General features: G+C 34.4%; 1 protein-coding gene and 2 long non-coding RNA genes across 12 annotated transcripts; 1 reads left to right on the forward strand and 2 right to left on the reverse strand.

Annotated features, from left to right (window-relative positions):
- Positions 1-25,853: 25,853 nt before the first annotated feature.
- On the reverse strand, positions 25,854-28,764 carry LOC112776765 (uncharacterized). Of its 7 annotated transcripts, XR_011877711.1 has the most exons (10): positions 28,388-28,670; positions 28,172-28,247; positions 27,999-28,058; positions 27,241-27,465; positions 26,993-27,097; positions 26,844-26,918; positions 26,693-26,747; positions 26,542-26,602; positions 26,225-26,321; positions 25,854-26,106 (listed from the first exon to the last, which is right to left on the reverse strand). XR_011877711.1 is itself a non-coding variant. In XM_072227869.1 (9 exons), exons 7-9 carry the CDS (start codon positions 26,666-26,668, stop codon positions 26,016-26,018), a joined length of 315 nt encoding a protein of 104 aa, XP_072083970.1. In that variant the 5' UTR covers positions 26,669-26,751; positions 26,844-26,918; positions 26,993-27,097; positions 27,241-27,465; positions 27,999-28,058; positions 28,172-28,247; positions 28,388-28,764; the 3' UTR covers positions 25,854-26,015. The 7 variants fall into 7 exon arrangements, 4 of the variants coding, with proteins under 4 accessions (XP_072083970.1, XP_072083971.1, XP_072083972.1 ...); XM_072227869.1 differs by having other exon boundaries at positions 26,542-26,751; positions 28,388-28,764; XM_072227870.1 differs by having other exon boundaries at positions 26,542-26,751; positions 27,241-27,443; positions 28,388-28,763.
- A 29,636-nt stretch (positions 28,765-58,400) lies between these two features.
- On the forward strand, positions 58,401-61,016 carry LOC112779328 (uncharacterized). Of its 2 annotated transcripts, XR_003190657.3 has the most exons (4): positions 58,401-58,706; positions 58,832-59,007; positions 60,327-60,491; positions 60,638-61,016. It is a non-coding gene; the product is annotated as an uncharacterized lncRNA (long non-coding RNA). The 2 variants fall into 2 exon arrangements; XR_003190656.3 differs by lacking the exon at positions 60,638-61,016 and having other exon boundaries at positions 60,327-60,608.
- A 605-nt stretch (positions 61,017-61,621) lies between these two features.
- LOC112776139 (uncharacterized) lies at positions 61,622-65,667 on the reverse strand. Of its 3 annotated transcripts, none has more exons than XR_011876969.1 (8): positions 65,303-65,667; positions 64,862-64,948; positions 64,364-64,449; positions 64,116-64,153; positions 62,632-62,864; positions 62,313-62,438; positions 62,145-62,213; positions 61,622-61,844 (listed from the first exon to the last, which is right to left on the reverse strand). It is a non-coding gene; the product is annotated as an uncharacterized lncRNA (long non-coding RNA). The 3 variants fall into 3 exon arrangements; XR_011876967.1 differs by having other exon boundaries at positions 62,632-62,896; XR_011876968.1 differs by having other exon boundaries at positions 62,632-62,896; positions 64,862-64,914; positions 65,255-65,519.
- Positions 65,668-72,089: the final 6,422 nt, after the last annotated feature.

Raw genomic sequence — 72,089 nt, forward strand, 5'->3', positions numbered from 1 at the left:
TGTGATTATGATTATTGATGCCTTGATAGTATGATGATGCATTAGAGATATGTATGTTGTGATATATGCTTGAGGAATGATTAAGGTTGATTTGTGGGTGAAACCACGTGATAGTGAGTATGATATTGATTATGTATAATGATGGTTGATTGGAAATGGTACTATTGAAAATTGGGATGAGGAAAGATGTATGACATGATATTGTGTTTATCCTTTAGCCATTTGATTGAGAAGTGTTAAAATGGTTGGATGGTGATTTTGAGAATTTTGGTAAACTGTCAATGTGTGAGTTAAGGATGGCTTGATGGGGATTTTGGTACATTTTGATTGATTTCAAAAAGGGTTTAAATTGGCATGTTTTGGTTGATTTTGAAAAGAGTTGAAAATGGCACCTTGTGGTTTTGTATGAAAACATGGTTTTTGGGCATACTTTGATGGGACATAACTTGGACTACAGATCTCTGTTTTGTGCCAAATTTGTTTAGAAATGAAATTGGATCTGGGATGTCCATGCCGTTCGAAGAACAGGTGAAAAACGATTTAAAATGAGATAGTTATGTCCGTCGGAAGATTGGGGGTTGAATCTGTAAATTCTGCAGCTTTTAACTTAGAAAATTTTTAGCAGAACGACCCTCCGCGCGTAGGCGCACTTGGCGCGTACGCGCCGTTCTTCAAGAAAGCACCATCCACGCGTGCGCGTGGTGTGCGCGGGCGCGTCGATGCACTGCACCAAATGCCCAGCCATTTTCCCGAGAGTTGTGCCAGTTTTGTGCCTGGGGCACAAAGGTATTCGCGCGTACGCGTGGTTGACGCTTGCGCGTCGTTTGGCTATTTTTCAACCCGCGCGTCCGCGTGTATGACGCTTGCGCGTCGATGAGTTTTGTGGCCATCCACGCGTGCGCGTGGAGTGCGCGTACGCGTGGCCCTGTTTTCATGCCAAAGTTGATTTTTGATTTTTTAAAGCCAAATCTCATACTTTTAAGCCTCCGATCTCACCCCTTATGAATTAAATCATTATGATATGCCTAGCAATGAGGAAGGAGCTAGGGGATGTGGTAACTTGCGAGTGAAGCAAGGGGAAAGGTTATGATCAATGATGATTAAATATGATTATATGAGATATGGAGGATGACGGTAGAAGTACCGTGTATGCCATGAGTTGAAAGGCTATAATTATTGATAAATGGCCAGTTCTTGATTGAACCATGGACCGGATGGCTGAGTTATTGCCGGGTTACGGCAAAGCAATTATCGTTTATGGCTGAGTATAAATGCATATATGATTAATGAATGAATGTGTTAAATGGATAACAATGAAAATGGTTGAAATGTGATGTGTGACCCCGGGTAGTAGGCAGTGGCGTTGTCCACTTGCTCCGGGTATGAGACGGAAAATGATGCTTATGATAAATGAGTTTAATTATGGAGTTTTGAATAAATGTGTATTTGTGATACCTGGGTAGTTGTAAGGGTGATGGTTCGTCCCGCTTGCTCCAGGTTAATGTTTGAGATTTGATAACAGTGATGATTGCTTCTAAACTGAACGAATGTATGTTTTGAGATCCTGGGTAGTAGCAAGGGTTGTGGTTCGTCCTACTTGCTCCAGGTCAGAGATTGTGACGCCTGGGTAGTAGCGGCAGTAGGGGTGAATCCACTCGCTCCAGGTTGAGCTTTTAAACGCCCGCCTAGGTGGTAGCCGCAGTAGTGGTTATTCCACTGGCTCTGGGTTGAGCGGGTAGTAGCAAGGGGGTTGTAGCTCAAATCTACTTGCTCCGCAATGGATGTTTCTGTCCAATGGTTAGCTACCATGACACGTCGGGTTGGCTATATAACCGACAGATGATATCATCAGCCATAGGGCAGGCATTCATCATTTGCATATGTTTGAATTATTTGGGTTTGCCATTTGTTTTGGATTTCTACATCATATATGCCATGTTACCTGACTATATGCTACTTGTTCTACTTGTACCATATTTGTGTATTACTTGCCTGTATTGCTTGTGTTTGTACAACTGAGAGACCCCTCATGCTGGTGTCGGTGGGTGTTGAGGGCTGTTCCTGATGGGATGAATTGATGATGCGATTGCATGATGATGATGATTATTGAATGAGATAATTGGAGCTCCCTGGGTAGACGCAGTGACGTGGTTTCACTAGCTCCAGGCGAGGGTATGATGTATTGATATAGAATTGCTGAGGCAGAACAACTGGTGATGGTTTTGCTTATGATTCTGAGTCTGATTCGTGGAAGAGTCAGCGAGTTGGGAAACATGTGAAACATGAATTAAATTTAGCACTCCCTTATGACAGTTGTCTATTCATGGATTAGCGAGAATCTAGGATGAATAATTGGTGAAGAAGTTTAGGATGCTTAGTGAGTTTTTATTACAGTGCATTGTATTTATTTGGCACTTTTACCGTACTGGGAACCCATGGGCCCGGGGTTCTCATTTCGTATATATCTCTTATTTTTCAGATACAGGTCCAGGTGCTCAGAAGTGAGTTGTGGGTCGTCTGAGAGACGGCGAAGATCTTTATTTTCCCTACTTTGTGTTTTGCTTAGAATCTCTCCACCTTTGTTTTGGAAAGATTATATTATGTATTAAACTCTTAAAATTTGCCTATAGAGGCTTTCATGTTTCCGTCGGGAGAGATTAGGATATACTGTTGTCAACTACTTTCATACTGTACCCTAGCCGGCCTAAACTTCGCGGGTCGCGACTAGTGGCTATTTACTTATGTTATATATATCTATCTGTTATCTACCTCTTAATCTCATCTACGCCTTGTCCGTATATCGTTTTCGGCTTCACAGTTTATCTTTTGTTGTCGAAACGTGAGTGATACGTCTTCGCGATTTTATTTCTACTCTTTTCAGGCTTCTCGATTAATACTCCTTTCAAAATTACCTATATTTATTTATTAAAAAAAATCCACCTGAGAGTCGTACCACCGTAATATCATTGACTTATGACTCGAGCATAAGGATTTGAATATTAGGGTGTTACATTATGGTATCAGAGCAGTTCGTCCTCGTGAGCCTGAGGGATGGAACTACTTATGCTTCAATGCATACTCTGAGTCTGTGCCTGTGCTAGTTAGGGTATCTAATCGATACATCTAGCATGAAGTCCATGAGTGTACCTTTGGTACTTTGAAGCACTATACTTCCGATATTGAGACTGATCAACTTGATATCGATTGTTTGGTGTGTAAAGGAACCAGATGGAGCCTCGTGGACCCGGTCGGGGACGTGAAAGAGATTGTACTAATATGCAGGAACCGGAAATCAACCCGAATAACCCGGTAAACCTTATGGCGGCGTTGGAAAATATGGTTGCTGCTATGCAGGCCACTGCGAAGGCTCTTAGGCAGCAGATAAACAATAATGACAATGGCGGAAGGGAAGCTTAGGGCCTGATGACACTGGCAACCTTCTTAAAGGTTAATCCACCTAAGTTCAAGGAAACCACCAATCCGACTGAAGCTGATACTTGGTTTCAGGCCATGGAGCGAGCACTGCAAGCGCAGTTGGTGCCTGAAGAGCAGTGTGTTGAATTTGCTACCTATCTACTCACGGGGGAAGCATCGCATTGGTGACAAGGGGCTCGACGTCTCCTGCAATAGGGGAATGATCCTATCACTTGGGATGCCTTCCAAGTGGAATTCTACAAGAAGTACTTTCTGAATTCCACTAGGACAGCCAAGGAATTGGAGTTACTGCAGCTGAAGCAAGGTGCTATGTCCGTATTTGAGTATACAGACAAATTTGAGGAGCTATTCAGGTTTTCCCGCATGTGTCAAGGAGCTCCGGGAGACTTCAAGGAATGGAAATGCATTAAGTATGAAGGAGGGCTCCGGAGTGACATCTTAAGTTCAGTGGGACCAATGGAGATCCAAACTTTTTCAGAGTTAGTGAATAAGAGCAGAATTACTGAAGAGTGTGTGAAAAGGAGGGTTGCAGAGAAAGGAAGTCGTAGAGAGCACAACCAAGGATTCGCACCAAGGGGTCGAGAGTTTAAGCAGAGAGGATACGTACAACACTTTCCCCAAGGACAGACTTGTAGAACCTATGCACAATTACTCAAGAGGGGGGGTGAATTGAGTATTGCAACAACAATGTATCTTTTTGCGAAAGTTAAAGACAATATACAAAAGTGTTATTGTACTAGTATTTTTCCAAGAGCTTAACTCAATTGCTAAGCATTTATAAGGAGCTTTTACTTTCCAATAGACACCAACTCAAATAAATTGATCAAGCTTTTCACCAATCGGACTTAAGCTATTCCTTAAGTACTTACGAAGCTACTTTTCGATCACAATTTATTTGCTCAAAGGTAAAAGACAATAATATTGAAGAGATGAGTTTGGAGAGATGCAAACGCTATTTAGAGTGGTTTGGCACAATCCTTGTCCTACGTCCACTTTCTTTCTCAATCGCTATTGAGAAGTTCCACTATTGCCAAGCTTCAAGGTGCTCGCGCAAAACCTTTTACAATCCGAGTCCTTAGTTTCTAACACCTCACGGTATATGATCACCACTCGTATACTAACCCACTCCACTTAGAGATACCTCCTCTAAGATTTGCCTTGAGTACTTAGTATACTTCTTTGGTATCCTCACCGACTATAGTGTTTATAACTCTTGACTCAACCTTGGAGATCACACTCCAATTTACAAAGTGTTACAAGAAAACAATTCTCAAAGAATTGTTGAGATGAAATGAGTACTCTCTAGAAGAGTGTATGATTACAAGTTTAGCACTATTGAACCAATTGATATTGCTCTCTCAAATTGTGTATTATAACACCTTAAAAATGTGTAGAATGAAAGAATATGAACAAGATAGTTTGCAAATACTCACATGTGTGAAATAAGGCTTTAATCCATCTATTTATAGACTTCCCAAACCTTAGAAACGTTTGGGAGTTAATGGGATGGAGCCGTTTTGTTAAAACTAGCCGTTTTTTATGTTTTTGAATCATTTGCATCGATGCATAACACTTTGCATCGATGCAAATGTGTCTTTGAAGCTGAAATTTGAATTTTCAGCTAGGTTGCATCGATGCAAACATCTTTGCATCGATGCAACAAGTCGTTGCATGCTTTGCATCGATGCAAGATGAGTGTGCATCGATGCAAACCTTAAAGAATGGCTTAAAATCACTTCAAACTACTTAGGATTGATCTCAAACTTGTTGGAGTCATTTCCTATGCTTTTGTACCTTTGAAAACAAGTTTTTAAACCATTTGGCTAGCATCGAATTGCAAGATGTGCATCAAAACATTTTGTGAGTGTGTGTTGAGAGATTTAGCAATTGGTTCTTAACAAGAAGTTACCTAAGTCCTAAGACACTATACTTGTCTTCAAATGTTGTGGACTTGAGTTTCTTGTTGTTGTTGTGTTGCTTTCAACTCTTCATTCCTCAACGTTGAATGTTGGTTGATCTTTCAATATGCTTGTTCATTCAAGTTGTTTGTTGGTTTGTCTTTCATGTCGTTTGTTGGTTTGTCATTCATCAAAACCTATGAATACAAACTTCGCATACAAGCAACATGATTTACAATTTCCCCCTTTTTGATAATGACAAACCAATTTTGAGGATATGCATTTATAAATGATTTTGAAAGCAACAATAATGCACTTTGTTTTATAGAAAGCTTTGGAGAAGACTTCACAAAAAATTTTGCAGGAGTTCCCCCTAAATATGTGCATTTGTTCCCTTAATGGGCGTTTATCAAAGAAAACAATTTAGATATCAAAGTTTTTGCTTAGCGGAAGTCTTTTTGAAAACATTGTTTTGCAAACTTATTTCTTCTTTTCAAATCCTTAAACTTCTTCTTTTTCAAAAGTTTAAAATTTCAAATATCCTCAAACTTCTCTTCCCCCTTTTGACATTATCAAAAAGAAAGGATTTTGAAATGTGTCATAGAAGCATGCATAAAACAATGAAAATAGATATTTCCCCCTTTCAAAAAGAATTTGATTTTCTCTTTTTATATATAAAACAAGCATGCATAATTCCCCCTAAATAAGTGAAATATATTAAAGCATGCTCATTAACTTAAAATAGGGGTACCAAGCCTATTTTGAGTTATTCACCAAATAAGCATACAAGCATTAATCATTAAACAAAATTATGAAGAGCATATCAAAATATTAAAACCATAATAGAAATCCTTAGCTTACTAGGAGTTAGTTTAACAATTCATATAATGAAATAAACATAAAGCAATAAAAAGTGACTTGATGAAGAGGAGACAATCAATCTTGTCTTCATCATCATCAGTGTCCTCTTCATATGGTAGGTGGATCCCGAAATGCTCATATAAGTCATCAATACGACGATCCAAGCGACCCGTGCGACGATCTACACGAGACACACGACGATTAAGTGCTTCAAGTTGCCTACCATGCTCTACGTCAATCCTTTGGATGTTTTGGTTGATGGATTGTAATTCTCTCATTATATCAACCATGGAGGGTGGTTCTTGAGCTTGAGGTGCTTGTGGAGGAGCTTCCTCTTGAGGACCTTGTTCATCAACATTTTTTCTTCCCATTTTGTTGAGAATATGAGTGTTGATACAAGATTGAGGTGGTACTTCCTTGGTAATCTCATTTGATACATCAATACCAACATAATCAAAGACTTTAGACCATAGGCAAAGGAATCCTAATCCACCATTCCTATCCTTCATCTTGAGCCTAACCATATGTTGTATTATAAAGTATGGCCAATTAATCTTAATTCCATTCATCATAGCCCACATGACAATCAAATCTTCATCATTTACATTCGCATGCCCGGATATTCTAGGTTGCAATACATAGGTGACTAGATATAACAAAGTTCTATGTTCCGCACTCATTGAATTGCAACTAATTTTGGAATGAGCTCCTTGTACAAGATTGAACAAATGCATGGCATTGTCCTTTGAATAACCCCATTCATCAATTGGGGTTTTACCACCTTGAAACAAGTCACCTTGATTTGGCAGCTCCCAAATGGTGGCTAACTCATCACCATCTAGCCTATAATCCTTTCTTCCTATCTTGAAGAATAATGTGAAACTTGATTCATCTTCCTCATCAATCTCAATCATGAGTGTACTATAGGCTATGGCAACTAAATCCGGATAAAATTTACTCTTAATTTGAACAAAATCCATGAGACCTTGATGAACTAGAATAGCCTTAAGAGTATCAAAGTTATGAATGACAAGAAGGGTCGGATCCAAATACCTCGGAGGAATTTCCTTTCTTCCGGCGAGCCTTGCCTCATAGAATTGAAGATCTTCATTAGAAGCAAAGTACCTTGCCAAAGGATGATTATTTGGAGGTGGAACCACACTTGAAGAACCTTTTGACTTCTTGACGGTTCTCTTGATTCTAGGCATTGTGGATGATTTTGTTTTATGGGTTTTGTAGAGGAGAATGTGGGGACTTCAAATATGTAATTTGTTTGTAGTGGGTATCTAAGTTTTGTGAGTTGTATGAAGCTATATGTGAGCTTGTTTTGGAGGTAATGGAGGTTTGGAGGTGGAGATATGAGTTGTGAGGTTGAAGATGATGATAAAGTGGGGTTTTGTTGCACAAAAATGCCAAATTTACGTGTTTTTATGTAATTTGGTCTTGTTTGCATCGATGCAATGGGCTTTGCATCGATGCACATAGCACGTCGTGTGCTTTGCATCGATGCAAAGCTTGGTTGCATCGATGCAACATGCATCATTTTGCCCAAAATCACCAAATTTTCATCCTTTGGTGGTTCTTTCTTCAATCCTTTGAGTTCCATCATGTATATACTCATTTAAACTATTATAAACTTCAATTTGTTGATCCTCCATTGTTTATAATCTTCAAATTCTTCAATCTACCTCAAGATTAATCACTCATTCATCAACTCATAAACCTACAAAACAATGGCTAATTGGATATCTCCAATGCTTAAGTTAGTAAGAGATAAAATAGCAATATAAATACAATGAATTCAAACAAATCATATTAGATTAGAATCCAAGATACCAAGTTCATTTCGGATGTTAAAAAAACTTTCTTTACATAAAGGTTTAGTGAAGATGTCCGCTAGTTGTTTACTAGTTTCGACAAATTCAATAACCACATCACCCTTTTCAACATGGTCTCTTATGAAGTGATGTCTAATCTCAATATGCTTGGTTCTTGAATGTTGAACCGGATTCTTGGTTAAATTTATTGCACTAGTATTATCACATTTGATAGGAATGTGATCAAGCATGAGTCCATAGTCTACAAGTTGTTGTTTCATCCATAAAATTTGGGCGCAACAACTACCGGCGGCTACATACTCGGCTTCGGCGGTAGATAAGGCTACACTTACTTGTTTCTTGCTATGCCATGAAACAAGAGAGTTTCCTAGCAAGTGACAAGTGCCGCTAGTGCTTTTCCTATCCAATTTGCAACCGGCAAAATCGGAATCGGAATAACCAATCAAATCACAAGTGGATCCTTTCGGATACCACAATCCAACATTTAATGTTCCTAGGAGATACTTCATAATCCTTTTCACCGCACTTAAGTGAGATTCCTTAGGATTAGTTTGGTATCTCGCACACATGCATACACTAAACATGATATCTGGCCTACTTGCCGTTTTATCAAACAACATTTTGAGTCAAAGGTAACTAAGTTTCCTTTGTCACAAAGTTGGCTAACACTAATGAGATTATGTTTGAGACCTTTGACAAGTATAACATTATCTATGGAGGTAGAAGAATTTTTACCAACTTTTCCAACGCCGATTACTTTGCCGGTGTTGTTGTCTCCATAGATCACATTTCCTCCGTTTGTAGGCTCTATTGCGGTGAACTTTGATTCATCGCCGGTCATGTGTTTGGAGCATCCACTATCAACATACCAATTTGTATCCTTAACTCCAACACGTACCTACAAAACAATTAAAATTGGGATTTAGGTACCCAAGTGAATTTGGGTCCTTGATGGTTAGTATGAGCATAATGCCCATAAGGTGCCCATCTCGTATCTTGACTACGAAAGTTTATATGTTTAATTCTAGTAAAGCATACGGGTGTTATATGACCTACTTTATTGCAATAATGACATATGACATTTGGATTATGCATCCTATGCATGTTTCTAAATGGTTGCCTAGGTTGTTTCCTAAATGCAACATCTTTTGATCTATATGCATTGTGATTATAATTTCTAAATGAAGCATGTTGAGGAGGATGTTTAAAGGCTTCATTCCTTTTAGGCATGCTTGCCTTTTGGGCTTGCGGTTGCCTAATAGGAGTTTTAGTATTTTTAAATTTTCCTTTTTCAAAACCTAAACCTTCCTTATTATGAACATGCTTTTGATTTTTCAAAATTTTATCTAAGTTCTTTGAAGATTCATTGAACTTAGCTAAAGTGTTCTTAAGATTTGTAATTTCATTTTCATGCATTTTACAAGATTTGTATGGATCACTACTTGTGCTACACTTATCTTTTCCAAGATTGATATTCTCATTTTTCAACATCTCATTTTGTTTTAAAAGATCCATATTCTTTTTCTTTAGGAGAGAATAATCTTGGGTAAGTTTTGTGTACACCTCAAGTAAGGCATCATATTCATCTTGTAAATTAAAAGAAGTGGAGTTGTCATTACTAACCTTTTCTTCGCTTGCCATTAAGCAAAGATTTGCAACCTCGTCGTCATCGGAGTCGGATTCATCCTCGTTCTCCCATGATATGTATGCTTTCTCCTTCTTCTTAAATTTCTTGTTTTTGTCCTCCTTTTGAAGTTTTGGACAATTGGGTTTAATGTGTCCAACTTCTCCACACTCATAGCATTTTGGTACCTTTGTTTTGCTCTTGAAGTTTTTCTTCATTGCAACCTTATTGAATCTTTTTAATAAGAGTGCAAATTCTTCATCTCCTTCTTCTTCATTATCATCACTCTCTTCTTGTAGTGATGTTGTTTTAAGGGCGAGACTTTTCTTCTTGCTTTCTTCACCTTTTTGTCTATTTAGCATAGTCATCTCATAGGTGAGAAGATTACCTCGTAGTTGATCAAATGTAAGTTGATCATAGAGCCTTCCTTCCACAATGGCGTTCACTTTGGAGTTCCATTTTGGTGTAAGGCTTGTAAGCACCTTGGTCACAATTTGTTTATCATTGTATTTTGTGCCAAGCATGCTTAGGTTGTTGAAGATCTTGGAGAGTCTTTCAAGAGCTTCTTCAATGCTCTCTTCATCTTTCATTTTAAAATTTTCCCATTCATGAACCAACATAAATACCTTTGATTCTTTAACGTGGTCGGTTCCTTCGTAAGTGATTTGGAGTTTATCCCAAATCTCTTTAGCGGTTTCACATGTAGAGATCTTCATATAATCATGCTCGTTAAGTGCACAATGAATGAAGTTGATGGCTTTATCATTCATTGCCACTTTCTTCCAATCATCGTCACTATATTCATTTTCTCCTTTCGGTACTTGCTTTAAGACGGAGACTTCTCCTTCTTTAGCGCTTGTTGTCTTTGTTGGAATGTGATTTCCATTCTCAATCACTTTCCAAATTCTCACATCTTGAGAACGGATCCAAATTCTCATCTTATTTTTCCAATAAGAGTAATTTGTTCCGCTAAAAAGAGGAGGTCTAGCGGTTGAGTTACCTTCACTAGTGTTGTTGTTGTTAAAGCTTGTGCTTGCCATGATCTTTTCCCTTAAACGGTTAAGTCTTTCAAAGGGTTAAGCTCTGATGCCACTTGTAGAACCTATGCACAATTACTCAAGAGGGGGGGTGAATTGAGTATTGCAACAACAATGTATCTTTTTGCGAAAGTTAAAGACAATATACAAAAGTGTTATTGTACTAGTATTTTTCCAAGAGCTTAACTCAATTGCTAAGCATTTATAAGGAGCTTTTACTTTCCAATAGACACCAACTCAAATAAATTGATCAAGCTTTTCACCAATCGGACTTAAGCTATTCCTTAAGTACTTACGAAGCTACTTTTCGATCACAATTTATTTGCTCAAAGGTAAAAGACAATAATATTGAAGAGATGAGTTTGGAGAGATGCAAACGCTATTTAGAGTGGTTTGGCACAATCCTTGTCCTACGTCCACTTTCTTTCTCAATCGCTATTGAGAAGTTCCACTATTGCCAAGCTTCAAGGTGCTCGCGCAAAACCTTTTACAATCCGAGTCCTTAGTTTCTAACACCTCACGGTATATGATCACCACTCGTATACTAACCCACTCCACTTAGAGATACCTCCTCTAAGATTTGCCTTGAGTACTTAGTATACTTCTTTGGTATCCTCACCGACTATAGTGTTTATAACTCTTGACTCAACCTTGGAGATCACACTCCAATTTACAAAGTGTTACAAGAAAACAATTCTCAAAGAATTGTTGAGATGAAATGAGTACTCTCTAGAAGAGTGTATGATTACAAGTTTAGCACTATTGAACCAATTGATATTGCTCTCTCAAATTGTGTATTATAACACCTTAAAAATGTGTAGAATGAAAGAATATGAACAAGATAGTTTGCAAATACTCACATGTGTGAAATAAGGCTTTAATCCATCTATTTATAGACTTCCCAAACCTTAGAAACGTTTGGGAGTTTATGGGATGGAGCCGTTTTGTTAAAACTAGCCGTTTTTTATGTTTTTGAATCATTTGCATCGATGCATAACACTTTGCATCGATGCAAATGTGTCTTTGAAGCTGAAATTTGAATTTTCAGCTAGGTTGCATCGATGCAAACATCTTTGCATCGATGCAAGATGAGTGTGCATCGATGCAAACCTTAAAGAATGGCTTAAAATCACTTCAAACTACTTAGGATTGATCTCAAACTTGTTGGAGTCATTTCCTATGCTTTTGTACCTTTGAAAACAAGTTTTTAAACCATTTGGCTAGCATCGAATTGTAAGATGTGCATCAAAACATTTTGTGAGTGTGTGTTGAGAGATTTAGCAATTGGTTCTTAACAAGAAGTTACCTAAGTCCTAAGACACTATACTTGTCTTCAAATGTTGTGGACTTGAGTTTCTTGTTGTTGTTGTGTTGCTTTCAACTCTTCATTCCTCAACGTTGAATGTTGGTTGATCTTTCAATATGCTTGTTCATTCAAGTTGTTTGTTGGTTTGTCTTTCATGTCGTTTGTTGGTTTGTCATTCATCAAAACCTATGAATACAAACTTCGCATACAAGCAACATGATTTACAAGACTAACTTTGCGACGAGTGAGGAGTCCCAAAGGAATGGTAAGGGAAAAAGGGCAACGGCTGCTTCTGATGTTTCGAGCTGTCAGAGATGTGGGAGTCATCACCCAAATAGGCCGTGCCGATTGGGGTTAGGTGTATGTTACAAGTGCGGGTTACCAGGGCATGTATCAAGAAATTGCCAACAAGGGGAGAGTTAGGATGCGGGCCGATTGCGACAGTAAGATTGAGGTAATTGCAATAATCAGGCTTAAAGGACAGTGGGTGATTTTATAATACCGCCTGTACAGTAAAACTAGGAATGTCGAGTTTAATATTAGACTGAGGAGCAAACCGGATGGTCCGAGTAAGGATTTGCCTTAATACAAATGGATAAATGCCTGTGATGTAAATGATTTTTTTTGTTGAGAATGATGTGTTGTGTTTGTTATGTAGTTGGTTGATTTCTGGATTTTTGGTGAAACGGATTGAACCCGTGACTTTTAGTTCCTTTGATTTAAATAGATAAGGAATGGTCCTAAATGAGGGATTTGGAAACGTTGATTTGAAATGCCAGTCATGCTAAGTTGTGGTTGAGTACTTGAGGAAGTAAGTGATAGAGCTCGTACTAGATGAGAGATCAGAATAAAGCAGCAGAAACTTGCGAAAGCAGTAACACAGGATAGCTACGAATGGGAGCTGTAAAAGTTTACTATAATATCTTAAGTTTGAATGCTAGAAGGGTTAAGTGGGTTACTGCAAGTAATGATCCCCAAATAGTTGGAATTGATTGCGGCTGCGAGCTTTGATGGTTCTAAAGCGGATGAGGAAATTATCATTGATGCATAATTGGATTTAGATGATGAGAGAGTGCAAGTTGTCGTGTTTGAGAGATGAGTACCATGATGTTTGGTCATAGTGACCTTGGAATTAGATTGAGATTTATAATGATTGATTTTGAAAGACAAATGTGAAAGCCACTAAATTGAAATACTGATGCGGTACTGAGATTGGTTTGAGGGAGCCCGTGACGGGCGGTAAACTCCAATTTTTTTGGGAAGATACTATTGAAAATTTTTCCTCAAAAATTTGAAACAGTGTTGGTTATGGTTTTGAGGATAATTTTTTATATGAGTAACTTTAACGAAAGAGATGTGTCTCGAATGCTTTTATAGATTATTAAAGGAAAGCGGATTCTTATGATTTTTGTTAAATTGTTATTTCAAACTCATTTGCTTTCTAGAAATGAAAGGGGTTTTTGATTGATGGGTCAGAGACCTTATAACAACAAGTCATGTAGAAATTCGAGGGTTTAAGAATAAGAAAGTAAGTTTGGAGGTTATGCTTGGAGTTGAGCTGTGATTAGTGGTAATTGGCTTGGCAGAGAGAGAGGATAGTGATGGATGGAATTTTCGAGGGCGAAAATTTCTGTTAGGGGGGTATAATGTAATACCCGGTCTAACCAAAATTAATTAAATAATAAGTTAAATAGGAGCGAATATGGTTGGAAGATTTGGCAATTGGAATTTGATAATTTAAATATGATATTTGGATTCAGTGAATTTTTCCGAGTCGAAAAACATAGTTTTCTGCGTAAAAGCGCGTAGTGGAATTTTGACCGGCAGTACCGGCTGAGATCTGTCTGGTACTACAGCTGAGGAAATTGATTATGAGTAAATAAGATTAAGAAATGAGGAATTATAATTAGGAAAGGTAGAAATATCTAAAGTGCGATTTAGAGCGCTAATCTTAAAGGTTTTGGCCCAAAATTGGGCCAACGGGCACAAATAAGTGAACCGGGCCTAAGTGGGCCCAAGACCCAACATATATAAACATTAGTTATGAGCATTTCAGCTCATTTTACCCTAAAAAGAAGGGTTGGGGCGCTGAAATTGAGAAGAGAGAAGAGAAGAGAGAAAACCTAACTCTCTTTGATCTTCAAACCACCATAACTTGAGCTACGAAGCTCCGATTGACGAGCCGTTTGCGGCCACGCGTTGCTCTTCTCATCCTCTACAATTCTATCTAAGTTTTGTGGTGAGTATTCCATTCATCTCTGCCCAGATTTCGAAATTCCCCACTGTTACACGTTTTTGGGTAGTTAGTGTTGAAATCTTGTGATTTTGGGTGTTTAGGGATACTCCAATATGAATTCTAAGTGGGTTCTATCCCTACTTCATATGGGCTGAGGTAAGAAGTGTTCAAACCCTTGTGATTTGTCATTTTTATGAGCCCTAGGTTGATGTATGTATGTGATATTGGTTATGTTAGTGTATTTGGTGATGTTGGTGCACAATTGGGAGATTGGTATTGCTTGAGGAGCTTTGGTAAGGCTTGGAGCTAAGGTTGGTGAAGACTTCCAAAGAAGAGGCTCAATTGGTTTGGCTACAAGAGGTACGGTTTAAGTTTCATTTAAGTATCGTGTTGTGATGAGAATTCCTAGGCTAGATGCCCCTAGGATTAAGTTTGGATTGTGTAAATGGTTGGTGCTAATATGCATAGTTGGTATGTAATGTGAATTAATGATTGGGTTGAGAATTGTGTAGCCTTGTATGCTTGGTGTATTGAGAAGTTGATGTACTGGGTAATAAGTATTGATTTGTGGTTTATGCATTTAAATTGTGAAATTGGGCCGGAGGCCAGAAAAAGGTAAGAAATGTAAGCTGATGTGTGCATTGTATGATGACACAAGTGATTGGATGAATTTCAGATAATGAATATATGAAAGATTGGGTTGGTTATTGAATAATAAAGTTTGAGGAGTTGAAGTGTGGAATTTGGTAAATTTGGGTGGAATTATATAGATGAGGTGTGTTTGGTTTTGGTTGGGATCTATTATGTGGTCATATATGTGATTATGATTATTGATGCCTTGATAGTATGATGATGCATTAGAGATATGTATGTTGTGATATATGCTTGAGGAATGATTAAGGTTGATTTGTGGGTGAAACCACGTGATAGTGAGTATGATATTGATTATGTATAATGATGGTTGATTGGAAATGGTACTATTGAAAATTGGGATGAGGAAGGATGTATGACATGATATTGTGTTTATCCTTTAGCCATTTGATTGAGAAGTGTTAAAATGGTTGGATGGTGATTTTGAGAATTTTGGTAAACTGTCAATGTGTGAGTTAAGGATGGCTTGATGTGGATTTTGGTACATTTTGATTGATTTCAAAAAGGGTTTAAATTGGCATGTTTTGGTTGATTTTGAAAAGAGTTGAAAATGGCACCTTGTGATTTTGTATGAAAACATGGTTTTTGGTCATACTTTGATGGGACATAACTTGGACTACAGATCTCTGTTTTTTGCCAAATCTGTTTAGAAATGAAATTGGATCCGGGATGTCCATGCCGTTCAAAGAACGGGTGAAAAACGATTTTAAATGAGATAGTTATGTCCGTCGGAAGATTGGGGGTTGAATCTGTAAATTCTGCAGCTTTTAACTTAGAAAATTTTTAGCAGAACGACCCTCCGCACGTAGGCGCACTTGGCGCGTACGCGCCGTTCTTCAAGAAAGCACCATCCACGCGTGCGCGTGGTGTGCGCGGGCGCGTCGATGCACTGCACCAAATGCCCAGCCATTTTCCCGAGAGTTGTGCCAGTTTTGTGCCTGGGGCACAAAGGTATTCGCGCGTACGCGTGGTTGACGCTTGCGCGTCGTTTGGCTATTTTTCAACCCGCGCGTCCGCGTGTATGACGCTTGCGCGTCGATGAGTTTTGTGGCCATCCACGCGTGCGCGTGGAGTGCGCGTACGCGTGGCCCTGTTTTCATGCCAAAGTTGATTTTTGAGTTTTTAAAGTCAAATCTCATACTTTTAAGCCTCCGATCTCACCCCTTATGTATTAAATCATTATGATATGCCTAGCAATGAGAAAGGAGCTAAGGGATGTGGTAACTTGCGAGTGAAGCAAGGGGAAATGTTATGATCAATGATGATTAAATATGATTATATGAGATATGGAGGATGACGGTGGAAGTACCGTGTATGCCATAAGCTGAAAGGCTATAATTATTGATAAATGGCCGGTTCTTGATTGAACCATGGGCCGGATGGCTGAGTTATTGCCGAGTTACGGCAAAGCCATTATCGTTTATGGCTGAGTATAAATGCATATATGATTAATGAATGAATGTGTTAAATGGATAACAATGAAAAAGGTTGAAATGTGATGTGTGACCCCGGGTAGTAGGCAGTGGCGTTGTCCACTTGCTCCGGGTATGAGACGGAAAAGGATGCTTATGATAAATGAGTTTAATTATGGAGTTTTGAATAAATGTGTATTTGTGATACCTGGGTAGTTGTAAGGGTGATGGTTCGTCCCGCTTGCTCCAGGTTAATGTTTGAGATTTGATAACAGTGATGATTGCTTCTAAACTGAACGAATGTATGTTTTGAGATCCTAGGTAGTAGCAAGGGTTGTGGTTCATCCTACTTGCTCCAGGTCAGAGATTGTGACGCCTGGGTAGTAGCGGCAGTAGTGGTGAATCCACTCGCTCTAGGTTGAGCTTTTAAACACCCGCCTAGGTAGTAGCCACAGTAGTGGTTATTCCACTGGCTCTGGGTTGAGCGGGTAGTAGCAAGGGGGTTGTAGCTCAAACCTACTTGCTCCGCAATGGGTGTTTCTGTCCAATGGTTAGCTACCAGGACACGTCGGGTTGGCTATATAACCGACAGATGATATCATCAGCCATAGGGCAGGCATTCATCATTTGCATATGTTTGAATTGTTTGGGTTTGCCATTTGTTTTGGATTTCTACATCATATATGCCATGTTACCTGACTATATGCTACTTGTTCTACTTGTACCATATTTGTGTATTACTTGCCTGTATTGCTTGTGTTTGTATAACTGAGAGACCCCTCATGCTGGTGTCGGTGGGTGTTGAGGGCTGTTCTTGATAGGATGAATTGATGATGCGATTGCATGATGATGATGATTATTGAATGAGATAATTGGAGCTCCCTGGGTAGACGCAGTGACGTGGTTTCACTAGCTCCAGGCGAGGGTATGATGTATTGATATAGAATTGCTGAGGCAGAACAACTGGTGATGGTTTTGCTTATGATTCTGAGTCTGATTCGTGGAAGAGTCAGCGAGTTGGGAAACATGTGAAACATGAATTAAATTTAGCACTCCCTTATGACAGTTGCCTATTCATGGATTAGCGAGAATCTAGGATGAATAATTGGTGAAGAAGTTTAGGATGCTTAGTGAGTTTTTATTACAGTGCATTGTATTTATTTGGCACTTTTACCGTACTGGGAACCCATGGGCCCGGGGTTCTCATTTCGTATATATCTCTTATTTTTCAGATACAGGTCCAGGTGCTCAGAAGTGAGTTGTGGGTCGTCTGAGAGACGGCGAAGATCTTTATTTTCCCTACTTTGTGTTTTGCTTAGAATCTCTCCACCTTTGTTTTGGAAAGATTATATTATGTATTAAACTCTTAAAATTTTCCTATAGAGGCTTTCATGTTTCCTTCGGGAGAGATTAGGATATACTGTTGTCAACTACTTTCATACTGTACCCTAGCCGGCCTAAACTTCGCGGGTCGCGACTAGTGGCTATTTACTTATGTTATATATATCTATCTGTTATCTACCTCTTAATCTCATCTACGCCTTGTCCGTATATCGTTTTCGGCTTCACAGTTTATCTTTTGTTGTCGAAACGTGAGTGATACGTCTTCGCGATTTTATTTCTACTCTTTTCAGGCTTCTCGATTAATACTCCTTTCAAAATTACCTATATTTATTTATTAAAAAAAAATCCACCTGAGAGTCGTACCACCGTAATATCATTGACTTATGACTCGAGCATAAGGATTTGAATATTAGGGTGTTACAAGGGATGCCTCCGAACTCTTTGACCCTAAACCTTGACCTTCTTCCCGTCTTCTGTAACACCCTACCACACAGAGCCTTATACTTAAGTCATAAGACAGATGTGGCGAGGTATTACGACCTCTAAAGTAAAATTTAGTACATATAGTAGTGTCAAAAATGTTTATAACTATAGGAGCCTTTGAATAAAAAGGGGTAAAACAAAATCATTAAATAGAAAAGTGCAACACTTCGATCGATAACGTAACAAAACAGATAAAGGATAGACTAACGCGAATTCATAAACAAGAGAGTGCCAAAGATATGAATATCAAAACTCAAGACCCGGTTTGCGAAGATAACCGGTCCGAGCATATATATATATATAAAGAAACCCAAGAGAAACCCAAAAGAAAATTTACCAGAAACCTGTTCTCCAAAACAACCTCTAAGAGAAGTCAAACAATATATATTTATTTAATGGAGATAATAAGTATCTAAGTAAGTACATAAAACCAAAATAAAGTCTCGAGAACTAAGGATCTTCGCTAATCCAGAAGTCTTCAGCCTGCCTCAGCGAGAAGCCTCACGACCTGCATCTGAAAATCACAAATCCGCATGGGTGAGAACCGGAGGTTCTCAGTATGGTAATAGTACCCACATATCTAACATGTAATGTCCTGGGAAAGCCGAAGGCAATCCTAGAACTTCCAACAGATAATCAAAGCTTATAAACAGACTAAACCATAAATGGCAACTGACTAAAGATCTTCAGTCTAACTAACACTCCCCTTTCTAAATCCTGCAGATCTCCCAACCGCCTTCAGTAAATTGATATCGCAAACACAATTATATCAATAAGGAAATGCACATATAGGAAGCAGATACATCATTTACACAATTAGCAAGTATTATGCAGTCAATTAGACATTCCAAACAGTTCACATATAATGCATATGATGTATGCCTGTTCTAGTGGCTGATGAGTCTCATCTGTCGGCTATAAAGCCAACCCAACAAGTCCTGGTAACTAACCATTGGACTGTCCCTCTGTCATGCATCCCCAAATCGAGTTATACTCAATCATAATCACCAATACATATTCACAACACCCACACTGGTGTTTATCCACGGGGGCGAGCTCATCCAGAACTTTCATAGTGTCCGGCCACACTTATGATATAGGGTCAGCAGAGTATCGAGTCTCCACCTGGAACACGTGGTGGCAAGCCATTGCTTTCACCCAGGGAAACTCGTATCTCAAATAGTGGAAGTGCAACATTCACATTTCATTCAATAAGCATATATGCAATCATACTCAGCCATAACTCAATAATAGCTCAGCCATAATCCGGCAATAACTCAGCCATCCGGCTTATAATACAATCCATAACCAACCAATTATTAATAATTACAGCCCTTCGGCTCATGGCATATAAAGTACTTCCACCATCATCCTCCATATCTCATACAATTATATTTGATCATCATTCATCATTAATTCTCCCCTTACTTCATCCACAAGTTACCACATTTCCTAGCTCCTTCCCATTGCTAGGCATATCACAAAGATTTAAGACATAAGGAGTGAAATCGGAGGCTTAGGAGTCTGAAATTTGGCTTTGAAAACTCAAAAATCAACTTTGGGGTGAAAATGGGGTCACGCGTGCGCGTCGCCCATGTGCACGCATGGAAAGCAGAAAAGTTATAGTGACGCATACGCATCGCCCATGCGTACGCGTGGATGAGAGAAAAGTAAAGCGACGCCTGCGCGTCAGCTACGCGTACGCGTGGGTGCGTTTTGTGTTCTTCGCACAAAACCCGCACAACTCTCGGGAACTTTGGCTGGGCACTTAAATCAGTACATCGACGCGTACGCGTCGGCCAGGTGCACGCGTGAGGGAGTGAAAATTTGAAAGTGACGCGTGCACATCGGCCACGTGTACGCGTGGGAGTACGATCTGCCAAAAGTTTTTCTAAGTTAAAAAACTGTAGAATTCCAGTTTCAAACCCCAATCTTCCGACGGGCATAACTTTTTCGTTTCAAGTCATTTTCTATTCATTCTTCGAACAGCATAAACATCTCGGATCAATTTCATTTCTAAACAAGTTTGACACAAATCGGGGATCCGGAGACCAAGATATACTCCGTCAAAGTAAGCCCAAAAACCATATTTTCATATAAAACCCCAAGGTTCCATTTTCAAAACAAACCAACTTCAATCCTTTTCAAAACCAACCAAAACATACAAAAAATCAACCTCAAGCCTCCTCAACTCATATGTCAACATTTTTATCAAATTCACAAACCACCAATCCACCATTTTAACTAATCCCAATCAAATAACTCAATTTTAAACACAATATCATATTATATATATTTCCTCATCCCAATTTCCAACCATACCATTTCCAATTAACCATCAATACATACAATCAATATCATCCTCACCATCAACATGGTTTTACCCACAATTCAACCTCAACCAATCATTAAGCATATATCCAAACATGCATATCTCTCATGCATCATACCATCAAAACAACAATATTCATTAATCACACACATAACCACACAATTTATCTCAACCATTCAACAACATCAACCATTCAAATCCTATCTTAGGGCCTCTAGCCTAAGTTTTCACACCACATTATATTTTAGATATAGGAAACCGAGACCATACCTTAGTCGCTTTCCCACTTAACCTGGAATACCTCCAAATCACTTTTTCACAAGCTCTCAAGGCTTCAACACCTCCAAGAACAGATTTTTAGCACCCAAAAGTTTATTCCAAACTCTCTAAGACCTCAATCAAGCTTCAATATTCACATACACACTACCTAAGCCACAATTATCACATCCAAACACAACAACTCAATACCCAAACATCATAAACCAACAAATTCTACTAGGGTTGAGAATCTTACCACACCCAAGGATCAAAGAGACAAGATTAAGCCTCTCCTTCAAGCTAGTTGGATCCTATAACATCAAAGAGCTCAAAATCTCAACACTTTTTATCCAAAAATTCGAATTTAAGGGCTGAGGAAACTGAACTAAAATCGTGGCTTACCTCAAGAACAAAGTAGTGGGTTTTGTAGAGCTCATCGCGGTGAACACGTGGCCACAAACGATGCGGCAATCGGAGCTCCAGATCAAAAGTTATGGTAGTTTGAAGATCAAGTGAGAGTTAGAACTTTGGAAGAGTGTTCTTTCCCCATTCCTCCCCAATTTCAGCGTATTTGAGGGTTTAGAGAGGAGAGAGTGTGTTGTTTTTAGGGTTTTAGGTTGAGTTTGGTTAGACCAAGGGCCCAATATGGGTCCGGTTGGCCCAGTTTGGTTCGTTTGGTCTAATCTTGGGCCGATTTCCTTAAAATTGGTATCAAAATTCTCGTTTTAATTTCCTCTATCATATTAAGCCATAAAAATCACATTTTTAATTTTCTAGATAAAATTATAATTTATGAGTTAATTAGTCGTTAATTAACCGGGTTTTACATCCTCGTCCTCAATTTCCACCATAGGAAAATATTACCCTTATTTTTATTTTTTTTTGTTTCTCACAAAACCCTATTCTCTATTTCTTTTTGATAATTTTTGTAGAAATTCTAATGAATTTTTTAAAAAATATTAAAATATTATAAAAATATTGAAACAACTTATAAATACATCTTGTCCAAACTTATAAATTAAGTAAAGTTTAATATCATGTTCAAAAAAAAAATTTAAATAACACACGTCATAAAATTTTAAAGATAATTGAATAAATTCACCTAATAATTCAAGGATGACGGTGATCTCCACTCAGGTTTACAGTTATCTTTGGAAAAATTTATCTCCATCTCTGCCTCTGCAAAAAAAAAAATTCCATCTTTAAAAATCTATTCCGAGCAGTCCCTATGATGATTTTTGTGTCTTGAAAAGTTTTGCCACACCTAACAAAAAAGAATTATATTTTTTGTTCAAATTTTATAAATAATAGATGTTACATAAATTTACAATGTAAATGAATAATAGTTAAATACATCAAAAAATATATTAACAACGATCAATAAAAACATAAAATTTAAGTAAGACTCAAAGTAAATCATCATGATAAAAGTAAAATGAAAAACAAAAATACTATGTGTACACAAATAATTAGTTATCATATATTTATATATAAATACATACATATATTATTAAATTTATTTTTAATATATATTTTATATTCTAACATGTATGTATTTTATATGAATGACTAATTTGGTAACTGGTTTTTTTATACACATAGCATAGTTGAATGAACAATTATACAGTTGGTTTACTTAATTCAAGTAATTTGAATTATCAAAAATTTAATAATAATAATAATTTAATTAATATTTTATAATTTTAATTGAACGTAAAAAAAATATTTAAAAAAAGAAAATCATTATTACAAAAGTATCAAATATGTAACAATAAAAATATGTAATAAATCAGTTTCATATAAAAAAAATTGTAACTGATGAACAATAAAAATAATAATTCTATTTTTTTTAATAATCACATTAAAATATTACATATAATATAATTAGAAATAATTTATATTACTATTAGAATAATATCTTTTATATTAAATTAAATAATTGTTAGAATTTATTGCTAGAATTAATTATTCAAAATTTGTTAAGTTGGATTAATAAAAAAATATTACCAAGAACATGTTATGTTAGCATAAATTCTATGGTAAATATAATCTAATTTTAAATATATTTAAAATTAATGGTTATTAAATTTGGCACAAAATAACATTAAGTTTTATCTACATATAAAAATTATAAACAGAATCTAACTATTTGTAATTATCACATTCAATTTTAAAAACAACAAATTATTTTATATTAATTCAATTGATTCATATTATCTACATATGATTTTTCAAAAAATACATAAATAAATCTAATATAATATACAAAAAACCCTAAGAATAACATAATATAAGATATTATTTCATCAATATATTCGCAATGTAACATGACGAACTCCTTGTCTTCAATAATTTCTATCAGCATACGAACGAAACGACCATAAAAAGCAAACAAAGTGACAAATTAAAAGACAAGAATAAAATTGTAAAAGATGTAGTACTGATTTTTCCATGTCTGCAAGGTGATTTCCGGTAACAGATCAAAAGTTAGGGAGTTTTCAACGCTGGTTGGAAATTCAGATAAATATAACTGAAAAATGCAATCCAATACAAGCGTCTAATTAATACCAAATAAAACACATGTTACCGCTCAAAATACAACATCACACATCTAGTTTGAATAAAACACGTAATTCATTACTCAAAATTCAACCGAACGCACAGTAAGAGGAGAGAAAAAATTTTTGCGATAATTTAGACCATTGCAGCTCTAAATCACTAAATCATAAACCAAGACCAATTTAGAAAAAAATTAATTCCAAGTATCAACTTTTGTTTTTTTTTTCTAACTCAATTAAGTCAGAGGTACAAGAATAGAAAAAAATAAAGTAATTCAACAACAATCTCTTAATCAAATGGACATCAAAGAACACTGAACAAAACCAAATAAATTCAGTTAGTGATAACCATACGTATAATTTCAACCATGGAACGGTGCATAAAAATTAACTTTGATCAGAAGACATACCCATTTTTAGAGAATTCAAACCATTGCATCTGTTAATCGCTAAATTATAAACCAAAAAATCAATTCAGCAAAAAAAATCCAAAATTCACCTTTTGGTTTTTCTAGAACAACTAAGTCACACGTACAAGACTCAGAAGACATAAAGTAATTCAATAGCAACTTCTATTAATCAAATGAGCATCAAAGAACACTGCATGTTCTTAAATAAATTCAATTTTTGATAACCATACAAATAATTTGAAACATGGCACGGTGCATGAAGAGTAACTTTGATCAAAAGACACACCGATTTTTAAGAGAATTTAAACCATTGAACCTATTAATCGCTAGATTATGAACCAAAAATCAATTCAGGAAAAAAACTCCAACATTCAACTGCTGGTTTTTCTAGATCAATTAAATCAGAGGTATAAGAATAACAACACATAAAGTAGTTCAAGAGCAACCTCTATTAATGAAATGGACATCAAACAACAATTAACGAAACAAAAAAAAAACTCAGTTAGTGATAATGATCCATATAATTTGAATAATGGAACGATGCATGAAACGTAATTTTGATCAAAAGACACACTCATTTTTGGAAAATTTAAACCATTGCATCTATTAATTGCTAATCTATAAACCAAAAACCAACTTAGCAAAAAAAATTACAACATTCAACTACCGATTTTTTCTTAATTAACAAAATCAAAGGTCCAAGAATAACAACACATAGAGTGATTCGATAGCACATCTATTAATCATATATATTTACATCAATAAACACCTAACGTAACAAAAAAAAAACAGTCAGTGACAACTATACATATAAGGTGAACCATGGAACAGTGCATGAAATTTAACTTTGATCGAAAGATGCATCCGAAATAACAGTCAGTTAATGGAATTACAACTACTATTTATTACCCTACACTTTGAAACATCACTCCTTATTTATAGGGATAACAACTAGCTATTTTCTAAACCCAATTATACGTTGACCACATTCAAACCCAATTTAAATCCGAAAAGATAAACAAAAATGAACTAATAATCCTATTTTAATCCCATAGTTCTGGATTCTCTTATCCACTATGATTACCAACGCATACAATAGCTCTCCAGCAAAGCATGATTGACCAATATCATACAAAAATTAAGTTCAACTCATATATCAATCCCGCTAATATTACTTAAAATTAGCATCCACAAATTAAAAAAATCATCTTGTATGAATGCCAAACCTTGTAACATGCACCCAAAATAGATCAACAACCTCTATTTACTAAAATCATGAATTACTACTAACCTGTTATCGCAGCGATTCCGATAGAGGAGGAAGACTTTGCGCAACGCGTTTTGGAGGCGATGCTGGGTGCGGCACATTGGCTAGGGTTGATAACGAAGAACATAAGAAGTGGGATGGTGGTGCCTCAACGAGGAAGGGAGATGTCCACCGCTACGTGTGTGGAGGCAGAGCAACAGGAGGTGCCGTCGGGTGGTACCTCGGAGAAGTTGATGTGTCTTCAATGGAGTGTCGACGGTGACATGCAGCAGTAGTGGCGGTGCTAAGTTGATTTCCGGAAGCCATGCGATTGGTCGCTAATGGATGCTGTGGCGATGCTGACCAGGGTTGACGCTGATGACAGCAGGATAGTCCCACAACTAGAAAATGGATTAATACAGACAGATTTACAGACGGATTTAGTCTTTATTACAGACGGATTTTTGGTTACCGACGAAATTACCGACGGATTTTGTCCCTCTGTAAAAGCTCCGTCGAAAATTATTTACCGACGGATTTTTTTTCCGTCTGAAAATTACAGACGGATTTTTAGCAGTTACCGACGGATTTTCCCTCTGTAAATTTTCTATCCATTTCCCAAAGGCAACGAACTTTCCGACGGATTTTCCGTCTGTAATTACAGACGGATTTTCCGACAGATTTTTCGTCTGTAATTACAGACAAAATTTCAGACGGATTTTTCGTCTGTAATTACAGACGGATTTTCCGACAGATTTTCCATATGTAATTTGAACTTTGGAAAATCATCTCGTTCTGATTACAGACAGAAAATCCATCTGTAAATCCGTCAGAAAGATAAAATAGAATTTTTTTTAGATTTTTCCATTGCAAAATGAATACTTTAGATTTGTTTTCTAAATTTACTCCATCAAACACTGTAAATTGAAAAAAGAAAGCCAAAAATCACATAAATAAACATAATATTCATTACATGATACCTATAAAATTGGATGTTATTTTTCAACATCATTGGCCAATATCTCATTGTCTTAATAAAAAAATACCCAAAAAAAATAAGATGACCATCTCAATGTTACATGAATGTCACAAATTACACTTGGCCAATATTCTAATGCCTGTAGAGAGAGTGCTCGAAGCGTTCCTTCTGCTAATTAAGTCTACTGGTAAATTCCTCCTATAATCAGAACACATGTAATAAACATCAAATAATATAGAAAACTATATAGGTCATATACAGGGAAAGAAAATGCTTCATTCCAGTTATTGCATAAATGACATATATATGTACTAACCTGAGTTCGGCCGGCAACTGGGGAAGAACATGTTTGACAGCACAATCCAGATATCCAGCAGCCTTTAAGAAGATATCAACAGAAGCTCGTCTGCTTTCTGTTACAAGTAACGACTATTTTACTTTCACAATCAACACAATATATACTAAAGATCAGTGCAACTGCGAAGACAGAACATTCTTATAAATAAAGTATTACAGTATATACAACAATTATCTCAAGAGCAAAGAGTCTAATTTGAGGTCTAAACCAATTTATTACAATGGATTTTGGCTATTTCGTACAATGGATTTGTATTAAAATTCCAAATTACTTACCTTCAGATACCTTAAGCTGATAACCATCAGTGGATGATCTTGGAAGCAGTAAAAAATTAGCCTGTAATAGTAATAGCATTGCCATCAAATGTAAAACTGACAACACTTCATACCAACCATTAGACATATTATGAAAAATGGTTGGAGTTACCTCAGCATCATCCTCTTGATTCACCCAAACAAATTATACTTTATATTGTAAATGGCTTCCTTCATCATAAAGCAAATATTAGAATATTTATCTTACAGAAAGGCAAAAAAAAAGCACATATTACATAATAAAGAACAAATATAAGACTTACCATCATTGACTAACCCCAAAAGAACCGGAAAATAATCTTCTAGAGCCTGCAGAAGATCAAGCAATGTCGAACCACCTGCAGATGATCATGCGTTGCCATACCAATGCATCAGTAAATTTAATCTTCCTTCTTTTGTTTAAGAAACTGACCATGTTGAGTAGCACTTTTTCTTTTTGTTCTTGTAATTGTAGGGCCTTCTTGGCCAGCCATTACAACTATACGTGTTCTAATAGCACTTTGCTTAGGCATGGACCCTGCATAATCAAATTTCAAGGGAAGTTGAGTAACTTAATTGAATAGAGAAGCTTCTATTCTAAATTCTAATCAATAACAAATTTGATAGTTTGATGGAATTGATGGTTCAAGGCCAAAAGAAAAAAAGAAAGAACGAACTTACAGTCAATTTAATATGCTAAATTTGTAGTGGGTGAAAGTTGTCCAAAGTAGAAAGACTTAAGCTTATGCATAGTTCTATGTGAGTGCTCTAGAAACGGTAGCATTAGTTTCACTGCCATTGATGCTGAGACAGTTTTCTTCATCCACTCCCTGCTCTCATTTCAAGGTGCCAACATGAATCCCAGTGTTGTGAGCATCCTGACCCTACTTTAAATTAGATGGCATCCTAAACAAAAATAATGAACAGAAAAAGGAAACATATTAATTAGATGGCATCCTAAACAAAATGATGTAACTATAGCAGCATTTCTCAAGAAAAAAAAAATCATATATAAACTCCATATGTCCACAGCAAGGAAGTAGGGAGTAGGAAAAACTGAAAGTAAATCATATATAAACTCAATTATTTGAAGCCCAAAGTAAATCATTAAAATTAGAGAAAGACATTATTAGCGTGCCAAGTAGGGAGTACGAAAAACTGAAAAGTGTTAATGGTGATGATTATATATATATTCTGCATGAATGATGGTTTAATTCATGTAAAAGATGTATATAGCTGCAGTTATATATCGACTAGACCTACGTGATCATGAGTGCTTCTTTTAGTTTTGGATGGGATTTGTCTTGTTATTCCCTTGTCCTATACAATAACAGCTACCTAATTATACAATAATACTAAGAAACATGCCAAAATTAATATGCCTTGAGAAAGATAGACACGAGAATTCTAATCCATTAGTGTCTACTTTTAAATTGTACCTGAGACAAGGCTATAAACAGTATTAGCATGGGAATTCCAATTTCGATGCAGCTCCCAACCTAACACAAAAGATTTAGATTAAGAATAGTATACTAAACCATATTAGTGATGAGAAAATAATCGTGAATTTCACTATTAATAATGCAGTAAGTGGGGCTGGTGTTATATGTACCACAAGGAACCCTCTGTTAAATAGTTCAAAACCAACTAATGCAATTACTGGAACCATTCCAAGTCGACTGAAAAACCTGAATGCAAAGGAAAGCACAATAATTATTTGGCGTATTCTCCAATCCAAGTTTCTCTCTTTGACTTCAAAAAGTGTAACATACATTTCAACAATATCAGCTGTGTTTCCGTGGAAGAGAGAGATGGAGGTTTGGGTTACCTTGAGATCGATGCCGAGAACGGAACCGCCATGATTGGGAGGACCGAGGCTCTGGCAAGCAACTTGAAGCCAAGCACCCGGAGCACAGCCGAGGTCCAGTACGGATGAGCCAGCCTTGATGAGCTTGTGCTGCTTCTGTATCTGTACTAGCTGTTAACTCAAAGTTAGTTAGTTAGTTAGAAGAAGAAGAAGAAACAGAAGTTTCGAGAACCTTGAAGGTAGAGCGAGCAACATAGCCAAGGTGCTGAGCTTCCTTGTAGAATAAATCGGGTGCCCCCGCCGCCCCTCCCCCCATCTCGATCCCTTTTCAAGGTTCAATGAAACTTGCACATTTTCTTTTCAGGCTAATGTTTAAAAGAATTTAATTTACAAATACATCCAATTACATGCCACAATAAAAATAATTATATAAAAAATAATTATATAAAATATAAAAAATAATCATGCCTCCGGTTATTAGCTTTCTTTTAAACAATAGCCGGAGGCCGAAAAAAGGTGAGAAAGGTAAGTTGATGTGTGCATTGTATGATGACACAAGTGATTGGATGAATTTCAGATAATGAATATATGAATGATTGGGTTGGTTATTGAATAATAAGGTTTGAGGAATTGAGGTGTGGGATTTGGTAAATTTGGGTGCAATTATATAGATGAGGTATGTTTGGATTTGGTTGAGATATATAATAAGGTCATATATGTGATTATGATTATTAATGCCTTGATGGTATGATGATGCATTAGAGATATGTTTGTCATGATATATGCTTGCGGAATGATTAAGGTTGATTTGTGGGTAAAGCCACGTGATAGTGAGTACGATATTGATTATGTATAATGATGGTTGATTGGAAATAGTGTTGTTGAAATTTGGCATGAGAAAGAGTATATGATATGTAAATGTGTTTGAGTTTGAGAAAGTGTCAACGTGCAAGTTGAGGAGGCTTGATGTTGATTTTGGTATATTTTGATTGATTTCAAAGAAAAGGCTGAAATTGGCATGTTTTGATTAATTTTGAAAAGAGTTGAAAATGGCTTGTTTTGAAAATGGAACTTTGTGGTTTTGTATGGAAACATGGTTTTGGGGCATACTTTGACGGGACATAACCTGGACTACGGATCTCTGTTTTCTGCCAAATTTGTTTAGAAATGAAATTGGATCCGGGATGTCCATGCCGTTCGAAGGACGGGTGAAAAACGATTTAAAATGAGAGACTTATGTCCGTCGGAAGATTGGGGGTTGAATCTGTAAATTCTGCAGCTTTTAACTTAGAAAATTTTTAGCAGAACGACCATCCACGCGTGCGCGTGGTGTGCGCGGGCGCGTCGATGCGCTGTACCAAATGCCCAGCTATTTTCCAGAGAGTTGTGCCAGGGTCGTGCCAGTTTTGTGTCTGGGCGCAAGAGCACCCACGCGTACGCGTGGCTGACGCTTGCGCGCCGTTTGGATATTTTTCAACCCGCGCGTTCGCGCGTATGACGCTTGCGCGTCGATGAGTTTTTGGCCATCCACGCGTGCGCGTGGAGTGCGCGTACGCGTGGCCCTGTTTTCATGCCAAAGTTGATTTTTGAGTTTTTAAAGCCAAACCTCATACTTTTAAGCCTCCGATCTCACCCCTTATGTATCAAATCATTATGGTATGCCTAGCAATGAGGAAGGAGCTAGGGGATGTGGTAACTTGCGAGTGAAGCAAGGGAAAAGGTTATGATCAAGGATGATCAGATATGATTATATGAGATATGGAGGATGGCGGTGGAAGTACCGTGTATGCCATGAGCCGAAGGGCTATATTTATTGATAAATGGTTGGTTCTTGATTGGACCATGAGCCGGATGGCTGAGTTCTTGCCGGATACGGCGGAGCCATGTTGATAAATTGGCTAGTTCTGGATTGAACTGTGAGCCGGGTGGCTGAGTTATTGCCGAGTTACGGCAAAGCCATTATGGATTATGGCTGAGTATAAAGGCATATATGATAAATTAACGATTATGATAAATGAATAATGATGAAAAATGTTGAATGTAAGCATGCTTGTGTTTTCTCTCTGGTTGTAAGGGTGACAGGGCACCGATACCCTCTAATGGCGACAGGGCGCAGATACCCTCTAATGGCGACAGGGCGCAGATACCCTCTAATGGTGACAGGGCACATATTCCCTCTAATGATATTAATACGCAACAGAGAGACTGTGCCCGGGTTAGCTACCGGACATGTCGGGTTGGCTTGATAACCGACAGATGATATCATCAGCCATAGGGCAGGCATTCATCATTTGCATATGTTTGAATTGTTTGGGTTTGCCTATTTGTTTTGGATTTCTACATTATATATGCTAAGTTACCTGATTATGTGCTAGTTGTTCTACTTGTACCCTAATTGTGTATTACTTGCCTGTATTGCTTGTGTTTGTACAACTGAGAGGCCCCTCATGTTGGTGTTGGTAGAGGTTGAGGGTTGTTCTTGATGAGATGAATTGATGATGCGATTGCATGATGATGGTGATCATTAGTTGAAATGATTTGAGCTCCCTGGGTAGACGCAGTGATGTGGTTTCACTAGTTCCAGGGAGGGCATGATATATTGATATAGAATTGCTGAGACAGCACGACTGATGATGGCTTTGTTTATGATTCTGAAATCTGATTCGTGGGAGAGTCAGCGAGTTTGGAGTCATATGAGATGTGATCTAGATTTAGTATTCCCTTACGACAGATGCCTATTTATAGATTAGTGAGAATCTAGGCTGGATACTTGGTGAAAAGGAGTTTAGGATGCTTGGTGAGTTTTTATTGCAGTGCATTGTATTTATTTGGCACTTTTACCGTACTGGGAACCCATGGGCCCGGGGTTCTCATTCCGTATATATCTCTTATTTTTCAGATACAGGTCCAGGTGCTCAGAAGTGAGTTGTGGGTCGTCTGAGAGACGGCGAAGATCTTTATTTCCTCTACTTTGTGTTTGATTAGAATCTCTCCACCTATGTTTTGAAAAGATTATATTATGTATTGAACTCTTTTAGAACTTGCCTATAGAGGCTCTTATGTTTCCTTTGGGAGAGATTAGGATATACTATTGTCATCTACTTTCATACTGTACCCTAGCCGGCCTAAACTTCGCGGGTCGCGACTAGTGGCTATTTACTTATGTTATATATATCTATCTGTTATCTATCTCTTAATCTCCTCTACGCCTTGTCCGTATATCGTTTTCGGCTTCACGGTTTATCTTTTGTTGTCGAAACGTGAGTGATACGTCTTTGCGATTTTATTTCTACTCTTTTCAGGCTTCTCGATTAATACTCTTTTCGAAATTACCTATATTTATATATTAAAAATCCACCTGAGAGTCGTACCACCGTAATATCATTGACTTATGACTCGAGCATAAGGATTTGAATATTAGGGTGTTACACAATATCGACGTAAAGGCTCAATATTAAGTAGATAATACAGGAAATCAGGTCCGTAACGCCTTACTTTTGGTACGATCATGACGTGCTAAAAGTTAGGGTGTTACATTATAGTATCAGTGTAGTTCGTCCCTGTTAGAGCCTTGGAAATGGACTGACTATGCTTCACTGCATACTCTGAGTGTCTGTCATGCAATAGGACTTGTCCTAATGACAAGAGTTTAAGTTTCAGATGCATGACTATCTATTTATTAATACTGTTAGTCGACTGTTGCATCTATCATGGTATTAGGTCTGACCAACTTAATACTGATGATTTGTGTATACGAAAACACTAATGGATTATCATAGACAAAATAGAAATAATAGGTTATGCAGAATTACGGGATTTGGGACGTTAGAAGTTACGTTTTACAGATTTGTTTCGACGTATATTCTTTACTCGTGCTATGTGACTTGGTGCCACCTCTTCCTTTATTATTTTCATTGGAATCCTTGCCTTGAATTTTTCCAGAATGTGATTTGATTATTTTTTTGACTAAATCTTATCGTTCCGGTGTAGTTTCATTGGCCTGCAAATCTAATTGCCTACCTGTCCTCTTTCAAATATTATCTTTATTACATTTTTCTGTCCTTCTCTTCAAGGACCTTATTTTCTTTAATTAGAGTTTAAACTTGTTTTAATATAACAATTTTCGAGGGCGAAAATTTTTATAAGATGGGTGGGATATAACATCCTGAATTTTTAAAAATTAAATAATTAGTTATTTAAAAAAAATATTTTCAACAAAAATAATTAAATAGAATTTTATGATTATGGAAGTTTAATTTAATTATGACTTATTTTATTAGTTTAAATTATGTATTAGAAATTATTTTAATAGACAAAGTTTAAATTGATCTTTATAAATATTATTATTATTATTATTATTATTATTATTATTATTATTATTATTATTATTATTATTATTATTATTATTATTAACGTTTAAAAGAAAGAAAGAAAAAAAAGAATACTTGGTCGAAGCCAGGGGGAACAAAGGCAAAAGAAAGATTAGTAATATTATGTAGGTGACTTCTACCCAATCCCCTTTAAAATAATATGTAAATTACTCTCTATGACGTGACATATTTTAATTGAATATTTAATTTTAGTTTGAGTTAATTTAACTTAATAAGAGTTAATATCTTAACTAAAATAGAATAGAGTTAACATCTTAATTTCAAAATAACCCTACTATATATATAATAATTGATATAATTGCCTTTTTTAATGTCAAAATTGCAACAAAAAAATATTATACATATACACAAAATATCAGCACATCTTTATATATAAACTACATGCATTATTTCATATATTTTTAATACATATTTTAGAATTAACATATATTTACACAAATATATAATTAATTTAATAACTAATTTTTAATTTACATTATACACCAAAAATAGTTTAATATAATTCAATTATTGTTAAGGTTGCAACTCACAATCATTCCTTCTCCCAAAACCATTATCTATGTTTCTAAGTAAATGATAAACATAGTTTGGTTAACTTTGTTCCATCATCATGTCGTTTCAATCATATTGATTATCGTCACTATCAATCCCTCAATAATTATCAATTTTTGCTAGTTAATATTCGTTAAAATTTTGATCAATTGGAATATTAATATAGGTTAAAGAATAGAGTTAACATCTTAATTAAAAAATGATTCTATTTTAGTTAAGATGTTAATTCTTATTGGATTAAATTAACTCAAACTAAAATTAAAATTCAATTAAAATATACCACGTCATAGAAGGTAATTTACATGTTGTTTTAAAGGAGGTTAAGTAAAACTCACCTATTATATATACTATGCATGCATTAACATAACAATGACACACACACACACACACACACACATATCCATTTCCTTTGATAAATATTATGACACCTAACCACCATTGCCTTGCCAAATCATCATCAACTCATTTAAGCATTTTCTCTAATTCATTCAATAATCACCGAACTTGCATTTCAAAATGAAGAGAGAGTAACCGAATTGCATGGTGAAATCGTGAGCTCCTCGCATTTCTTTCCTCTTCAATTTCTTTTAATCCGTAACTCCAATAAAAAAATCTAATCCAATAAAAATGTTTGTATCCTCCTCTTCTACACGTTGGCATCACTTTTGTCCGGTAGAAGTTGACTGTGACGTAGCTCTTCTTCTCCTTGAGTTCGGCCAATTGGAATTCTAGGAGACACATACAACTCCTGACGTTTTTTTCTTCAGCAGCACGGTCAGAAGGTTTTTCTGAAATTTTTATTGATTTTGATTTCGTACGGAGGTAGGGAATTTTGTTTTAAAATTAATCGTTTAATTTATGAATGCCATTAAAGTTTATTAGTGAATAAGTGCAAATAATTTATAAATGTCTCGTGACTAGTTTTGTTATTGTGAGTAGTTAATTGATGAAATTGAATCGCGACTGGTTGAAATGAGGCTGTGACTGATGTTGGTTTTTCTGATTTTGATGGAATTGTTTAAAATTATAATTTATGAGATTATGCTAAATTGGTTGATTGTGGCTAAAAATTTTGATTATTGAGTTAGAAAGTCGGTTTGATTGAATACTATGTAAAATAATTTTCTTTTCTTGATTTGGGGTTAATTTGATATTGAAAATAAATCCGTATTTGAAACGATTTGAAATAGTGGGAATGAGTTTTATTGATTTATCAAAAATGATTCTTTTAGTCTTTTGGAAAAGGTTATAAAGGAATCTCTGCCACAGGAAAGCAGAGAACAAAGATCAAAAGAATGTATTAATTAAAGAGATTGTCTGCCATAGGAGAGAAGATGTGACATTGTTTGGGCTTTAGTGCCAAATGTAAAGCGGGGACGCCCACACATTGAGAACTGTTTTCTAGATGTACACTTATTGATTTGGAAAGTCACACTGTATGCGGCCTAGCTGTATGACTTAAAGTCACACTGTATGCGGCCTAGCCGTGCGACTTATAAGCACACTGTATGCATCTGGAAAGCCATATCTGAGACTTGTGCCCGGGTAATGTCGGGAGCGGATAGGCAACCGATACATGAGCTCATGGCCTGCATTAGGAATAGACATGCATCATGTTGTTTGCACATTTGTACTTGGTTGTGTTTGCTTGTATTACTTCTCTGTGATTGTGCTGTTTGACTTGTTTGTATGTTAATTTGAATCCCTTACTTGTGTTGTTAGTTCTCGGATGTATTGAGGTGAGATGTTGTGGTTGAAAAATGTTTATGTAGCTGAGAGATGGGTAACGTGATTAGTTTTATATTTAAAATTTGATTTGAGTTTAGAGATTTCAAAAGAGGTAATTAGTTAGCTAAAGTAAAACCAAAAGTATTTTTAAAAAGGTTTGATAGAAATATAGTTTTTTTTAGTGAAGTTAATTATTTGTATTTTATTTCATTACTTTTACGGCATTCCCATTCCCTATTGAGAACGTGTGGTTTGTTCTCACCCCAAAATATTCCACCCTTTCAGTGACAGGTTCGAAGATTCAGTATGAAGCTGCGGACGATTAGTAGATTTACTTGTGATACCTATCGTTTTTATAGAGTTTCCTCGTCCTTGTTGCTTTAGCTTTTATTTTGTCCAGAGGGATAGGTATTGTCTTCAAGTTTTATATTAAATTCATTTGTATAGCATTTATTTTTATTAATAATTGTGTGATTTTAATTACTAAAAATAATTTTCTGGTATTTTCTTATAAACTGAAACGCAATATCGATGTAAAGGCTCAATATTAAGTAGATAATAAAGGAAATCAGGTCCGTAACGCCTTACTTTTGGTACGATCATGACGTGCTAAAAGTTAGGATGTTATATTAGTAATAAACCCAAATCCTCTGGATCTGCCAGAATCACAGTCCACAATTATCCTTGCTACAAAAATCACAAGATAAAACAACAATTAACATTGAATCACTAACTTGAAACTAATCCCAAACCAACAAAAAAAATAGCAATAAGAGAATCCAACTATTTACCATCAACAACATCACCATATTTCCCAAAAACCTCCCTTAAACTTTGCTCATAAGTGGAATACGAAACATCTGCAATGGATAAACACACCATGTTCATTACATAATTGTTATTATCAACTAAAGGTGAAAAAGTATGCCAATTCATGGATGCAACTCAGGTAATCCTACAACCGCGCACCTCCTATAAACAGCTTCGTACTTGGAGCATTTGACATGCACCATACAGACCGGAAAACAAACGGGATTTCACATAAATCCGAACTGATCTTCCTACTTGTCACTTGGCTTAGTATATTTCTAGCTCTACTAAGGAAAGTCATTCTGCAGCCAGAAGGAAAATCAGAAATTGTAATCACTGAAGCTATATTATGTAAATCACATTACTCAAAAAATGCAACATTGAATCCATCCCACATAAACCAGAGTAACAAATTCATGAAACCATGAATCAGTACAAAAGGTTTTCCATTTAACCTAACACTCAGCTTATTCTTTACCCAAACAAGCACACATATTTCACAGAAACCGTTAATTAACCTCCACCTAACAAAATATGAAAAATTAGACCATTCTAACCTAAATTTCGTCTGATTTTGGTTCAGGCGTAAAAAGTGTGTTCTTATATATTAAGATCACCATTAAACTATAAATTGAATGGAGAATTGTTGTTCTAATTATCTGTCTCATCATGCATTATTCACTCTATTGCAACTTTACAGCTGCAAATTTCTTCACTGAGCAACAATTTTTATTCTAATCTTAGAAGCATAATAACTAAACTTTTAGCATTCATTTCACAGAACTTGGAATATAATGGTCTTTTCTAATAACAGAGAAAATATTGTATAGAAAGTAGAACTAATGAACTCAAGTTCTTTCAGATATACTAATTTCTTAATCTAAAGTTAATTAGCTCAAAATTCCAACAAATTTTCCATCAGCTTGTACAAAAAATAATTTGTGACCAGGTTAAGATTTCCATTACTAAATTTTCATCATTTTAGTTTGGTGGGAGACTTTGACACCTTTTGCTAGTGGTCTAGTATTCTAGAAAGTTGAATTCCTGCTGGGTATGATAAGCTACACTTCTATTCATGGGGAAAACACTTGATATGCTTTCATTTTAATATGCTTTCATTTTTTATCCATTCCTTTTAATATGCTTTCATTTTTAAATATAAATAGGTATTAATCCTTATTGATTAGGTCAGCTATTAGAACATGATTAGGTCAGCTATTAGATTTTAATCCTTATAGGAACAATACAGGTTGCTTCTGTTTTGCTTAATAATGATATACTTTGGATGTGCTTCTAGCAATTGTTTTAGGAAGGATCAATATTTGTATGCTTAAATCAGTTACTTTGCTGTAATTAAAAGTTCTAATACAAAGTGAAGATAAAACAATTTCCTATTCTTTTATCTTTTTTTATGCGATCATTCTCAATAATTAGTTATATATAAAATCTATCGAAAGCAAAAGCAAGTAATTTTGGTTCCAGACCTCTGTTTTGACTGTTGTTAAACTCTATAGTTATATTTAATTGTATTGGTTTTGTTTTATCTATGGAAAAAAGGCAACAGAGAATGCATTTTTATTCATTTTTCAAATTATTTTATTTGGAGAGATACTTCATTGTATTTTTGTGTGATTTATGACTAGTAGTTGAATATGGTTACAGAATATGGTTACAGAGGCTAACTATAATCACTAACTAACTAACCAATAAAACCAACAACCAATCTCCTAATCTCTTATAGGAATTAGAATTAGATAGAGTAGTAGTTGAAGTTGTAGGGATGAATGATGAATTTGAACAATGCTGCATAAGAGGGATAGTAAGAACACTTCAAATGGTGACATTGATTCAAGAACTTTAGTAAGAAGTGTATTAATTGTGGTTCAATTAGCAATCATATGAAAAATCATTATTTAGTTGAAGAAAACTAACTTATCTTATACATGTTTCCGGCTTTGTTGTTCTGATTTTTGTTGTAAATAGAATTTTGTTCTGAAAAATCATTAACTGTGTTATGCCTTGGCCTTCTTTTTCTTATCATTATTTACTACCTTGAATCTCTCGCTCTAGCAAGTAGCAACTATAGTATAGGCAATGGAAACAACTCAAGGTCTTAGGACTTAGGAGTGCATGCTTTCACTAGTCCCCACCTTAATTTGTCCACAATATTCTTTGTTATTTCTTTTTGTACACAGAGGCAAAGGCAGAGCTTAATACTAGAAACTATATATAAAGTCATAATAAAAACATCTATGTGTAATTTGGGGTCACTGAATAAATAGCAAAAGGAATCAACAGAAGAGAGAAAGAGAAAAGAAAGATTAACTCACGTTTCTTTCCTTACTGTGGTGGATTCTCTTGTGCTGTGGTGGTAACGACGGTAGTGGCTTCCCCTGGCGGCAGGTCAGACGGCAACAGCAGCTGCAGCAGAGCTTCAACAGCGGCGGTGAAGGCAGTGGAGGCAGTGACAGACACCAGCTCAGCTTTTGACCCCTCTTTCTCTCTCTCATCTTCATGCTCTTTCTCTCTCTCTTCGAAGTTCGATGGTGGCTGGATAGCGGAGGAGCGTGATGCCTACTCTTCTTCCTCGCGGTGACAGGAAGCTCGCAGTGACAAGAAGCTTGTGGTGAGATGCGATAGAGGAGCTCGGCGACGCTAGGGTTTCTGCCTTCGTCGATCTTGGGGGCTGTGACGAAGTAGGGGCTGGGAGGAAGGTGAACGACAATGGTAGGGGCTGGGAGAAAGGGAAACAACGTACGATGGAGGGGGTTGGGAGGAGCTCAGCGAAGGTGGGGGCTGGCTCGAAGGAAAACGGTGAGAATGGGGAATGTGATGAAGTGATAGGGTTTTTTTTGTTATAAGTTATTAATTAGGAGGGAATGGGGATTTTGGTGGGAGGGAGGGGGAATTTTGGGATTTGGGGGGGGGGGTGACGGCGTTTATAGGGATAGTTAAAAAATAAAAAAATGTATTTAAAAAAAAAACCTTGACCATAGACCACCTTAGGCCACCCCTAATAACCGTGACTATAGAGTATCTATGGTCACCTTCCAAAACCGTGGCCATAGATATCTTTAGGTCACTTTCCAAAACCGTGACCATAGACCCTTTTAGGTCACCCTTTCGAAAAACCGTGACCATAGATCTTTTTTTCTCACTGTAAAAAACTGTGACCATAGACCCCTTTAGGTCACTCCTAAAACCGCGATCATAGACCCTTTTAGGCCACCCACCAAAACCGTGACCATAGACCACTTTAGGTCACCCCCCAAAATCGTGACCATAGACCCCTTTAGATCACCCTTTTTTGAAAAACCGTGACCATAGACCCTTTTTGGTCACCATAAAAAACCGTGGCCATAGACCCCTTTAGGTCACCCCTAAAATCGTGTCCATAGATCCTTTTAGGCCACCCCCAAAACCATGACCATAGACCATTTAAGGTCACCCCCCAAAACCGTGACCAAAGGTACCGTATGGTCACCCTTTTTGTAAAAACCGTGACCATAGACCCTTTTTTGTCACTGTAAAAAACTGTGACCATAGACCCCTTTAGGTCACCCCCCAAAACCATGACCATAGACCCTTTTAGGCCACCATTTTTTAGAAAACCGTGACCATAGCTTTTTTTTGTCACGGTCTATGGTCACGGTTTTTCGCCTTGACCAAAAAAACCGTGGCCATAGTCCCAAAATGTTGTAGTGATTGCTCATAAATGGAAAGCACTATGTGTTGAATTAACATCAAAGAAGAAGCCAATGCCAAGAAGCATCTTCTCTGCATTTGGCAGGTATCTACAATACCAAGAAGAGAGGATGAAGTGGTAGTATCTTGTGATGGCTCTTGGGATATTCATAGACTTTGAAAGTTGTATTTTTTTTTTGTTATTTGGCATTGTATTCATACAATGAATCATGACAAATAATAGCATAAGAGTTCCATTGATATAGTTTTAGGGAATACACAATTGTTTGTTAGATCCTTTACTTGTAATGAAATCGTATGAATTGAAAATTGAATGGAAAGTGGTTTCTTTGAAATTTATTTTGGCTTGCTGTTTGTTTTTAGCTAATAGTATCTAGAGTATATTTTGTTTGCTTTGCACAAAAATGTAAGTACGGAAATTAAAAACTCAAGCTGTAAACATCATGTAGGAAATCAACACATGAAGTGCATTATTTTATAAAGCAAAATTTGATTCGAATTTTGCAGAAGTGCACAATTTTGTTGTGCAAAATTACACTGCACAATTAAAATTTAATTGTACTTAAGTGTAGAAAATTAACATAGATTATGCAAAATTCAATAGAATTTTGAAGGAATGCACAATTTCAAGTGCAAAATTGCACAATACAATTGAAATTCACCTGATGGATAACTTAGTTGCATAATAACAGAAAATCAACACAGAAAAGAGTTGCAATGTAGCAAGTGCACTTTACTTGTATAGCATAACAAAAAAACAACATAACACTGAGAAGTTTAATAAGTTTATCAAAAAACAGTAGTAAGTTTAGCAATATACCCTAATAAGTTAACAACTAAGACCAACTACACCAACAATAGCTAAAAGTTGTCCATATTATCTCGTGTGAATGCCGCATTTTCCTCGTCCAAACTCCAAAAGGTTTCCTTCAATTCTAGATTCTACATAATTTTTTTTCAATTTTCACGATCTCTATTGTGTCGAAACCAAGACTATTCAACATTCGGCCAAGATTCACTTGCTCATTAACCCCAGACAATGCATTGGCTAGTACTTGCACATGCTTTCCTTGATCATAAACCGCAGCCTTAAAAGTTTCAACCAAGTTTGATAGGATTGTAGCATCGTTGATTTTTATTAGTTACAGTTTGACATCCTTGATTTCTCTCACCTGATGAAGCAAAAGAGGTCAAAAAGGTATTTGGTAATTCGCTCTCAACGGCTACTAAATCCTCCATGTCAACATCCTCTCCATATAAACCCAGGCCACCAACTATGGCTATAGCAAATGTAGAGTCCGGAGTAACATCTTCTTCATCATCTATTTCACTGCATGCTTCATGACCGGTAGCTCTATCCTTGCCAAAAATGTTCCCAAGACGTTCAAACAACAGAAATAGCTTGTTTGGAGTGTAGAGTGTCACATTGTGACCCTATACCATATAACAAAGTATACGTTAACAAATGCATATGCGTACACTTATATGAAAATTAAAAAGTACTTGTACGAACAATGATTAAAAGTGCAAAAAAACACACCTTTTCCCAAGCTTCCAATACTTGTTTACTATCCACTTCAACACACATCTTTTGAGAATTCCATCCGAAGTCACTACAACCCAACATCTCATCTACATACATATATTTTTCTTTTAGGCGCTTGTGTTTATTTCTAATGTGCTTCACAATAAGACCACATTCAAGAAACTTCTCATTCATCTTGTTTGCCAGCTTTTGAAATGCCCCTGATTTAAATTGATCGACATCAGCCCTCTTGCCTTCAACAACCAATTCCTCCATGAGGACCACAAATTATTCAATTTCTTGTTCAATCCACTGGCGTGGTGTGGAGGTCATTTGCTGCTGGATAATATATATGCACAATAACGAAAAAGAGCACCATATAGCAGAATTATTTTTAGGATTACACTAGAATTGCTATGATAATGACAACAGATTTACTAGCACAATTGTAGCAGAATTTTTTATCAAATTACTAGCATAATAATAGGGTGGGGTAGGACTATTAAAATAAATAATTACCAGCACAATATCAAACATACTTCAACATTTTCAATAAAATTATAGACATTTAACATCTTTTGAAACAATTAAAACAAACCCTTATCTAGTTGTATCTTTAATTAGAATACAAGTCATCAAACCGAGTTGACAAATACATATGCCACAACAGAAAAAACTCAAATGAACTCAAATATAATAATAGTCTAGGACAATTGCATACATAGTAAAACTAGCAAAGATAAAAACTCTATGTGCCATGATCTCCTCTCCATATTTCTCACATTTCGGTTGCTAGGTCCTCACGCCATTGAGTCTACTTATGGCTACTTTTCACAACATCTATGTCGGTTTCATCAACTATAGTATCATCTCCTGTGGATATGTGTTTTGGTAAAAGAGTTGCATCTTCTTCGGGATCAACATCCATGTTCATAGAAATAAAATTTTGTAACAAACAACTAGCGATAATAATGTGACTTTAAATCCTAATAAGGTAGAACGACAAACTTTGTAGAATTGCCCATCTTTTCTTAAGCAATCCAAAGCATCGCTCAATCACATTCCTAGCCGAAGAATGCTTCTTATTGAATAACTCTAGACGATTTTGTGGTGTATGGTGAGGTGACCTTGAATCCACTCATTCACATGATAGCAAATTCTTCTATAAGGAGATAAAAATCCTCTACCATTGATATAGCTAGTATTCACTAAATAATAAAACCCTAAAACGGAAAGATAGAAAAAAAATATAAGATATACATTGTAATTCTTTAATAAATAGTTAATGCTCTTATCAAAAGATTAATGTAGACATACCAACAGGTATTTTCAAACCATTACGTCGAGTAATTGCATCCCTAAATACCCTTGAATCAGATGTCGATCATTCCCAACCGCCAAGGACATAGATGAAATTCATATTCCGATTGCAAACTGCTACGACATTGGTGGATATTCTAGATTTTCTTGTCTGATATCTAGATTTTCATTCTTCGGGACCGTGACATTTATGTAAGTTCTATCTCATGCTCCTAGACAACCCTATCAACTGTTAAAAAAAATAGTTATTACACACCAGATAAACTTGACCAGTAAAAAATTGAGCTATATACAAGACTACCTTAAACCATTTCCATCTGGGATCTACACAATCTTCCGGTACAGGATCTGCCGTTGCAAATAATATACTTTGAACATGCAAAATTGAACACAATACCTTGTAAAAATACATACTTACAGTTTCACCAGACCTATAGAACCTAACTTGTACGCTGCGATTTTTGGTATGGTGAGCTAATATGTTTAAGAAAGTAGCTATTTGTTCACCTATGCCAACATGACCATCTTCTTCCAACCCACACCGAACTTGTAGCAATTCACACAAATTGGTAAATGCATTCAAACTCATTCTTAACTCCCATATGCAACTTCTATCTCCACACGCCCCAATGATATTATCTAATGCATCTCGCCTTAATGGCAATGTGTTCACTCTTCGACTAATCGAAGAATGACTGCGCCTTCTATTCCTAATATACATATATAAAGTAACTAAAAAAAATATTAACGTGTCAAATTGTATTCTCATAATCTAGTAATATCCAACATATAGCTTAATTTGCTCAGAACGATCCATCATCACTTCCTCACAAACAATAAAAAGTAAATGTATAAAATAAATAAATAATAAATGTCCAGCACCAAAACATTCAAATAAGCTTTACATAGTGACCATAACAGATCTAAAAGAAGCAGAGCTAGCAACACTAGAGCAGGCTAGGATCGAACTGACGTTCAAGAAGTTTAATATATACTATCATTATATACAGTTACCATCAAAGACTTTTTCCACAAACCAATGCTCTAAATTATTAAAAACAAAAACAAAAACTTGAATTCAATACTTTAAACTTCCAATTCCACGAAATTAAAAATCCATGACCCACACCGAATTTCATACCTATATAAAAGTCTTTGAAGTTTCTGGTTGATATCTCAAAATTTCAAATTCATAAAAGACAAAAGCTTAAAATTCATATCTAATGTACTTTTAAGTCCAAACTGTAAGAGCCAGAATTTTTGAAAAAATATTATTATGAGTTAATTTTAATTTATTTATTTATTAAAGACTTTGTTTTTAGAAATTATTTTATTAACAGTAATTAAATCAAGTTTGGATAATTAAGTTAGAAATTTTAATTAATTTTATAATTACTGAATAATTTTCTATATTTAAGTTATACAACTTAACAGAAGTATAAGAATAAGAATTTTATACGATTTAGTTAAATAATTGAGATTTCAGAATTTAATATTTTAAATTAGAGTATTTTATTGAAAGCCAATTAGTAAATTGATACAACAAATAATATTTTTAATGTAATTTTAAAGATCAAATTAGATTTCAAATTAATATTCTATATCCTAATTTGATTAAATTAAAAACAACACCCTAAGTTCCCTAATACTACCCGCCGCCACTGACCTTCCTTCCCCAAAATCCAATACTCAGCAGCTTCAGGGAAACCAAAGAAAGAAACAAAGAAAAGAAAGAAAGAAGGAAAGAAAGAAAGGGAAGAATGGAGAGGGTGAGAAAAGGGGAAGAGGGAAACAGATCCGTAGAGGAGGAGGAATGGGGAAGAGAGAGATCTGAAGGGAGAGGGAGACCGTGTCCAGCGCTGTCGCCGCCTCACCCAGCTGTTGTGATTCTCATCGTCACCGTCGAAGGGAAGAGGGAGAGAAAGTGCCATCGCGAATAAGAGCCGAGCCGAGAAGAGAGATAGCACGAGAGGGAGCTCGTCGCCGCCAGCTACGTCAGATCTCTGGTGCCGAACTTGTCCCTGCCGCAAGCCGCAACCGTCACAGTGGAGACCAACGTCATTGCAGCCACGCTCGCCATCGTCCTTGAGCGCCAGAGAAAGAAATAGAGATCGAGGAAGAGAAGGATGCGATGGAGGTGAAGAACGTTGTTCCGCCATGCACCGTCACCATTCTGGGCTGCGCCGCCGTGGCTGTGACCACCGGAAACCACCGCTGGAGCCCCTGCCTTCTTGGTAAGCATTTTGTTTATGGAACCTTTGAAAAATTAGTATTCCGATATAAGTTATTAGAGATTTTAAGCTACTGGTACCGTAGGGATTCGGTTCCGGTGATTGCATGTCAAAATTGAGATTGCTGCTGAACCATCGGAGCTTCCGGCCGTTGTCGGAGCTGCTGTTCGGTCAGCTTGGAAGCTACTACTGTGTTATTCTATTTTGTTTATCGTGGTGAGATTATTCGGTTCCGTTCTTGTTTACCGCAATACTCTATTACCAATTATGTTCTAATATCACTTAATATCCATTCCGCATCAATTCCAAATTATGTCAGATATGTTGTTGTTGCCGTGATCCTTGTGGTTGCTTGAGAATTTCTGCGATTGCTACTACTGCTGCCGATTAACATGAAAATAAGGATTTAATGGGTTTAATTATGCAACTTATGGCTAATCCTTTTTTATGATACTTGTCTCTTGCTATGTAGAAAATGTCTACGCAGAATAACAAAAATAGGGCACAACAAAAATTTAGCCATCGAAAGGGACTAATAAATTTTGCAAGAATACGTGCAAGATTGGTACAATTTTTTATTCGTTGTGCATTTGTATGTGTATGTGTGGTGTGTGTCTTTCAGTATCAAGTATGTGTTGATTTTAGAAAATAAACTTATTTTAACTCTATATAAATGCTATTTGATCTGGACTTATAGGCTGCTTCTAAGGAAAATAATGAACCACCTACTCAAGCAGAAATGTTTGTTGAAACTCGCCAAAGCACAAAGGGAAAACCATTGGATGAAGACACTTTGGATGTTATTGTAAGTATTGGGAGTTAATTTGATTAAAATATTTTATGGATTTCTTGTGTCTTGGTAATTTGTCAATCACTTGTGGTTACTTTTATGCTTGCAGTTAAGTTAAAGATTGTTGATATTATTCTTAATTTCTATTATTTGTTTTGATATTGTCAAATGATATATGTTTTTTAGTCCAATTGTGTAGTTACTCTTTCTTTTTATTATTATTATTTTTCTTCACATTAATATAGGCACATCTGCAAGCTGAGAATAAAAAGTCTAAAGAATCAGCAATTAGAGCTTTCCAATCCATATTTGGGAAAGAGAAGGCAGGGAGAGTGCGATGTCTGGAAGAGTTACCACACCAACTTTGTTGAAGAAAAATGAAGAAATTGCCACCCTTAAAACAGCAACATGCAGCTGAGAAAGCAACATTAAAGGGTAAAGTTGATGTGATGCAAAAAGAAGTAGATGAAATAAAATCGCTTGTTAAGATGATGCTGCAACAAAAAAGCTCAGCAATGGACCTTGAGATGTTAGCTGCTCAACTAGGAAGCACTTTAGGCAATCCAAACAATGATGCGCATGAGGAGGTATTATTTATTGTTAAAGTTTCTATATGTTATCATATCTTAAATAATGGTTGATTATGTTGATGTTGATTTAATTGTTTTGTGTATCTAAATAGAAGAATGTTATGATATATATGTTTGTCCTCTCTCAAACATTTTTAGTAGACATTATTAGTATTAAATATGTGTAGTTTGATATTTCATTTTTTTTAACAGGAAAACTATGCTGAAGGGAAAATCGAACTCGATTAAGGTCACATTTTTAAGAGCAAATGTTACAGAGTAAAAGTCATGAACTTGTGGACATGATGATAAATCTATTTGCTACTTAGCTATTTCAACTCTTTTTTGTTATATTTTTTCAAAATTAGATGATATAGTTCGAGGTTGTAATGACTTAGGCTATAGTATTACGGTATTTTGAAAAATGATGATGATATAAGTACAACTAGTTATGACCTAGACCAGTATTATGTTATTTTGCAATGATAATATAATGTGATTGTAGATCTTACAACAATATGTATAAGTCGAATTTGATGGGAAATGTTCAATTATTTTTCTTTAGTGACTTTATTCGAATAGTTTAGATTATTTATTAACACTAAATAATTTAAAAAAATTGAAATTAATTTCATTCACGAGAAAACTACTATCGTAAATAAAGAATTATATATTACAAAAAACCATTGTCAAAAGTTACAAAAGACAATGGTGTTAAAACCATTGTCAAAGATAACAAAATGGCAAGAATTTCAAAACCATTGCAAAAAACAACATCAACGGTAACGCTTTAAAACTGTGTCTTAGATGACTATAGTATGGCAATGGTTCTAAAACCGTTGCCGAAAAACGATAGCAACGATAACACTTTAAAACTGTTGTCTTAGATGACTCTAAAATGGCAATGGTATTAAAACCGTTGCCAAAAAAGGACACCAACGGTAACGCTTTAAAATTGTTGGTGTTGTGATTAATAAAACTACAACAGTTTAAAATCGTTGCCTATCAAGTTATGGTTTTAAACCATTGTATCATGAAAGAGAAGGGTTTAAAACCATTGCTTATCAAGGAACGGTTCGAAACCGTTGTTTAACATTTTCTTTCAAAACCGTTGCCTATACCAGTAACTTTGGCAACGGTTTTTTTTGTTACCGTTGCCGTAGGTAAAAAATCGTTGCCTTTGAGCAATGGCAACGACCGCATATACCGCAGGTTAAAAACCATTGCCAAAGTGTTGCCTAAGATTTTGGGGACGGTTTTTCATTCTACGGCAACGGTTTTTGACCGTTGCGAAAACCCTTATTTGTTGTAGTGACACTTTGAAAGCTCCTTTATGTAGTTCAAAACCTGCTTGTTTGTAATGCATCTCTTATTCCTCTTTGGGCAAAACTTAATCTTAGGTTTCTTCTCAAAATGAAACTTAATTGCCTCCCAACCAAATTGCAGTTTTTATGCATGTTTTTGTTTGGCTATGAACCTAAATACCTTTTAAGATATTCGAGAAAAATGTTTTGCTCTTAGCCAAACTAGTTTTCATTTTCAAATGATGCATAATCTATTTCAACTTGAATTTTTTCTAAAACAATGCAAAATTTATGTCTTTACTATTATTTTGTAAAATATTTGTTACGTACTTTTCATTCGAAACGTTAAATGATTTCTTTAAAGTTTCTCATTCTTCATGAACAATGTATTCGAAGGCGTTTTTAATCATACTTTTAAAACTTTGGGAGCATTATCAATGGCTTTAGCTATTCTTCTTCTACGATCTCATACTTCTTTGACTCGGCTTAATTTTGTTTCAAACTGCCGCATTATTTTCTTCTTATTGTTCCTGTTGAATTCCTTTTATTCGAGATCCTTTCTTAAACTTGTGATTTGATTTTCGCCCTAACATTCTTCATTGCTTGTATATCTTTGTTTACTTGTGATCTCAATAGTTCTTCAAATCCTTGTGAGTGTTGTCCATATCACTTGTCCTTCTTTTCTGAGGTCTTGTATTCTTCTGAGTAAACTCGAGATTTGTTTTAACATTACATGCGACCTTTAGGTATAGCAAGCGATATGTTAGATCTTTAGGACGTGTTTCGCAGACGCGGAATGTGAAGCTTGCAAGTGTGCGATGTCACAAGATGTTGTGGAGTTCAGTTTTATGCAAAAGGGTTTTGTTGATATTAGGCTTGTAACCGGTTGTGGGTTCCAAAATGATTGATGAGATTGAGAATCTTTGGATGAGTCATTCGATAAAAGTACAATTGGAAGTTGTGATGTTGAGCTATGTTCAAACCCTTGATGTTGACACCATGCAACTTTTTTTTTAATTGAACCTATCTTGTAACTTTTGCCTCACGCCACATACTTCTCTTATATCCAAGTTTTATGACTTACCCGGTATTTCAAAATTTATATACATGCCAAGACTTCTTGTCTTTCTAAAGTATTCAAAAGTAAAGCATTAAAACTATATAGTATCTTGTGTATTACTCCAATTTTCGAGGACGGAGATTTTTATAAGGTGGGTAGGATGTAAGACCGAGAATTTTTGAAAAAATATTATTATGAGTTAATTTTAATTTATTTATTCATTAAAGACTTTATTTTTAGAAATTATTTTATTAAAAGTAATTAAATCAAGTTTGGATAATTAAGTTAGAAATTTTAATTAATTTTATAATTACTGAATAATTTTCTATATTTAAGTTATACAACTTAACAAGAATTTTATACGATTTAGTTAAATAATTGAGATTCGAAATTTAACATTTTAAATTAGAGTATTTGATTGAAAGCCATTTAGTAAATTGATACAATAAATAATATTTTTAAAGTAATTTTAAAGATCAAATTAGATTTCAAATTAATATTCTATATCCTAATTTGATTAAATTAAAAACAAAACCCTAACTTCCCTAATACTACCCGCCGCCACTGACCTTCTTTTCCTAAAATCCAATACTCAGCAGCTTCAGGAAAACCAAAGAAAGAAATAAAGAAAAGAAAGAAGGAAAGAAAGAAAGGGAAGAACGGAGAGGGTGAGAAAAGAGGAAGAGGGAAATAGATCCGCAGAGGAGGAGGAACGGGGAAGAGAGAGATCTGAAGGGAGAGGGAGACCGTGTCTAGCACCGCCGCCACCTCGCCCAGCTACCGTGCTTCTCGTCGTCGCCGTCGAAAGGAAGAGGAGAGAAAGTGCCGTTGCGAATAAGAGCTGAGCCGAGAAGAGAGACAGTGCGAGGGGGAGCTCGTCGCCGCCAGCTGCGTCAGATCTCCGACGTCGAACTAGTCCCTGCCGCTGCAACCGTCACAGTGGAGACCAATGCCGTTGCAGCCACACTTACCATCGTCCTTGAGCGCCAGAGAAAGAAATAGAAATCGAGGAAGAGAAGGATGTGATGGAGGTGAAGAACGTTGTTCCGCCATGCACCGTCACCGTTCTGGGCTGTGCCGCCATGGCTGTGACCACCGGAAACCGTTGCTAGAGCCCCTGCCTTCATGGTAAGCATTTTGTTTCTGGAACTTTTGAAAAATCAGTATTCCGATATAAGTTGTTAGAGATTCTGAGCTATTGGTACCGTAGGGATTTGGTTATGGTGACTACATGTCAAAATTGGGATTGCTGCTGAACCATCGGAGCTTCCGGCTGTTGTGGGAGCTGCTGTTCGGTCAGCTTGGAAGCTGCTACTGTGTTATCCTATTTTGTTTATCGTGGTGAGATTATTTGGTTCCGTTCTTGTTTACCGCAATACTCTATTACCAATTATGTTCTAATATCGCTTAATATCCATTCCTCGTCAATTCCAAATTATGTCAGATATGTTGTTGTTGCCGTGATCCTTGCGGTTGCTTGAGAATTTCTACAGTTGCTATCACCGCTGCCAATTAACATGAAAATAAGGATTTAATGGGTTTAATTATGCAACTTGTGGCTAATCGAGGTAGGGGCTCTTTCCTTAAACTCATTTTAATTTCTAAGAGTTGTTATAAATCGATATTAATGCGAAATATATATTTTTGTGATTTCGTAAGTCTTATGGAAAGGTTTGAATTGTTTTGATCGATTGTAATTATTTGTGTGGTTGATTGATTGATTGTTTGAGAAGATTGAATAATTTGGGTTATGGATTGATTTTTGGTAAATTGGTGGTTGCCGAATTGATTTTCTTGATAATTGTAAATGTTTTGATAATGGAAACGAGTTTGAGTTATTGAAAAGAATTTGATACATTGGATTTGGGTTGTTAATTTATCAAAAATGATTTTTTGGAAAATTGAACATGGTTTGAGATATTGAAATTGGTTTGGTATTAGAGATGATATAAAGGAGTTTGAGGGATGTCTGGATGGGACCCGAAAAGGGTGACAGAGTCCGAGTTTTAGAGGAGATGCTGCCAAAATTTTATAAAAATTAGAGATTTTGTTTAGATGATTATTTAAAAAGATTTGGATTCAAAGGTTATATGGTTTGATTTTGAGTTATTAAGAAAATGAGTATGTTTTAAGTTTGATTCATTTGGAAAAGAATGAATTATGTTTTGAATTGGAACTATTGATGAACGGAATGGGAGGTGTGATAATGAAGGATAATGATTGAGTATGATTGATGTATGATGATGAATGAGATGCGATTGATAATGATGTGGATATTGATGAATTATGATTGAATTATTTATATGACTTATGAATTTGAATTATCTGAGATATGAGTTTTCCTGGGTAAAGTACCGTGGCTTGCCACCACGTGTTCTAGGTTGAGACTCGATACTCTATTGACCCTACGACGTAAGGGTGACCGGGCACTTATAAATTCTCGGGAATGGTACCCCCATTGAGCGATTTGATATATATATATATATATATATATATATATATATATATATATATATATATATATATGAGAAAAAGCTATGCATAGACTCATGGGGATGCGCGTCGGAGGACAGTCCAAGGGTTTAGCAAACCAGACTTGTCGGGTTGGCTTGATAATCGACAGATGAGACTCATCAGCAATAGGACAGGCATGTATCATTTGCATTTGTATGCTTTGTTTGGGTTTGAACTTAATTTGGTTTGCCAAATTGTTAAATTGTTATTAACTGCTATCTGAGCTATTTGTTGTAACTGTTATCTATACATGTGCGTTCCTTGTCTGTTTTGCCTGTGTTTGTTCTGATGTGGTACTTTCGAGATTATTGGTGATGAGATGATGATTTTGTTGATTGATTATGTGATAGGTTGAAAGCTGCGATTGGTTTCTGATTGAGTTATTAGTAAAGTATGAAAAATAGGACGAATGATAATCACTACCTTGAAACCAATTCTTCTCTTTATATGTATCTTCTTATAAAAATTCTTAAAACCTCTACTGAGAACCCTTTCGAGGATGATGTTCTCACTCCTTTACAGAATTTCTTTTCCAGTGACAGGTTCAAGAAGCTTTGGCACGAAGCCGCGAATCGAACTACGGAGCTTTGCATATATATATATATATATATATATATATATATATATATATATATATATATATATATATGTTTTCCTTTTCTATTTTATGATTTAGTTTTAGATTTTATTTTACCCCTCGACATTTGTCATTTTGAGACTTTAGAGGGGCAGGACTTGTATATTAAGAAGTTTTGGATAAGTTTATGTAATTATTATTACTTGAAAATGATATGTGACTGTGTTATTTTTGAAGTAAAGGCTTTTCGCTTTCATAATTAAAAATTGGGTTCATATTTACGAAGGCTCAATATTAAATAAATATAGTATCAAAATAAAGGATTAAAGGTAAGTAACACCTGAACTTTTAGTATGATCATGAGGTGTTAAAAGTAAGGGTGTTACATTATGGTATCAGAGCAGTTCATCCTTATTAGAGCCTTGGGAATGGACTGACTATGCTTTATTGCATACTCTGAGTGTCTGTCATGTTATAGGTCTTGTCCAAATGACGAGAATTAGAGCTTTATGCACATGACTGTCTTTTGATTAACGCTGTTAGCTTACCATTGCATATATGTTGATATTAAGTCTGGCCAACTTAATGTTGATGGTATGTGTACGGGAAGGTTAATGGGTTATCACAGACAAAGTGGAATTAATAAGTGATGTGGTTCACGAGTTTTGGGAGCATTAGAAATTAATTTTTGAAGTTAGTTCCGTTTTGACATATAATCTTGTTCGTGTCGTGTAGATTAGTACACCGTTTTCTCTTTTATTGGTTATGTTGGAATTCCTTGTTTTAGATTTTTCCTTTTAGGATATGATTCGACTCAGTTCTCAACCATACTTATTCATTTCTATATATATTTCTGCTTGATTACAATCTCGATTATTCATTTGAAATCATTTGGAACCTTTATCCTTGATGTTGTTCATATTTCTCTTTATGAATCATGAGTTTTTTTTAGTTGGCTTTGAACTTGTTTTGCATGACAATGGTCTTTAATTCTTTGAAAAATGTCAGATGTTATTCCTTGATTAGTTTACACCGAAGATAGGTGCTTTAATCATGCCACATGATGTGCATATTGCTTATTCTTCGATTTATCATCTTTTTCACTCGTTGTTTCAATTCTTTTTGGAACCAGATTTGATTATCTATCATTGTCATTATTTATACATTGCTTCATAAATCATATATCATTTTATTCGATCTTAATCTGTTCTAGCGTAACACATAATTCTTAATACTTGAGTGATTTGAAACCGTGAGAGTTACAATTCATAGCAAGCGAATTGTGTGATTGGGTTCTTCTGCTTCACCTTCTACAACTTATGCGTATTTTGCCCAGGTTACAATAAAAATTTTGAGTTTGTCTTGGTATGAAATAACAATTCTAGTAGTATTCTTTTGAAGTTCTTGTTTCGGAATCTTCGTTGAAAAGAGTTTTGATCTTTTTATTCTATCTGATCTTGTCTGTAACCATTCTTTGAATTCTGGATATGACCACCTCTAATCTTACATGTACTTTCCTACAAGAAATGAATAAATCCTTTATGTAGCTAAAAACATACTTGTTTCTAAAGGTACTATCTATTCTTTTATTAACTATATAGGAACACTTTACATTAGATTTCTTTCTTTGAACATAATTTGATTCTTCTCCAATATTTACACAAATTTTTATATATGTCTTTACTTAATTATGTACTCTAAGATTCTTGATGAGATATTTTTGCTCCTATTCCAATTAATCTCCATTTGACAAACTTCATATAATTTATTTTAAATTGGGTTGTTTCGACGCAATACCTTATTAAAACTTCTAGTAATTCTTTTGGGAAAGTGAATTCATTCCTTCATAGGGTTACAACTTGATTTTCCCTTTCGGTGCATCTTCTTGTTCTTGTACATCCTTGCTTACTTATAATTTCAAACGTTTCTCCAAGTTCTTGTAAAACACCATCTTGGTTGCTTGTTCTTATTTATCAAAGTTTGTATTCCTTTGAGTAAACTTCAAACTTATTTTGGTGCAACATACCACTTCTTATAATCTCCTTCTTGAGTACTTGTTTCAGATCCTCTTCGAGAAAACTTCAATTCAAATCTTTTCTTACTTGATTGTATCTACAACTCTTCCTTGAAATTTAATGGGATTATTTTTAATTCAGCATATATTTTCTTACATAAACTCTGAAACTTTTTATATAGTTTAATCTTGTTTATTTGTAATACACCACCAAATAATAATAATAATAATAATAATAATAATAATAATAATAATAATAATAATAATAATAATAATAATAATAATAATAATAATAATAATAATTAAAATTAAAATTATTTCAGAATTTATTCTTTGTTTTCTCCAACTTTACTATGATTTTATACCTATCCTTATTTAATTATATACTTCAATATTCCCCAATATTTTCAAAGGAAATATTTTGCTCTTAGCACCAAATAAGCCTTAATTTACAAATCTCACATGATTTGTTTTGATTTGAAAGTAATTTGGTATGACATTATTTATACATTATTTAGTTCTTTTGGATCATCTAAAAACTTGCTTGATGTGACCTGCTTTGTAAATCTTGTCTAAATTCCCTTCATTTGAGTTTCTTTGTAAATCTATGGAGCTTTGCATATATATGTTTCCCTTTTCTGTTTTATGATTTAGTTTTAGATTTTATTTTACCCCTCGTCATTTGTCATTTTGAGAATTTAGAGGGGCAGGACTTGTATATTAAGAAGTTTTGGATAAGTTTATGTAATTATTATTACTTGAATATGATATGTGACTGTGTTATTTTTAAAGTAAAGGCTTTTTGCTTTCATAATTAAAAATTGGGTTCATATTTACGAAGGCTCAATATTAAACAAATATAGTATCAAAATAAAGGATTAAAGGTAAGTAACACCTAAACTTTTAGTACGATCCTGAGGTGTTAAAAGTAAGGGTGTTACACAAACTCATAAATCCTTTTGGTAAAGGTAAAAGAAACCTAAATTATGTGTTTTTCATAAAACAATACGTTCCAAAATTACTTGCCCCTCATACAATATAAATAGTTTCCTTGCTATTTGAAAATACAAGAAAGGAAATCAGACCATGACAAATATTATTGAGTTATTGGTTGAATCTTTATAGGCATTCCTCATTTCAACTCTTACAATAGTCAGATAATAGTTCCAAATATTAACTAAACAACAATAAAGCCCACGAGTTACATGGATTAACTTCGAGAGTATAAACAAAGTTAACCTAATTTACTCATCATCCCGCTTTAATCCGCAAAACAAAATTCAGCATTCACAATACTTCTATTTTCTTATTTGATTCACAGCTTGGCAGTATTAGTTGTCCCTCTATTCATACACCACTATTTTTTTTCAAAATAGAATGTATTAAAGTTCACGGTAACAGAGCAAGGAAAGACAAAAGTTGAGAATTTGAGATAATAATAGAGAGGGATAGAATAATTTCAAACCTTCAGTGGAGTTTTCAAGAATAGAGAAAGGATAAAGAAGTTCCACAAAAGTAGCCAGCAATGAAGAAGCTCCACAAAAGATTTTAAGGCTTGTTAGGGTTTGTCAAAGGTGGATGAAGAAGTATGAAATTTGAAAAATTTAATAAGCGTAAAATAATAAAAAAAAAACAATTCAGATCTGTGTCCATTACTATTTGTCCGTGTCTCATCATTTCATTGAGACATGAAATATGTGTATTATGTGTATGTCTGTGTGTAAGCGTGTCTTTCATTTTTTTGTGTCTCACAAACCAAACAAAAGACAGGTTCCACTGTATCTATGTCTTAGCCTGACATACATACAAACCAAACGGAGTGTTACATATCCCTCGTGCAAGAATTTTTTTTGGATTTAAGTATTTTTTTTGTATAGATTTTCTTTATGTTTCTATTATTATCTTATACTAATTTTTTTTTTATAATTAATAAAGATCGAATTCTAAATTTTTAGGTCATAGCAATTATGATATTATATTATGATATCATTTTTTTTAAAAAAATTAAATTGATAAAAATAAAGAGATACATAAATGATTATATATCTCAGATATCCTAAAATAAATAACTTTTACATAAGAGCAATAAAAAAAGGTTAAATTACACAGTTGGTCCCTACACTTTCAGTGAAATTGTAAATTGGTCCTTACACTTTAAAAATTTGTAATTGAGCCCCTAAAAAGAATTAAAATTTGTAATTTAGTCCCCGCCAGTCAAAAAGTGTTGATTTAATAGAATATTCTCAGAATATGCTGAGAATATTCTGTTAAAATTGAGAATATGCTGAGAATATTTTGTTAAATCAAACACTTTTTGAATGACGGGGATAAATTGCAAATTTTAATTATCTTTAAGGACCCAATTACAAACTTTTAAAGTGTAGGGACTAATTTGCAATTTTACTAAAAGTGTAGAGAGTAACTGTGTAATTTAACCAAAAAATCACAAAAATAAAAAAAAAAATTCTTATGCAAAGAGACGTAATAAAAATATAATCATTCATATATTTTTTATTTACTTAAATTTTAACAGTTGAATTAGATCCATTCAATTTCAATTCTATTATTATTTCTTATAATCTCTCTTAAGTTAATTTGGGACGAGTATATATGTAACTAGTTCACCATCGTAAAATTTTCGAAAAGAAGAAAAAAATTACTTTTGTTTTGTCTATTTTTTTTTTAAAAAAAATCTTAATGATTATTTTTAAGTACTAGCACATAATTAGCAAAAGCCTAAAGTAAAACGACACAACCTTGTAAGATATTTGTATATTTCTGTGCCTACTAGCTAGCCTAGTGGAATGAACATACTAACTATATAGATAATATGCCTTTTATTATGGCCACGCCTATATATCCATGTATGCAAGAGACAATTCATATGTGTCCGTCCATTTGTTCATTCTTGGCCAAAATAACTGTCACAATCACTCCAAAGAAAAGAAAGAACGGATTGTCACAATCCCATATGCAAAATTTTATAATTTATAACAAAACGAAAATATTAAGCTAGTCGTTAAAAAAAATTCAATTAAGCAATCAATAATTCAAAGAAAAATTCTAATTTTTTTTTTTCACTTGAAAAGAAAAAAAAAAAAAAAGAGGATAGCTCAAAATTTTCCCTTCATTATTGGTTGGTTGCTCTGTTTTATATGTGTTAAATTAGCATATCCTAAATTATTGTTGTTCCTGTACATGTATGTAGGAGCGACAGGGGATATCCACTAAAGGTATTCCAACTCTCAAAATTAATCCCTATCGAAAAGATGAACGTAATACGAGAATGTGATTGACTAAGGGATGAGCATATGGGGGATATCCGGTTTATTTCCTTTAATTTGCTCTTCGACAACCATTGTATTTATCCCACGGATCTATGATGTGATGTATGTATAAGATAGACATTTAACACGTATTTTTAATTGTTAAAAATATAATTATTCATATTATTTTTTATCAATTAAAATTTTTTGAAAAAGTAGTATCATGATATGATATCAGAGTTCTATATTTGAAAGATCTAGAGTTTGGTTCTTGGTGAATCTTAAAAAAAATAGCATAAGGCAAATAAAAAGAGAAAAGAAGGCCTACACAAAAAAATCAAATAAATCTAAAAGAGACTCTTACTTGAAAAAAAAATTTAGAGACATAACTATTCATATTATCTTTTTCTATCAATTTTATATAAGCTTTTAGAAAAAGTGATATCATGATATTAACTATCCTCAATGATCATTTTTAGGTTGTCTTTTGACGAGGGCAATTATCATATCAATTCTAGCTGACTCTTGTTGAACAACATTTTGGTTTAAACCTCATTATTTTAGTCCAAAAACGATACAGCAAGATAGATGAAAGTTAGAATGATACTTTGAAGTATTGGTGCTTTGAAATATATCTTAATAGTAGTCTTTGATTTTGATATGAACACTACACAAATAAGAGTTTTTGTAATGGTCGAAAATCGTTGTCATAGATTGAAAAACTATTCCTAAAATTTTAAGCAACGTTTTGGCAACGATTTTTGATCTATGGTATATGCTGCTGATACCAATTCTAAAGGCAACGTTTTTTTACCTAAGTCAACGACAACAAAAAAACTGTTACCCTTGTTACTGTCATAGACAATGGTTTTGACAATAATTTTTAAAGAACCGTTTTTAATTATTGTTGTCTGTCATTATGCAATGGTTTAAGATCGTAACAGGATAGGCAATGGTTTTATGCCGTTGCAGTTTTGTTAATAATTTGGACAACGGTTTGAAAACCGTTGCCTTTTGTTGATGACTTTAAGAATGGTTTATGAACAATTGTCTTTTGTGTGTTTTTTTATAACGGTTTTAATATCATTGTCATTTTATAACTACCTTTGAAAACGATTTTAACCAAACCTCTAAAAATCAGACCAGTCACTGAATTGTTTTAGTTACTAGTTCACTGATTTACAAGTCCAACCAGTTTAATCATAGTTCAATCGGAATAACTATTTTATAATAAAATAATAAATAAAATATAAATAAACACACTAACACTACAAGGAACATTGTAATTATCGACGCCAAAAATCGATGGCTACATTTAATGTCAATATTTTTTTACGATTTTTCGTCGATACAATAAAAAAATAATTCAGAAATAAAAATATTAAAATCGACAACAAACTTGTCTATTTTTTTAGCGACTTTAATATTATCGTCGTAATGTCGACCGTAAAGAAGGACGAAAATACTTTTTTTAAAATCGACAGATACTTCGTCTATTTTAATATTTATAATATCGACAGCCTTTAGTGTCGATAAATTTAAACGATAGAGAATCTTTGCAGTGTTAGATCTATTATATAAAATCAACGATCAGGATGTTGATTTATTTTTTAACTAAATTCGACCACTTTTGTCGTCGATTTTTATCAACAACAAATTACCCCCGCTCTTATTTCCCGCCTCACTCGTTTCCCCCCAATTCACAGGTTACATTTTACCCTAATTTGTGCTTTCTCCATTTCACCTCAAAAACCAACCTTCCCTCTCCGCTGCCGCCGCACTGTCTTCGCGTCGCCACCGCTCTGTTGTTCAGTCTCTCTCTCTCTCTCTCTCTCTCTCTCTCTCTCTCTTCTTTGATTCGGTTCTATGAATGAAGATTTTGTATAGAGAAATAGTTAGTTCATAAACCCTAGAAAGCAGAGTGAATTGACATTTCTGTTGTTGCTGCGCTGCTGCATTTCACTTCCTTCCCCTAAGCGCCATGGTTATTCCTTTCTTCATATGCATATGTTTCTTCAGATTAGATCTACGTTCAGATTTTGTTTATATATTGAATTGTTTTTGTTCTTATACAACTTGGAATGAGTGTGAACACTTTAATGTATGCAGGCATAAGAGAAGAAGCTTGCGAACCCTATGAGGGAAATCAAAGTGCAGAAGCTTGTCCTCAACATCTCCGTTGGCGAGAGCGGCGATCGTCTCACTAAAATGATGAGAGGTGTTTGATGGATAAATCAAAGTGCAGAAGCTCCATCCCTCGATAGATAAATCGTCTTCCTCAAATTGTTAAGTGAACTTGTTGTTATTTCTTGCATGTCAATCTAGACTTTGCTATATGCAATTTTATTGTTATATCCTAAATGTTAAGATTAGTTTAATTACATTGGGAATAATATAGACACATAGACATACATAATTAATTGCATTGAAGAAACATGAAACATTTATCTAACATTCCAACGAGTTAAGATTGATCACAAAAGATAGATGTTATTTTGACATTGATGACCATGCTGTTACTGTGTTTTCAGTCTAGTATAATGTATAGATCTTGCTTCCTGTGCTTGTAGGGCTCTTTCATTTCCAAGTATAACCACTTCTTTGGATTGATTTTATTGAGATGAACTGTTTGATCCTTGTTTTCGTTGAAGATGCTTCAATATTCAGTTTCTGATTTTTGCTCAATGCAAGCACCTTTTTTTATTATTATTTTTTTGCAAAGGTGAAGTATATGCAGGGTCGGTATGTGTGTTGTTTTTTCTAGCCTAGTGCCTACTCTTTCTCTAATGAACCAAAGTAAAATCCGACCATGCTCTGTTGCATTTCTTTGGAGGGAAAAAAATCTGACTTCCATTTTAGTATTTTAATAACAATTATTTTTATTAGTATTGTTACTTTGTGTTATCCTTGTCACATTAATTTAATTAAAGTACATTCCTTACGACTAATGTTATTGTAGGCTGAATGAGAAATTGACAATGCACCATCAACTGTCTTTGTATTGTGACATGATTTTGTTGGCAAATTGTTTTACCAGTAACCAAGTGATTTAAACTTGAGAATTGAGATAACAGTGCACATTCCATTTCTATCAAGAGTCCCAATACCCTTTTTTTTTCTTAAGAGTCCCAAACTCCCAATATTCAAGTTTAGAGGTTGTGGTTTATTGCACAGCGTTGGCACTAAGAACAAATAGTAGAGTAGCTGAAGAGGGTGTATCATCATTCTGGAAGTTAAAATGTTTTTTAGGAGAGGGTCCATTAAAGTCTCCATCACCTCACGCTCAAAGTGGCTCTTTCAGAAACCTGAGTTCTCTGAATTTGACTATTTTTTTTATATTTTTAATTTATTTTTATGGGGAATAAGATAAAGCTGCATATATATGGGTTAGTGCAGTTGCATACTCATTAGGCGAAGATAGTGGGTCAATAGCTCAAAGCTATTTAAAGATATGATCAAACGCATGACGACCCTATTCTAATTCTTGGAGAATATGATCACCTTGGAATATGATACACCAAACTATTTAAAGAAGTATCTAAGGACTAATTAGAATTAAGTGAAATGGAAGGTTAATAACAACTATTTTCTTTTCCATTTTCAGGTCTCTACAAATCAAAGTATTCTAGATTTGGAGATGGCAACCAAATTAAGATGGTGTGCTTTCTCTGTAATACAAATTCTGGGAACTATTGCAGTGATGTCTCAGGTGGCATGGCAAGTTTTCGCCATTTTCATTCCGGTAACTGCAGTCTGCATATGGTATCAAGTATGTCATCCTTTCTCTCCTCCTTCATATTCCTATGTCATTATCATTACTAGTTAAAACAACATTGATTGTTGCAATCTTTGTGAAGCACATTATCAAGGTTTAGTTATTATGAAAGTCTATAGTTCACTCAATTTTCAATTCAGTCTCTATGTGGAGGAAAAGGAAGAAAAATGAAAGTATATGAAATGACTTGGTGGTATGGAAGACAAGGTGCTAAACTATAGCTATGCAAATTTTGTGTCCATGCTTTGGAAGCAAGAGCAAACAGATATTAGTTAGTTTTAGTGACCTTTATTTATGTGTTCAGCCACTTTTTTCCCTCTTAATATACCATACTTGTAAGCTAGTAGTTCTCTTCTCCTTATTTCAGTATTTTTATATGTATAGTTTCATAATTACCACACATAACGGGAAAAAGTTTAGAAGTTGTTTTGTTATTTAATTTTACATGTATTTTAGTTTTTTTATATGTATAGTTTTCTTCTTGTGAATCAATATTATTAGGCATCCACTACAACAAAATAGCATTTTGACGATGGTTTTTTTTTAATGCTTGGTGACGGTTTTAACAGTCAAAAAATGGTTTTGCGACGATAAAAAAAATGTCACAAATTTGAGCGTCGCCAGTTAACATAGTGACGGTTTTGGACCACCGTTGGTAAGAAGTGTCGCTAAATTGTTTGTGACGGTTTTTGAAGTATAAAACCATCACTAATCTGTAACACTTGTAAAGGTGTTTTTTATGCTGTATTTCGCAACGTTTTAGAACTGTCGTTAAATTACTAATTCCTTTGACCATTTTTCTTTAGATTTCATGACTATTTTAAACCGTCCCTAAGTTATTAGTTCTTATGACAATTTTTAGGTATATTTATAGACTATTTAAACCGTCACAATATTTTTAGTAATGATTTTTCGATTTAAAACCATCACTAAATTATTAATTCTTATTACAGTTTTTTCCTATATTTAGTGACGGTTTTAAACTGTCATAATCTCTCCAACATCAATGCTTTCTTTTATTAATTATTAAAAAATTATTACTATTATAAATAATAATTTATGTGTCTACCAACAAAATAATAAATAGCATTATATTTCAACAAATTTAAACTCAATCTCACAAGTTTTACAAAAATAGAAACAATATATTTCAAAATTGAATTCTACAAATTTTACATAGTCATAATCCATAAAATATAAATTCAAAAAATCCCAACTTAATCCAAACATATAAAGCTAACAATTGTACTTGTAACTTAATCCTCAACTTTTCTCCGCAACTTCGCTTCACCTTCAACCTCAATAGTATCCAGCTTCAACAATTACTTCACAAGCAACTCTTGTCCTCTGCAAATGAGAGAATGCAATGATTAGAATGCATTCACAAATAAAAGGACTTGCAATGGAACATGAAATATAGGAAATTAAAAATATCCAAAGAAAGATTACCACCAAGAATGCACACTTGAATTTGTTTGAAATACATGGCATAACCCCAAGCTCATAAAAATTTACAATTAAATGAACTTATAAGGTTTTCATGTTTGGGATTTGGGATAAAGGTGTGGGGATGGAACCATTAACTGATTTAGTATGAAGGGGGGAATATACAGTAATTTTTGGTTTGGAGAAACAGGGAAAACATACCACTGCTATTGATGACATGGAGAGAAATGAGCCAATGAAAACACCTTCAGACAATTTGGCTCCAAATATCTGCAAATCAAGTGGACAATGATGTTTAGAACCCGTCTCTACTCAACCATAAATGCTTAATTCTATTGAAGACCATAACATATACACTCAGCATCATACCTTGGAATACAGGCTCTACTTGAGTAGGTTGCAGAAGCAGAGAGATCAGAAGAAGTGCTCCTCAAGTGGAATAAAGAATCCGGATTTGAATCCGAAAGATCCCGGAAGCTATAGTATTAAGTAACTCTATGAACAAGCAACAAAATGTAGTTTCAATTGACGGCTTCAGATGTCCAAATAATGGATTAGTGCAACTTCATGAATCTGATTTCACTTTGTCAGAGCTTAATAAAACAGAACAAAGAAGAGCACTAGCTACTAATAACATCATTCCTGATCCAAACATGACAAAGGTTTCACAGATAGGCCTTAATCAAACCTTTTCACCTCTCAATTCAGAAGGAAACATTGAAGTATTTGATTGCACCATACCAACACAGTATACTTGGAATCAAGTTCCCAAAAGGAAACTCCAAGATGATCCTAAATCACAATCAATTGCTTCAATGGTATCCAGTCCCTCTGATGCAAGCTCAATAGCTTCTTTTGCAGTTGACAACATTATTCTGGTTCAGTCCAAAAGCCTTATGGTGAATGATCAATCTTCAGTCACTTCAAATCCGGGTTGAAAACACAAGAATAAACTATGAAAATAATCCAAGAGCAAGAAGTAGTAGTTATAAGCAAAAGATTAAAATATTTGAGGGCTTCATCAACAACTAAACTATGCTTGGGTATGTATACAGTGTAAGAGTTGTAACAGTGAGAAATAATAAGAGTTATTATATCTGCTCTATTATTGATATTTTACACAGAAAAATTAACCAGCCTGGAACCACTAGCAACAATCAAGCACAAGCATAGTACATTTCTTGAACTAGGTTTTAGATTACTATTGTTCATTGCCTCAAATTAATGTCCAAAAGGTGTAAGCCATTCAATATCAGTGAAATACAAAGCATGCTCTAAATTTGCAGGAAGAAATTTCTAAATAATTAATATTTTCATACAAATAGAATGGCCCTAAACACAGACTCCACGGTGCCAGAATCACCCATCATATACAGTGGTAAGTGCATCAATAAGAAGAAAATGCAAAATAGTAATTATTCCAATAGGTTAAATTTTTCTACAAAAAATTGGAAAGTAGTAATTATTTATGACTAAAACAGAACACAATTAAAAATGTCTTAAAGGTGAATCCGTAATGATTGGAGAACACAAATTTGAACATTGATCGAACCTGGCCTGTGGCATATATCTCAAAAATCAGATATACAAAATACATGAGCCATAGCACCACGTAATGAACAAAGCCTTATCGATGGGATTGGATTCGAATGCCTTAATTAAATATGCAGTAAAGATAATGTCCATCAAAACTCCTAATTAAATAATAACAATTAATTAGGCATACTAGAACTAGACATTAACCAAATTAAATAGTTTCAACTTATAGGCATACTAGAACTAGACATTGACCAAATTATACCAATTAACCAATGCAGAACCACTTGAACTAAGCTAACATTAGTTTAAAAACAAGTTCCAACCTTTAAGGAGAACAAAGAAGACCCAGTTACAAAAATAGATTTTTTTAAAAAGTACCTGGTGTCACTCAACACTAAAAACTATTTATAACTCAATTCTAAAACTCATTAGATTAATAAAAGGAGGGGAAAAAGACTATTTATCATTTTAATTTGTAACATGACGTGCGAACTAATAATTATCATGAATTATATTGTCATTGACTCACTGATATGAAACCTTAGTCTAAAATTAGAAGAAAAATAAGTCATACTCATTTAATATGTAAGTGGAATCAAAATATAAGGAATATAAAGAATAATTAGTTTTTACCCCTAAGCTTGCTGAACTATGCACCTGACGTGAGCCATCTACAAAATAGAGACTGATGTCACAAATTGATGACCGGGACAGTCATAACTCATAGCACATAATCAAGCAGAGTTTGAAAAGTTTAAACGAAAAATAAACTTGACTTAATTAGCTAATGTATAAAACCCAAGTTTTAGAAAAAATACTTGTCCAAATTGTGCCTTCGGAATTAGATAGTAAAGCTCATTCAGAAGGGTTTAGAGAAATACCTGTCCACATTTTAGGGTACCAGCACAACTCATTCAAGTTTTCCACAGCCAACCTGTTTGTTAATTTAGTTGAAGCATTTGCCAACCTGTTTGTTAATTTAGTTGAAGCATTTCATTGAGCAGGTTATGTGCTAGGAAAATAAAAATGAATTCTAAAGCAAATAAAATTTAAAGCTTTCAACAAAACAATCTACCACATAATAAGATATAAAGCATGAGCTCTCATATTAAGAATCAATGAAAAATTGAAAATCACAAGCAACATTAAAAGTACCAAATTATATCAAATCAAAATCAAAATGTAAAAATGGAATCCTTTTCTGGAAATGGTTTTCACTCACATGAACATTTATTCATTGAGTAGAACAATACCATTTGGATTTTTTGTTCTGTTTCTTCTTTTTTTTTTAATTTCTTGTTGGATAATCACTTGCATATCACTTTCCATAATTATAAAGCTATAGATATAGGGCAATCGTAACAGTTTTCAAATCATACCTCGTGATTAACCACCAGTGAACAATAAGTTCAGCAAATTAGCTTTTCCATCTCTGTTGTAGCAATTTGCATAATTCAAGAAGGTCACTAACCCGTTCATGATATCATCAAGGCACAAAAAATCAAAGAAATCAAAAGAAGAAATAAGAAATACAGCATTCAAAGAAATCTAGTTGAAGCATTTTATCGAACATGTTGAGTGCGGAAAAATAAATAAGAGAATTCAAATAAAAATAGCAAATATGAACATGAGGATATAATCATTACGATAAATTACAACAAAATAGAGTACTAAGAACCAACAATTGCAACAATTTCAGCACAACAAACATTAAGCAACAACAAAAAAATTGCAGGGTAAAAATTATAATAGAAGAACAATTGAATACTCACTATCAAAGTCAAGTATTGAGGTTGGAAGAGAAGAAAAAGTCACCGTACGGAGAATTAGGGTTCGCACTCGGAAAAGAGAGGAAAAGAAAGGACAACGCAGGGACGGCGAACGCGAACCGCGACAATGAACAGCGAATGCGAACCGCGATGGTGAATGGTGAGACGATGAACGACGAACTGAAGCATGGTGAAGCTTGCTGTGTTACTTTCCCTATTCTTCACCTCTTCTCATCTCATCGGAAACCACAGTGAAATAGTGAAATCCAGTTTTGAAAAAATTAGAAAGTTAAAAAAAATAGTGAAAGATATAGACAGAGTACTGACGCTTTTAAAATTAAGTGTATAAGTGTCACAATGTTAATTAATAAAGACCCTTAAAACAACTGTCACAAATTAAGTGTAGCTATCTGTTCAATTTGGTGTAGTGATCCTATTGATACATAATAATAGAATATTCTTTAAAAATTTATTTGCCTCATTTTTTAATCTTTAGTATAAATTTTATTTTTATATTTAAAAATTTATTTATCTTAATTGTCTATTATTTTCAAATGAAAAAAAATGAATAAAAAATATAGCTATTAAAATCGACGACACTGTTGTCACTTTTTTAATTTAAAATAGACAAAAGAAAACAAAAATAGACGATGACTTTGTCGATACTTTAATAATTAAATCGACGGCTGATTTGTCAATTTTAATAAATTAAATATCGACAGATATCTTGTCGATTTTATATAATATTATTGACAGTCAGGCTGTTGATTTTATTAAATATGTAAATATCTTAAATTCATATTATCGACACATTAGTTGTCGATTTTATTAAAAATTTATCGACGGCCTAGCAAGCCGTCGATTTTATTAGATTTTTAAAAAATCGACTCGTATAAAAGGGATAACTTTTGCCGTCGATTTTTAATATTATCGATGGCTTTTTTGTCGATTTGGCTATCGATTTTAATGATGTTTCTTGTAGTGATAAGATAAAAAAAATTAACAAGATTTAACTAAAATTAACAAAGTTTTCAAACATAATTTCAACAAGGTCAGCACAATAATTAATATGTTTTAACAAAGATGAACAAAGTTTTCAATCCAATTTTAACAAGTTCATCACAATTATTAACAACAGAAACAAAAAAAAAAAAAAAAAAACACTGAATGAGCACTATCCACTCTTCACTTGCTTTGTTTTTGAGGAGTATGATCCTTCCGTAATAACCTCTTTTCTTTTCCAACTGCTTCAAAATAATCTCCAGTTCATCCTGTAATAAGTTATATTCATTAGAGATTATCAAGTAACATTTATTTTGTATGCAAAAATAGTCTTAAGCATATCTTACACTTTGAACATGGAAGGCTTCATTGCAAAAATTCAAGTTGGGGCTCACAACGAATGAGAGACAACAAGAAGTGAAAAAAATGTAGTGTTAAAAAACCAAATAAAATTCTAGCTGTAGGTTAAGCGTAAGTTAAAAACTTGTAATATGAACTAGCTCTATAGCAAGTACCAATACATAGCAACAAATAATTAAGGTACTAGCTATGATTGTATAAACCTTAACAAATTGTGCAGATATTCGGATAGCAAATCCATACAAGAATTATAATGCACCAAGTTATATGTCTTAAATTGAGCAATGAATCAGTAATATAGACGGTGCTATTTATCAATAAAAAACAAAATTTAACAATAATAAAAAAAGAAAGAATGATGAGCATTAAATCAATAACACAGACAATGCAATTTTTCTAACAGAGTTAACAATTTAAAATGAGAAAATTCTACTTCCCTCTCTTGTGAGATGCTAAAATAATATTTCCCTCTCTTCTATTTATAAAATGTACATTCTCCTCCCTTATAACTTTTTAAAAACTTCCTCTTTAATCCATTTTAATTTTTTTGTGTTAACTCATTTTAACTTTATCCATTTTTCAAGGAAAAATAAATTACTTTTTAACAAAAATACCCTTTAACAAAAATTTTATTTTTTGTCATTAATTTTACTTACTAAAATATCCTTTAATAAATTATTTTTTTATTGATTAAATTGTATTTTTACCAAAATATTTTTAAAAAATTTAATAATTAAATTATTTTTTCTAAGATACCCTTCAATAATTTTTTTAATTATTAATTATAATTTTACCAAAATGTTTGTTAACAACTTTTTTATATTTTACTATTAATTTTTCGATATCAATATATTATTTTAATATTAAAAAATTTTAGTAAGATTATTTTTCAATATCAATATATATTAATTGTTATACATATTAACAATGGTAAGACTTTTTATTTAATGTTAAAATAATATATATTGATATCGAAAAATTAATAGTAAAATATAAAAAATTATTAACAAAAATTTTGGTAAAATTATAATTTAATAATTAAAAAATTATTGAAGGGTATCTTAGAAAAAAATAATTTAATTATTAAATTTTTTAAAAAATATTTTAATAAAAATATAATTTAATAAATAAGAAATAATTTATTAAATGATATTTTGGTAAGTAAAATTTAATGATAAAAAAATAAAATTTTTGCTAAAGGATATTTTTGTAAAAAATAATTTTTTTTTTTGAAAAATAGATAAAGTTAACATTAGTTAACACAAAAAATTTAAAATAGATTAAAGAGGAGGTTTTTTAAAAATTATAAAGAAGGAGAATGTACATTTTATAAATAAAAGAAAGGAAAGTGTCATTTTAACATCTCACAAGAGAGGAGAGTGGAATTTTCTCATTTAAAATTTATTATCAAATACAAACAGGGAGTAAAGCCCATCAACTAAAGCCAAGCACTAAACACTGACTGATCATTCGAGAAAAATATCAAAGGAACATTTAAAATACATCAACAACACAATTACACCAAATGAAAGAAACTTCAATCACAGCTTAAACCAAAACTCACAATCTTCTCAAATTGAAGCAATAAACAACTTAAAAAGGAAAGCAGCAAAAAATAATTTTTAATAAAAGATTCAGATAAGTAATTTTAACCTGAAATAAAATCAAATCCAAGAACAAAAAAAAAAAAAAAAAAGTCTAAAACAGTAAGTAACGCATGAAATTAAATGGTGCCAGAACAAGGCTAAAAATTTTTGATATGGAAGCAAAATGAGTAATATACTTTAACATGGTAATTTTTGGTATTTTTTAAAATTGTGGGAGTACACAAATTGGACCCTTCGATTTGTGTTTAAAAAGTTGAAAAAAATTCAGAGTACACAAATCGGAGGGTTCAATTTGTGTTAAAAAAATTGAAAAAACTAAGAGTACACAACTCGGACCATGTGAGTTCTTTGGTGATGAAATTTTGCTTCACAAATTGCATGATCCGATTTGCAGCTGATGGAATTTGAAATATGAAACGTGGAATTTGGACTCTCCGTTTTTCTTGTTCTGGGTAATTATTGTTTAATAATAAATTATTGTAACGGTTATAAAATCGTTTTTTAAAATAGTAAAAGAATAAATTACTATTTGTATCCATGAAAGATACAAACACTGACAAATATATCCATATAAGAATAAAACGACAATTGTACCACGAAAGATAGCTTCCGTGTGCCAAAAATACCCTAACGGACTAATTGTGTAACCAACGTCCAGGTACTCTTGGCATACGGAAGCTATCTTCTGTGGTTATAATTGTCGTTTTATTCTTATATGGTACATTTGTCAGTATCTATATGTTTTATGGGTACAAATGATAATTTATTCAATAATAAAAAAAACTATAAAATAATATAACATTAAATTTTAACAGCAATATTGTAAAATATTATTGTCTAAAATTATTTAAAAAAATAATAATTTTAAGATGTTGCAAATTTAATGTTATTAAAGTCCATATTTATTGCAGTGGAAGTAGAACGTTTTTTTTTTTCTCTTTCCTTTCAATTTTATAAGTGACTATGTCAAAATATTATTTTGCCCTGTATGATTTCATGGTTTTTGGTCATTTAAGTTACTTTCATATATATATATATATATATATATATATATATATATATATATATATATATATATATATATATATATATATATATATAATATTCTAATGGTTACATTAAATGGTTGAAAGATCAAAAAATCTCGTCTTGGAAAGTTCAAGAGTGGGAATAGTAAAAAAAAATCTCGGATACATTACAAAGAGAATCGAATCTTTGTATTTTCCTTTGATATTTCATTTCTATTTTCTGCATATCCTTTGCTTTCTATATACTAATTTATGCCCGTACTTATTGAGATATCAATACGCAATCTGTTGAAAAGTATTTCACCCTTCTTCTAATATAAATAGATTAATTTTAAATATGTTCTTAGTTCATATAATAAATATAATTATATAAGTTACTTTAATTTTGGATAAAGTACATAATTTTTTAGCCATTAATATTTGAACTAAATTATAATTATTTTTTTAACATGTGAAATTTTTTTTATTTCAAATATTTTATTTCATGTCATTTTCGTTATATATTAAATTAAAATTAAAACATATTTTTTCAAGAGTACTATATATTTGGCTGATTTTTTTGGTTATGGAGAGGGTGTAGGTGTTTTGCAGGATTATGGAAGATGGGGTTCTACACCGTTATGTGGGACAGCTTTTTTATCAGAGTTGGTGTGGAAAAATTGGACCTTCCGAGTTCTTTGTTTCCAAAAATTTATATGCAAATCGTCTGTTTTGCTTGGAGGAGATGAAACTCACATCATGGAAATCGGACCTGCGATTTCTCATGGAACAAATCAGATGGTCCGTTTTGTTCGTTGGGGAAGTAGGTTCTAGTAGTCGCATGGTCCGAGTTGTGTGTATATATATATAGTTGTGAAGTTTCCGAACCATAGATAGCCGACCAGATCCAAGTTTGTTCATCTTCTTCGACTTCTCTTCTTCTTTCTCAGGGTGTGGGGTCTGTATTGTTGGGTTAGAAAAAAATAGTTGCTGGTAAAGTTTTTGTTTTTGTTTTAGTGAGTGATAGGAATGGATGATACAGTCATTTTGAAAGTGTATTATTCTTTGATGTACTCTATCTTTGTTTTATATTAATTTATTTTATTTTTTATTTTTACTTTGTAAAATTTGTAATTGTAATTATTATATACTATGTTTATTATCAAAATTTTGTATAATATAAACTATGATCCTATAAAAAATGACAAAATAAATAAAAAATTAATTATAAGTGTTCATACCCTGGCCCAATGATAAGGCCCAGGTCCAGATGAAAGGCCCAGTCCGAAGGATTGAGCCTCGCGCTACACCGACCTTCTCTCTATGAAGTCGGTTCTTACCACGACTTGCCTTAAAGAAGTCGGGAACAAGGATTAGCTGGCAGATAAGCACTCATTCAAATGAGTAACTGCCCCTAAAATCTCTCTACCCACTTCCAGGAGCCATATCTCAACTTCCCTAAGATAAAGGGACGGTTATCCACCTTAAATGGCGGAACTACTCCAACTGTGGTTATGGGTTCACCACTATAAATACACTGACACTTTTCAGGTATCACTCAGACCTAATACTCGCTAGACCTGTTTTGCTCCCTTTGCTGACTTTGGTATCGGAGTGTCTTTGCAGGTACCACCCCCCATTTTCTCATATCGAAGTCGGATGGGGGCCTTGGATCATCAATCCGCTTGGATACTTCCTCATTCAGACGATTGGGCCAGCCAAACTGATCCAACCCAATAATCTCCGGTTACCCATCGTAACATTGGCACCGTTGCCGGGGACCTGAGAGATCAGCCAGTAATGGCGGATGTATCCCCTGAAGATGGTCATGTGGCGTCGAATTCCAAACAAGAGAACCTGGATACCGGAAACAATGACGCAGACCTAACCCTCCACCAGGAAACCAACGACCAACACAGGGAAGGAACCTCCGGATTTAAAAATCCGAAGACAAATTCCTCAGAGGGGCGCGAATCAGAAAAGGATGGACCACCCCACGCAACTGAACTAATGGGGCTAGTCCATGTCCACCAATGTCGCTTGGAACAGCTGGAACAGGAACGGGAGCGACAAAGAGAGATAGAAAAGCACCTAAGAGAGGAGATGGATTGACGAAAAGAGTTAGAGAAAAAACTCTTAAAGTTAGAATCCTCCCTCAAAGGTCAGAACTCCCGTGACGATCAAGAAGAGTTGCCCCCAGGAGGGGAGGACCCTTTTAGTGAGGACATAATGAGGGCAAAAGTTCCAAGAAACTTTAAAAGCCCCGATATGGACCTCTATGACGGAACCACAGATCCGAAGCATCACTTAAGCAACTTTAAAAGTCGGATGTATCTGGCTGATGCTTCTGACGCAACGCGCTGCAAAGCTTTCCCGACCACCTTATCGAAAGCAGCGATGAAGTGGTTCGATAGCCTCCCTTCAAGGTCGGTCACCAACTTCGAAGACCTCTCAAGGAAGTTTCTAATGAGGTTCTCCATTCAGAAAGATAAAGTAAAGCATGCACCGAGCCTCCTGGGAATAAAGCAGGAGGTCGGAGAACCTCTACGAGATTATATGGAAAGGTTCAACAAGGCATGCTTAGAGATTCAAGACCTGCCCACCGAGGCAGTTATCATGGGGCTGGTCAATGGACTTAGAGAGGGTCCCTTCTCACAGTCCATATCAAAAAGACACCCCACCTCCTTAAGTGATATACAGGAACGAGCTGAAAAATACATCAACATGGAGGAAAATGCCAGACTGAGAGAGTCAAGTTGGTGACCTGGGCACCTTCCCTCGATAAAAGAGAGGGAGAGGGAGCCCAAGAAGAAAGAAGATCTCGGTCTCGACAGACCCAGGAAATATCACTCTTATACTCCT

Source organism: Arachis hypogaea, chromosome 19 (assembly GCF_003086295.3).
Source record: "Arachis hypogaea cultivar Tifrunner chromosome 19, arahy.Tifrunner.gnm2.J5K5, whole genome shotgun sequence".
NCBI lineage: Eukaryota > Viridiplantae > Streptophyta > Magnoliopsida > Fabales > Fabaceae > Arachis > Arachis hypogaea.

What these genes read in the sequence shown, in the direction of transcription:
- LOC112776765 (XM_072227869.1), bottom strand. Translation starts at nt 26,668, where the DNA reads ATGTCTAATGGTTGGTATGAAGTGTTGTCAGTTTTACATTTGATGGCA. An exon ending in TCAGCTTAAGGTATCTGAAG is followed by an intron (nt 26,322 to 26,541) that starts GTAAGTAATTTG and finishes TACTTGTAACAG; the next exon opens with AAAGCAGACGAGCTTCTGTT. An exon ending in CAGTTGCCGGCCGAACTCAG is followed by an intron (nt 26,107 to 26,224) that starts GTTAGTACATAT and finishes TTCTGATTATAG; the next exon opens with GAGGAATTTACCAGTAGACT.